General features: G+C 44.1%; 1 protein-coding gene and 1 long non-coding RNA gene across 2 annotated transcripts; one reads left to right on the plus strand and one right to left on the minus strand.

The window, feature by feature from the left end:
- Nucleotides 1-20,686: 20,686 nt before the first annotated feature.
- On the minus strand, nucleotides 20,687-44,341 carry RAB18 (RAB18, member RAS oncogene family). The gene is made up of 7 exons (XM_039526239.1): nucleotides 44,158-44,341; nucleotides 33,784-33,839; nucleotides 28,082-28,143; nucleotides 24,063-24,135; nucleotides 23,014-23,132; nucleotides 22,863-22,929; nucleotides 20,687-22,003 (listed from the first exon to the last, which is right to left on the minus strand). The coding sequence occupies exons 1-7, from the start codon at nucleotides 44,223-44,225 to the stop codon at nucleotides 21,828-21,830; spliced, it is 621 nt and encodes a 206-aa protein (XP_039382173.1). The 5' UTR covers nucleotides 44,226-44,341; the 3' UTR covers nucleotides 20,687-21,827.
- Nucleotides 44,342-55,795: 11,454 nt separating this feature from the next.
- LOC120397385 lies at nucleotides 55,796-58,909 on the plus strand. Its single transcript, XR_005593768.1, has 5 exons — nucleotides 55,796-55,985; nucleotides 56,292-56,358; nucleotides 57,125-57,357; nucleotides 58,152-58,317; nucleotides 58,733-58,909. It is a non-coding gene; the product is annotated as an uncharacterized LOC120397385 (long non-coding RNA).
- The last annotated feature ends 2,270 nt before the right edge of the window (nucleotides 58,910-61,179 follow it).

Genomic DNA, 61,179 nt, shown 5'->3' on the forward strand with positions numbered 1-61,179 from the left:
AGGGAGGCTACAGCTCAATTCCACTGTGAAAGCAAACTAGTGCAGAATACTACAGTTCATTTGTTGATTGGAATGTCACATTGTGAGCACATCAGGCCAATGCTTCAGGTGCCTCAATGCTTTGTTACCTCAGAGTTGCCAGGGGAAATTCAGTGCATTAGTTTTAACTGCTAAAGCCCTTAGTAGTTTGGGAGCTGGTTACTGAGGAACAGACTCTCCTCACATCATTCTGCCACAGATGAAATCAGGAGAGGCACAGGAGAGAGAGAGAGAAGGGAGATGCCAACAGGGTGCTCTGCATGAAGACCCCTTGGCTTCGGAACTCACTTCCTGGTTTAGTCCATCATAGTCTAGATCTATAAGCCTTTCAATCACATTCCAAGACCTATCCTCTCACAGGCATTTGAGTTGATGGTTTTATTGATAGTTAGGAGTAGTGAATTAATAGGTGAATGATGAGGAAAACCTGTATGACATGTTACAAGAAAGGAAAAAGATGGCAGAGATAGCACCATCCTACATAGCAAGCTGCCACTGGATCAGGAATAGACAGAAATGATAAATTGAGACAGATCAGATTCCAAACCCACGGTGTATCCCAAGTGGATCTTACCTACATCTGACAGCTGGCTCAGAGAATAGGATTGTTTTTAGTTTGCTCACAGACTTTCACAATACTTATTTACTTTACCATATCAATGAATTCTCATTGACTTCACTCTGAATTGACAAGTGTGGGTGTGTGCACACCAGGGAGGGAGTAGCTGATAGTATGAACAGGGTATTTGTTATTGGCGAATAATAGATTGTCAGTTTAATCATTGTATCAGTACCCAGTACAGTGAATAAATGCATGCTAATGGAATAAGGTCTTGTATAAAAGAAAGATTGTATAATGACATCCATATTTAGTCAGATAGAGACACTTTTTAAAAAGTGTCTCTAACACATGTAGTAGTCTACTGTCCAGTTCACTAGACAAAAATAGAGCAGTAAATTAACAGTTAACATAAGCAGAAAGAATACATGTAGAATCCCCTCAATCTTGAAGGGGGAAATGATTTTTTTAAATGTATTTTTTATATATAAAACAGCAATTTCCATCTTGAGACAAAACAAGAACCTGCAGTAATTCAGGTATCAACCATCCTCCCCTAACTGTAACCTCACAAGTCTTTGTTTACTACCGAGTTCCACCAGATTGCTGGATTAGGAATACTTTGTAGACTAGTGTCCTATCCATTTGAAAGGAGAGAGTGTTGTTAAAACTTAGCTAGAAAGAGAGTAGTGCTGCTACTGTAATTGGTTTGCAGTAGGATTGTGGTTACAAATACTAAGTTAGTCATTTGCTAGTTCATCTGCACAGTAGATTTCTTAGTTGAGGGAAGCTTACAACAATTTTTAATAGGTTCTAGATCTGCTATTTCTAGCCAAGACATTTGAATTTAAGGCAAATTATACAAATCAGTTTAGAATTTAGAAGGTTTAGTTCAATTTAAGAGAGGAATTTACATTTTGTAATAAGAGTTTTATTATAGCTCTTTGGCTCCTGGGGACCATGGGCATCTACCTTCTTGGAAAGAAGGGGCAATATAACCTGTGGGGACAGAATTGAAAATAACTCTTCTCCTTGCAGTCCGATGTGATGCTGGCCACATTACTCCCTTGCATACCATTGACCATGAAACTGACATGTCTTAACTGTATCAACCCAATGAGCCATTGGGTTGGGGGAACATTGGTTTGCCCTCAAGATTATCATGCGATTATACACTACTTTTGGCTTCCCACACCCTTCTCTCAGTTTGTTTCAAAGAAAGGAATCCTCAAAGGTTCCAGTTCAAATCCTTTTGAGATTATGACAAAGAGAACCAACCCATGCAACAAACCTCGATGCCAACTCTGCCCACATATCTACACCAGCAACACCATCACAGGACCTAACCAGATCAGCCACACCATCACTGGTTCATTCACCTGCACGTCCACCAATGTAATATATGCCATCATATGCCAGCAATGCCCCTCTGCTATGTACATCGGCCAAACTGGACAGTCTCTAAGGAAAAGGATAAATGGACACAAATCAGACATTAGGAATGGCAATATACAAAAACCTGTAAGAGAACACTTCAACCTCCCTGGCCACACAATAGCAGATTTTAAGGTGGCCATCCTCCAGCAAAAAAACTTTAGGACCAGACTCCAGAGAGAAACTGCTGAGCTCCAGTTCATCTGCAAATTTAACACCATCAGTTTAGGACTAAACAAAGACTGTGAATGGCTTGCCAATTACAGAACCAGTTTCTCCTCCCTTGGTTTTCACACCTCAGCTGCTGGAACAGGGCCCCATCCTCCCTGATTGATCTAACCTCGTTATCTCTAGCTTGCTTCTTGCTTGCTTATATATACACACCTGCCCCTGGAAATTTCCACTGCTTGCATCCGAAGAAGTGGGTATTCACCCACGAAAGCTCATGCTACAAAACATCTGTTAGTCTATAAGGTGCCACAGGATTCTTTGCTGCTGACAAAGAGAAGGCAGCAGTTGCCATCCAGCAATAGTCACTGCCATGGTTTAAAAAGTCTGTAAAACTGTACCCAAGAAAAGAGCTGTATTTTGAAACATGATACATTAAGAAATCTTGAAAGGCCCCTACTGAAGAAGAGGCAGCCAGATGTCACTGATTTATAAGCAAAGGCCCAGAAGCAGTTACAAGGTGGTCACAAGAACATATTTCAGGAAGATAGAGTTGTCTCACAGATCTAACCTAAGGTTGCAACTTAAAAACAGTGAATACTTGCCTGAAAACTGGGCCCCGTGTTAGATCTCGAATAACCAACCTTTTATTTGAAGAATGTTAGCCTGGGAGGGGCTCTCATCCCACTGAGCAAGCAAGATCCTAGTGATGTTGGGTCTGCTTAAGAAGGTTAGATGTTACAGCTTCATTGTTGCTCACTCTGGCACCTGGCTGGTTGAAATCAAAACAGAAGCTCTCTGGCAGACACCAAAGCATCAGCAGAATAGCAGAGCTGTCTCTAACTACATTATTAGATCTCCATTTAGCTTCACTTATAGTATAGATCAAAACACTAAAAAATAATAATAAAACATCTGCAGCTGTAGGGCTCCATACAGAAGGTAGGCAATGCTCCTTTAGTAACTACTTCATTACCATAAATAAGTGCTACCCACTTCTGCCCTTTCAAGTTGTCATGGGATCTCACCCCCACTTTGAGCTTGTGGGTTCAAAGGTGGGGACCCGCAGGTATTCTCCCCCCACCCTAACCCTTAGGGTAGGATTTCTTCTCGCTGCCACCAGTCAGGTTAACGTGTCTGACGCACTGCCTGTCCCCCAAGCTTCCCCTGGGGAACCCAGATTCAAATCCCTTGAATCTCTACACACAGGGAAGCAGCCCACTTCCCCCCTCCCTCTCCTGCTCTCTCTCTCTGCTTGGAGACAACTCTTGTCTCCACAGAGTGGCGCCTAGCTTCCTTCCCCTGAATCCACAGGTAAGGAACTTAACCAAGTCCTGAACTTAAAAGAGTTTATTAAAAGAATAAAAGAAAGAAGAGAAAAAATACACAATCTCTATGAATCCAAGATAGACATTCATAGGGTCTAATCTTATTAATCCCTGGAGAAATTTCTCCCTTTTCCTCAGTACAAACAATACAGGCAAAATTACGAATAATCAATGCAAACACACAGAATTGCAGACACAGGATTCTTATATGCAATTACCCAGTTCTTCTAATACTCACTAGCTTGAATAGGAGAAATTAGTTCAGAAAGATGAGCAGACTTGGTTAAGCGTCTGGTCTGGTGTAGGTCCAGACGGCTAAGAACTCAGAACAAAGAACACAGAGACCCAAGTTCCCGCTCTCTGGGATTTTCAAATTCTCTTCCCTGATTGGTCCTTTGGTCAGGTGTTTCACCAGGTCTGTGTTAACCCTTTACAGGTAGACCTTAACCCTTAACTAACTACTTATGACACGCCCCCCAAATCACCAACAGTGGGAGCACTGGCGGTGATTTCCTCCTAAACTGCAAAACCAACAGAGTAATAAACACATGCACTATTACATATACTACTAAGCATATAACATGTAAAGAACACTTTTTAGCCACTAGATTCTGGGAAACTGTCACGAGAGAGTGCATCAGCAACTTTGTTGGAAGCTCCTGAAATGTGTTGAATTTCAAAATCAAAGTCTTGGAGAGCTAAACTCCATCTGATAAGTTTTTTGTTGTTTCCCTTGTTAGTATGAAGCCACTTTAGTGCAGCATGATCGGTTTGTAGCTGGAACTGCCGTCCCCAAAGGTATGGGCGTAGCTTTTCCAAGGCATACACAATGGCGTAACACTCTTTTTCACTGACGGACCAGTGGCTTTCCCTCTCAGACAGCTTCTTGCTGAGAAACACGACAGGATGGAAGTTGTGATCCGGTCCTTCCTGCATTAGTACCGCTCCTACCCCACGTTCAGATGCATCAGTGGTAACTAGGAAGGGTTTGTCAAAGTCCGGGGCCCTTAATACAGGGTCAGACATGAGCATCGCCTTAAGCTGGATAAAGGCTTCCTGACACTCATCAGTCCACTTAACTGCATTTGGCTGGGTTTTCCTGGTCAGATCAGTTAGTGGAGCAGCGATTTGGCTGTAGTGTGGTACAAATCGCCTGTAATATCCGGCCAAACCTAAGAAGGATTGGACCTGTTTCTTTGACCTTGGGACAGGCCACTGTTGGATAGCCTCCACCTTGGCCTGTAGGGGGTTGATGGTTCCTTGACCCACCTGGTGTCCTAGGTAAGTCACTCTGTTTTGGCCTATTTGACACTTTTTGGCCTTAACAGTTAGTCCTGCCTGCCTGATGCGCTCAAAAACCATTTTCAAATGTTCTAGGTGTTCAGGCCATGAATCAGAAAAAATGGCCACATCATCGAGGTATGCAACTGCACAGTCTTCCAATCCTGCTAGTAGACCATCCACCAGCCTTTGGAAGGTGGCAGGTGCATTCCGCAGTCCGAATGGAAGCACAGTAAACTCATACACCCCTGCATGGGTGATGAAGGCAGATTTTTCCCTGGCGGGTTCATCTAGTGGTACCTGCCAGTATCCCTTGGTTAAATCAATGGTAGAGATGAACTGGGCACGTCCCAACTTTTCCAATAGCTCATCAGTGCGTGGCATTGGATAGTTGTCTGGACAAGTTACAGCATTGAGCTTACGATAGTCCACACAAAAGCGTATTTCCCCATCTGGTTTGGGAACCAGAACCACTGGAGATGCCCATGCACTGGTAGAAGGGCGGATGATACCCATCTCCAACATGTTGTCAATCTCCTGTTTAATAGCAACTTTGGCATGAGGTGACACCCTGTAGGGTGGGGTCCTAATTGGGTGAGCATTACCTGTGTCAATGGAGTGGCAGGTTTGCTCAGTCCGTCCTGGGTTGGCTGAGAACAAGGGCGCGAAGTGAGTGCACAGCTCCTTGATCTGTTGCCGCTGCAGACGTTGCAGGGTTGTGGAGAGGGTCACCTCTTCCACACCACCATTTCTTTTACCTTCGTAGTAGACACCTTCAGGCCACTCGGTGTCATCTCCTTCCTGAACTGTAAAGTGACAGACCTGTAATTCTCTGGGATAAAAGGGCTTTAGAGAGTTAACATGAAACACTTTAGGCTTTAAAGAGGAATCAGGGAATGTTATGAGGTAGTTAACAGCTCCCAGGCGCTCCTGGACCATGTATGGTCCTTCCCAGGACGCTTCCATCTTATGGGCCTGTTGCGCCTTCAAGACCATGACCTGGTCTCCTACCTTGAAGGACCGCTCCTTGGCATGTCGATCATACCAGACCTTTTGCTCCGCTTGAGCATCTCTTAAGTTCTCTCGAGCAAGCGCCCAAGAGTCTCGGAGGGTGTTTTGAAGGTTGCTTACAAAGTCCAGAATGTTAGTCCCTGGAGGAGGTGTAAACCCCTCCCATTGCTGCTTTACCAGCTGTAATGGCCCCTTAACCTCATGGCCATATACCAGCTCGAATGGTGAGAATCCTAAACTGGGATGTGGAACAGCCCTGTAGGCAAACAGCAACTGTTGTAACACTAGATCCCAATTATTGGAGTGTTCATTGACGAATTTGCGGATCATGGCCCCCAATGTTCCATTAAACCTTTCCACTAGGCCATTAGTTTGGTGGTGGTACGGGGTGGCAACCAAATGATGCACCCATGAGTTTCCCACAGGTCTTTCATGGTCCCTGATAGGAAATTTGTTCCCGAATCTGTAAGAATTTCAGAGGGCCAACCCACCCTGGTAAAAATGTCAGTTAAGGCCTGGCACACCGTTTGAGCCCTGGTGTTGCCTAGAGCTACTGCTTCCGGCCATCTGGTAGCAAAGTCCACAAAAGTCAGTATGTACTGCTTTCCTCTGGGGGTCTTTTTTGGGAAAGGACCCATAATATCCACAGCTACTCGCTGAAATGGGACCTCAATTATGGGAAGTGGCTGGAGAGGGGCCTTGACCTGGTCTTGAGGTTTCCCTACCTTTTGGCATACCTCACAAGACCGGACATACTTGGCAACGTCCTTGCCCATCCCCTCCCAGTCGAAGGACCTTCCCAACCTGTCTTTGCTTCGGTTCACCCCAGCATGGCCACTGGGATGATCATGGGCTAAGCGTAAGAGCTTTTCCCGGTACTTCGTCGGAACTAGCAACCGTTTTTGAGGATGCCAGCCCTCCTGGTGTCCACCATAAAGACTTTCCTTGTATAAAAGTCCTTGGTCCACAACGAACCGGGATCGGTTAGTGGAGCTGAGAGGCGGTGGGTTGCTGCGTGCCGCCGCCCATGCTTTCTTGAGGCTGTCATCAGCTTCCTGCTCTGCTTGGAACTGTTCCCTTGAGGCGGGAGACACCAGTTCCTCTGGAAGTGATGTAGGTGATGAGATTGTTTCTGTTGACTGTGAACCGCTCTCCGCTGGTCCACGAGGTGTTATTTCAGGCTCCGGCTGAGCCTCTAGGGTAGGGTTGTCTGCTGGTTTTTCCAGTTCAGGCCCGTTGTCGCCCTCTGGCGGTGGAGTTGTAATAGCTGGCGCCGGTGCTGGCGCTGGGTGCCCTTCCAGTTCCGGTTCTGGGACTGGATGAACTATGGCTGCTGTCGGTGTTGGCCTGGGATCCGGTTCCACCACATCTGTCTGGGTCTCTGGTAACACAGACGGGGTCTTGGTGGATGGCTCAGGAACAGGTATGGGTGCAGCAGCTCGTCTGGCTTGGCTGCGTGTAACCACTCCCTCTGTTTCTGGCGGCTCAACGTGATGGGCCAAGTGGTTGCCCAGTATCATGGGGACAGAATAATTGTCATAGACAGCAAAAGTCCACGTCCCTGACCAGCCCTTGTACTGGACAGGTAAACGCACTGTAGGTAATGTTACAGGTTTTGACATGAAGGGGCGAACTGTCACTTTGGTTTTCGGGTTGATGAATTTGGGGTCCACGAAGGTTCGGTGGATAGCTGACACATGTGCTGCAGTGTCTCTCCATGCGATAACTTCCTTTCCGTCCACTCTCAAAGTTTCCCTAAAGCATACGGGTATTTGAGAGATATCTAATTCCGGGTTTCCTTGGTGTGCAGGTGCAAGGAGTTGGACCCGGTTCAGGTTCTTTGGGCATTTGGCTTTGATATGCCCCAGTTCATTGCATCCAAAACATCGCCCACTTGATGGGTCACGGGGTTGTGTTGGTTTACTAGAAACTGGTGAGGTAGAAGAAGAGGTAGGGTGTGACTGTGCTTGGGTTGTAGGTGTGGGCTTGATTGGCCCTCGATGGTAAGGTTTAGTCTCGGTGGGTACCTTGTGTGATTCGCTCCCTTTGACAGTAGCTTTCGTGTTGTCTACCGATGCCATCCATCTGGCTCCAATCTCTCCTGCCTCAGTGAGAGTTTTTGGTTTACCATCTTGGATGTAGCGTCTAATGTTCTCAGGAACACCATCTAGGAACTGCTCCATCATCATCAGGAGGTGTAGGTCGTCTAGTTCCTTAACCTTGGATCCTGATATCCATGAGAAATAGTGTTTTTCCAGGTAAGCAGCGTGCTCTGGAAATGACATCTCTGGTTTCCATTTCTGGGCTCTGAAACGCTGACGGGCGTGATCAGGGGTGATGCCCATTCTGAGTCTGGCCTTGGTTAGGAACAGTGGAAAGTCGTCCATCTGGTCTCTAGGCATTTCAGCTGCCACAAGGGATAATTGTCCGCTGAGCTGTGACCTCAGCTCCATCATGTATTGGTCTTTAGGAAGACGGTATCCAATACAGGCCCTCTCAAAGTTTTCTAAAAAGGCCTCAACATCATCACCTGCCCTGTAGGCGGGAAATTTTCTCCGACAAGTTTGATCAGTAGGTGGATGGGGTGGTGGATTATGCTGCTTAGCCTGTTCTACTTCCAGAGCCTGCCTCTGGATTTCCAGATCTTTCTCTCTTAATTCCATTTGTCTGATGTGGTCTGCCTCTCTGGCTTTCTGGTCTGCCTCCATGGCTGCCATGGCCATCTGGTGTTCTCTCTCTTTGGCTTCCAGGATTTTTATTTGCAATCGAGCAAGCTCTAGTTGGTCACTTGTTTCCGTCATATCTGTGCCTTGGGGTGCTGGCCACACCCCTCCCTGTTTATGATAACTTGAGTAGAGAAAGGGTAATTAATCCTATGTATAGCAAATTGTGTGTTGCAACTCTCTATTGTTCTGTACTGAGCAATAGGGAAAATCTAAAAAACTCTCTGTCTTGAGATTCCTTATCTCCCCAGCAAACCTGTGAGGGCACTTCCCCCCACCTAAGGAATGCACACACTTTCTTTTCCTCCAAGGTGCTTTTCTATGCCACCCAAAAGAAAACTGCTTTTTCCTCAAGCTGCCTGTCCAAGCAACCCAAAAGAAAAACTGCTTCCAACAAAGCCTGCTGGAAACTCAATTCCCTCCAGCCAAACTGCTGAACCTGCTTCTAACAATACCACTTAGAAACAGAAGACTAGTAAACTCAACTCTTCTCTCAGGTTGCTTTCCTGCTCTAGAAGAAGAGAATAGCTTCCTTCAGTGTAGCCCAGCTGAAAAAACTCCTTCTAACAATGGGTTCGAAACTCCGCTGCCACCATGTCATGTTAACGTGTCTGACGCACTGCCTGTCCCCCAAGCTTCCCCTGGGGAACCCAGATTCAAATCCCTTGAATCTCTACACACAGGGAAGCAGCCCACTTCCCCCCTCCCTCTCCTGCTCTCTCTCTCTGCTTGGAGACAACTCTTGTCTCCACAGAGTGGCGCCTAGCTTCCTTCCCCTGAATCCACAGGTAAGGAACTTAACCAAGTCCTGAACTTAAAAGAGTTTATTAAAAGAATAAAAGAAAGAAGAGAAAAAATACACAATCTCTATGAATCCAAGATAGACATTCATAGGGTCTAATCTTATTAATCCCTGGAGAAATTTCTCCCTTTTCCTCAGTACAAACAATACAGGCAAAATTACGAATAATCAATGCAAACACACAGAATTGCAGACACAGGATTCTTATATGCAATTACCCAGTTCTTCTAATACTCACTAGCTTGAATAGGAGAAATTAGTTCAGAAAGATGAGCAGACTTGGTTAAGCGTCTGGTCTGGTGTAGGTCCAGACGGCTAAGAACTCAGAACAAAGAACACAGAGACCCAAGTTCCCGCTCTCTGGGATTTTCAAATTCTCTTCCCTGATTGGTCCTTTGGTCAGGTGTTTCACCAGGTCTGTGTTAACCCTTTACAGGTAGACCTTAACCCTTAACTAACTACTTATGACACAAGTTTACATCAGGGTTCTCAAACTCAATTTACCTTAGGGCCAGTGCCAATCCTCAAATCCTCCCAGCGGGCCAATAATGTCACTCATGCCACCCAAAACTCTGCCCCCACCTGCCTAAGGCTCTGGGAGGAGGTCCGGGGTAGGGGATTGGGGTTCAGGCTCTGGGAGTGAGTTTGGGTGCAGAAGGGGTGAGAGCTTGGGCTCTGGGAATTTGGGTGCTGGGTGCAGGCTCTCGGCTGGGGGTGCAGAAGGAGATGGGGTTGCAGGCTCCGGGAGGAAGTTTGGGGCCAGGAGGCAGTATGTGGGAAAGGGGTGGGGTGCAGGATCTGAGAGGGGGGTCAGGGGTGCAGCGCTTACCTGGGGCTCCGGGAGGGCTGGGGGGCTGCCGCACACTGCTGCCCACAGGCACCGCCCCCGCAGCTTCTTATTGGCTGCAGGGGCACTTAGGGTGGGGGCAGCATGTGGAAGCACAGCCCCTCCCTGGGGCCAGCAGCCACTGGTGCGAGCAGGCAGATGCCGCTCAGCTCCGCTGCACTGCTGGGCCCCTGGGGCAGAGCGCCCGGGGGTAGCAGGTGGGGGCAAGGGAGAGACCTGGCCCCAAATCTGCTGGAGCCCCGCAGGCCACAGATCGCCCGTGGGCCGGGAGTTTGAGACCCCTAATTTACATCATGAGCAGACCCCAGGCATCTTCACACACCATTCTATGCGAGTCAAGCAGGGCTTCATGATCAATATGTTGCACATCCACTCAAAAGGATAATCCTGGAGTCCAACACAGTTGCCAGTGTCAAGACCTGAAACCAAAGTTTTTAAAATGGTCCTAATGTTCTCCAGTCAGCATCTCCTTTATTCCCCTACTGAAAGAAAGGAGGGTTAAAGTGGGGCTGTAGATGGATAGGTTCTCAGTGACATTTGCTTAAACTACCAAACCCTAGGATATATTAGCCAATTATTCTCTCTTTCAGGAGACAGTAGATCCTATCAAATGAGAGATTCCTCCTGGCTTATGAAAGTAGGTAAGGAATAAGGCTCTCATCCATGAACGGCAAACCTAGTCTTCCACACCCTCATGAGGCACGCCCGGGGGTGATGCTGAAACCCAAGCAGGGGAAATTTTTGTTTCCTTGCTCTGGTTGTCTCTGGTACAAGTCAGCAAAGATAGAAGAATGGCCACAGCTGTCACATCTGCCTGGTGTAGCCAGACTACTCCCTGAACCTGAGTAACTGCTGAGTAATTAGTTATTGCATCCATAGCAAAGAGTCTGTTTCACCTCTCTCTCTACAATAGCCCTTTGGGCAACCCTGCATCCAGATCAAGCGTGTTTCACTTAGGCCAGTACCTCTTCACCAGCATGCTGGACTCCTTCTCTGTCAGTTAGCCATATGTTCTGGCTTACAGGTAATGTTGTCAGCAGCTGATGACAGCCAGCATTCCCCACGAGATGCTTGATAGTCTCTTTCTGCTGGGTATAGGTTCTTTAACATTTGTAGAATCCGCTGGAATAGACTTCCTGGGGATCCTCAAGATGAGCCTCTACTTTTGGGAGTTGTATTGGTAGATTACACCAATCAGGGGCAGCTCTAGCAATTTCACCGCCCCAAGCACAGCGGCACGACGCGGGGGGCGCTCTGGCAGTCGCCGGTCCCATGGCTCTGGTGGACCTCCTGCAGACGTGCCTGCAGAGAGTCCGCTGGTCCCGCAACTCCAGTGGAGCATCCGCAGGCACGCCTGCGGGAGGTCCACCGGAGCCGCCTGCCACCCTCCCGGCAACCGGCAGAGCGCCCCCCGCGGCATGCCGCCCCAAGCACGCGCTTGGCGTGCTGGGGCCTGGAGCCGGCCCTGACACCAATGCAACTATACAGCCAAAGCTGGCCCACCCATGAAAGCTATGGGGCCCTCTAGGTTTTCAATTAACCGTGGGAAAGCAGTTACCTGAATACAAGGCCAAGGTGCTGATGAGTTAATGCAAACAGTACAATCACCTAATGTTCACTACCATAGACATCTTGGCATCAAGCCGCCCACTCCCTCCACACTAGGGCTTTGGAGCTGTGCTCTGGCTCCGCTCCAGCTCTGGGCTCTGCTCCAAAGCCCTGCTCCACACTGACCTAGAGGATCACCAGGGGTCATAGTTGAACTATGGCAGATGAAGTACACAGGCAGAAAGTCACAACACCAATGGCACAAAAATTCTGAATGCATCTACCCAGGGGCAGCTCTAGGAATTTTGCCGTCCCAAGCACGGCAGGCAGGCTGCCTTCCGCAGTACGCCTGCGGGAGGTCCGCCGAAGCCGCGGGACCAGCGGACCCTCCGCAGGCAAGCCGCCGAGGGCAGCCTGCCTGCCGCCCTCGCAGTGCCAGCAGAGCACCCCCCACGGCTTGCTGCCCCAAGCACGTGTTTGGCGTGCTGGGGCCTGGAGCCGCCCCTGCATCTACCAGTAGCATAAACAACTCCTCTAGAACTATGCCACTCTAGTAAAGGAGGACCTTTTACTCCCCCACAGTCAATGCAGCAGACTCACAGCTAGTACAGTGAACTAGCTTATCATCCCAAACTGCACAGGCCAGAAATCCAACCCAAGTATCAACCACTGTAAAAAAAACAAAACAAAAAAACAAAAAAACCCACCTATCAGCACACTTTGATAGTTCCATGTGTATTCATTTGATCTTAACTGGGAAAAAAAACTCCATCCCAACCCCATTGTATTATTTACCCCATCACCCTTGAGCTCATTGAGCTGCCCTACCCCCAACACAAGTGCCAAAATTCAAGGAACCCTGAAAAATATTACTGCCACAACCTGGGAAACAAATCCATACCTCTCCTGACTGTTAAAAGCCAGTGAACAACTATGGTCACTATTAATAGAAGTTTTCAATGCCTTTTTCAGGGAAGAACCCCTTACCCAAATGCAATAGTTTGATCAACCCTCAAGAAACCACCATTTGATCTCGGAAGACCTGTCCAATTACCATCTCACCTGAAACATCCCATTCCTGGACAAAACAATTGAGAAAATAGAAGCCAGCAAGCTCCAACATGTGACATCAGCCAAAATCCTGGATGCCTCACAAATCAGGGTTCAGAGCAAGGCACAATGCATAGACAACACTAATAGCCTTAGAGGAGCACTTCAGTCAGTGAACACAGGCAAAATCTCCACACTCATAATGCTGAACCTCTCCTCAGCTTTTGACACAATAAAACACAAAAGTTAACCTGCTTACATCAAACAATAGAAGATGGCCCAGCACTGCAGTGGTTTTAATCATTCCTCTCCAGCACAATTCAAAGTGGTGATGGGTAATTGCTTCTTGTCTCTGCAGGCCATCACCTGCATGATCCCACAGTGATCCCCTCTTCAATATCTACATGAGACCACTGGGAAATAGTGCGAGATGCTATGGACTCAGCTGCCAACAATATGCAGACGACCCTGTCTTATTCAGCATTGATGCAATCACCACTGCTATGGTTATGTCTACACGGAGTTAAAAAACCCTGCAGCACAGTCTCAGAGCTCAGGTAAGTTGACTCAGTCTCATGGGGCTTGGACCGCAGGGCTATAAAATTAGTGTAAAATGTTCCCACTCAAGCTGGAGCATGGGCTCTGAGACTCACTTCCCTCATGGGCTGCTAAGCCCCACCAATAGAAACATTGCAAGATATGCTTTCAATCTCCCACAGAAGGTTATGGTAGAACGGTTGAATCTTATGAAAGAATAAAGCTTTGTGGTATTCCACAAATGGAAACTTTACAAGTAGTGGTGTAACTGCCCATCTCAACCTTCTGCCGGTCTGAGAGGAAGGATTTGAATCATTTCCACGTATTCTTAGCAGCATCCAGTGCCAAAAGAAATATAAGACTGAAATTCTGCAAACATCCAGTAGAATGAGCAAGTATTAAGAAGTTTTCAATGACAGTTTTCTTCCACTAATATACAAAACAATTGTGCCATGGCCTGGTCTAGAGCCTTGCTGGACCATTTTCTGGCTGCCTTGGAGAATATGTGAACTTCCATGACTTTGCTCAGAAATGGAAAATACAGACAGATAGTAGTGTGAAGTATGTAGCACCAAGAACCTATTTCTTGCATATTGGTCAGACAATAGCAAGTTTTAAGGTGGGAGGTAGACTTCTAATCCTTCCTTAGTGCAGTCTTTTTACTGGAAGATTCAGGCAGCCTTTCAGTCACAAAAAGATTACCATAAAACAGTCAAGTGGTGACTTGCACTTTCTTCAGTGTTTATTGGATGTCCTACATAAGTAGGCCAAATTCTGAAGAGAGCAATAACCTAGGCACATGGCTGTCTAATTCAGTCACTAAGATAGTACAATTGCTATAAAATTGTCGGTGGTGGACTGAGTTCTGTAAGACAAGGGAGCCCAGTTACTGTGGTTTCCTGTCCAGAATAGCTCTACTGGGTATTGCTGGAGTCTCCAACCTCTGCATAATTCTCAGCACAACGGAGAACTCCCATTAGTTGAGGCAACTGAAATTCCCAGCTTATGGAGCAGGGAGACTAGTTCAAGCACACCCTCCCAAGAGTGCAAAGCGAGTCTATTCTAAATTAAGACTTATGTTGCCCCCTTTATCTCCTCACCACCACATACTAAACTCCATCTACAAACTTCACAACTTCTACACATTTCAGCAGTTGCTGCTGGACACAGTTTATCCAAGAGCTCCCACAAGCATGAAGTATAGATTGAGTTAGCATTGTAGCTTAGGGCTTGTCTACACTACAGGACTATTTCGAATCTACTTAAGTCGAATTTGTGGATTCGACCTTAATAAGTCGAATTTGTGTATCCATACTAAATACACAAATTCGAACTTCTGAGTCCACATTCACGGGGCCAGCTTCGACTTTGGAAGCGGTGCACTGTGGGAAGCTATCCCACAGTTCCCGCACTCCCCGCTGCCCATTGGAATTGTGGGATTTCCCCCCAATGAATGCTGGGGGAAAAAATGTGTCGTCATTGAACCGTCAATCACGCCCTCCCTGTCTTCCTTGAAAGCGCCGGCGGGAAATCTGTTCGCGCCCTTGTCTGGTCGGTTACAGCGCGGACGCCACAGCACTGCGAGCATGGAGCCCGCTGCGATCATCGCTGCACTTATGGCCGTTGTCAACTCCTCGCACGTTATCGTACACCTCTTCCACAGTCAGATGCTGAGAAACCGGGCGAGGAGGCTCCGGCAGCACGGTGAGGAGAGTGGCGCAGACCTCTCAGAAAGCAGGGTACGCCGGGCAGTGGAGATCATGGTGGCAATGGGTCACGTTCATGGTGTGGAACGGCGATTCTGGGCCCGGGAAACAAGCACAGACTGGTGGGACCGCATAGTGCTGCAGGTCTGGGATGACACAGAGTGGCTGCGAAACTTCAGGATGCGTAAGGGCACTTTCCTTGAACTGTGTGACTTGCTGTCCCCTGCCCTGAAGCGCCAGGACACAAGGATGCGAGCAGCCCTGAGTGTGCAGAAGCGAGTGGCCATAGCCCTCTGGAAACTTGCCACGCCAGACAGCTACCGGTCAGTAGCGAACCACTTTGGCGTGGGCAAATCTACCGTGGGGATTGCTGTCATTCAAGTAGCCCACGCAATCGTTGAGCAACTGCTCTCAAAGGTAGTGACTCGGAAATGTCCAGGTCATCATAGATGGCTTCGCGCGATGGGATTCCCAAACTGCGGTGGGGCTATAGATGGGACTCACATCCCTATCCTGGCACCAGCCCACCAGGCCAACGAGTACATTAACCGAAAGGGCTACTTTTCAATGGTGCTGCAAGCTGTGGTGGACCATAGGGGACGTTTTACCAACATCAACGTCGGGTGGGCGGGCGGGCAAGGTTCATGACGCGCGTGTGTTCAGGAACTCTGGTCTGTTTAGACGCCTCCAGGCAGGCACTTTCTTCCCGGACCACAAAATAACGGTTGGGGATGTGCAGATGCCTACAGTGATCCTCGGGGACCCGGCCTACCCGCTAATGCCCTGGCTCATGAAGCCCTATACAGGCGCCTTGGACAGTGAAAAGGAACTCTTCAACTACCGGCTGAGCAAGTGCAGAATGGTGGTGGAGTGTGCTTTCGGACGTCTCAAGGGGAGATGGCGGACCTTACTGACTCGCTCGGACATCAGCGAAAAGAATATCCCCGTAGTTATTGCTGCTTGCTGTGTGCTCCACAATCTCTGTGAGAGCAAGGGCGAGACCTTTTTGGCCGCTTGGGAGGTAGAGGCAAATCGCCTGGCTGCTGTTTACGATCAGCCAGACACCCGTGCTGAGAGAATATCCCAGCGGGAAGCGATATGCATCAGGGAGGCTTTGAAAGCGAGTTTCCTCGCAGAGCAGGGTAACCTGTGACTGTCCACTTGATTTTAAGAGAGCCTGATCATAAACCAAGTTTCCCCACTTCGAAGGACGTTTTAAAACTAAGGACATGTTTTAGTAATTAATAATAAATCTTTCGTTGACTTTGCATTTCTCTTTCTTCGTTGAAACATGGAAGCATTCTGTGCTGGTTAAGGTGTGCACTGATGGGTGGGTTTGCAGGAAGGGGCGAGGGGTGCCGTCTTTGGATAGGGGTTAACATGACGGCTGTGGGTTTGGGCGTTGGAAGGGGTGAGTGGTGTGGGGGGAAGGGTGAGTATCTGCCCCTGGATGAGGTCTCTTTTTGGGGCTCAGGGCACCGGGGAGGATCGTGACTACGGTCCAAGTGCATGTGAAGGGAAGCCTGCCTTTACATTCGGGGATGGCAGGCACCAGGACCCTGCACAAGCATACACATCAAGGAAAGACCCGGGGCAGCATACACCACACAGACTGTCCCTGGTGCCTAGTGACTGCAGTCTGTGTGTGCCCTGCAGTTGACCCTGCAGCCAAGTCTGTAGCATGGCACTGTGGGCTATGCACTGAAATTACAATTCCCCCCCCCCCCACACAGAACAACAGAAAGTCTTCTGACACCAGAAACGTGACGGAAACAGTCAGTAACACCAAACCGCTTTTAATAATGTAGTACACAGTGGGGGGTTTGAACTTGGAGTTGGGACTGGTTGATGCTGTAAGGAAAGAGCTTGTACAAATTTACAGCGTGAGAGTTGTCTCGAACATTATCGGTGTGCTGCGGTGCAGGGACAGTTCTCACGGCCCCTACCGCCCCTCCGTCTTGTCACTTTGGGTGAGGGGGGGACAGGACTTCTTGGCGTTGGAGGGCGGTTGCAGATGCACTGCAGGGGGGCTCTCTCCTCCTGACTGCGGTCTTGCAGAACATCTACAAGGCGCCGGAGCGTGTCCGTTTGCTCCCTCATTAGACCAAGCAGCGTTTGAGTCGCCTGCTGGTCTTCCTGCCGCCACCTATCCTCCCGTTCCAGGTGTGTGCGATACTGCTGACACAGGCTCTCCCTCGACTGTCTCTGCTCTGCCGCCTCCGCTCTGGAGCTGGCCATCAGTTCCTGGAACATGTCGTCCCTAGTCTTTTTCTTTCGGCGTCTGATCTGAGCCAGCCTCTGCGAGGGGGATGCCGGGGCAGTCCGGGAAGGAGCCGAAGCTGTGTGATGCGAAAAAGTAGGTGATTTCCTTGAACAAATACATGTTTGCCAACAGTAAACACAGTCTAGTCAGTTTCAGTTAAGAAGACCAAACAGGGAACCAAGTCTCAGGAGATCTCGGAACTAGTCCGAGATTTCGGAATACGCTCTCATTGGCGGCGCGATTGCACTGGATAGCGCACAAGCGAGGAGAGACAGCTGCATCCCTCTTGCACAAAGTCCTGGTAAGCCTTACAGTACAGAGTGCTTATCAGTTAGTGCTTAGCTGTGCTCTCCTGCTGGAGGCAATGTGCAAAGCAGAAAAGATGACCGTTTTGCGGCACCTCCCGCCAGTGAACGGGAAAGATCCCTGTATGCTTTTCCTCTGTGGCCTGCAACACGTGGCTGTTAAGCGAGGGTCATTCTTATGCAAAGTAAAAGTCTACCATGCACAATAGTAACAGTACACTAATTCCACTAATTAGATGCAGCACTTCCACAACGACATCACCCTGAGGCGTGTCAGGAGGACTCAGAGAGAGCGGATGCTCACAGAAGCCCTGCACAGACCAGGACCATACGCTGCCATGCTCGTCGAGGCGATGGTCCCCCTTTACCTGAGGATGGCCTGGCGCGGAAGAGTGTGCTTCAACGGAGCACCCAACAAGGCACCTCTACCACGGAACCTCCTGCTGAGGCTTTTCCAGCTGCTCTCTGAGAGCTTTTTTGAACTGTCCCAAGAGGACTATAGCTCCATTGCAATATGTGTAGACCTGCTGTTTGTATAGTTTCATATTTAAAAATTTTTATATAGTATTTCTATTTTTTATATATATCCCTGTTTCTTAAAAAAATAAATGTTTCCCTGTTTGTAGCACTTACCGCCTGATCCTTCCCCTGATTCCGAGTCCGGGTTAACGGGCGGGGACGGTTGGTAGGGGATCTCTGTGAGGGTGATGAAGAGATCCTGGCTGTCAGGGAAAGCGGGAGTGGGTTCGATGTCGCCTGCGCCGTCCTCAAAAGACCCTTCCTCATCTTCCCCATCGGCGAACAGGGAGGAGGAACTGTCCCGGTACACTATTCCATCCTCGGAGTCCACCGTCACTGGTGGGGCAGTGGTGGCAGACCCACCTAGAATGGCATGCAGTGCCTCGTAGAAGCGGCATGTCTGGGGCTGGGCTCCGGAGCGTCCGTTTGCCGCTCTGACTTTTTGATACCCTTGTCTTAGGTCCTTCACTTTCACGCGGCACTGCATCGCATCCCGGCTGTATCCTTTCTCTTTCATGGCTTTAGAGACCTTCTCGAAGGTCTTCGCGTTCCGCTTGTTGGAGCGCAGCTCCGAGAGCACAGACTCCTCGCCCCACACAGCGATCAGATCCTGGACTTCCCGGTCACTCCATGCTGGGGACCTCTTTCTATTCTGGGATTGCCCAGACTCCTCTGCTGGAGAGCTCTGCATCGTTGCAGGTGCTGCGGAGCTCGCCCCGATGTGCAACCAGAACGTCAGATTCAAACCGCCCAGACAGGAAAATGAATTCAAATTTTCGCGGGTCATTTCCTGTGTGGCTGGCCAGAGAATCCAAGCTCGGACTGCTGTCCAGAGCGTCAACAGAGTGGTGCACTGTGGGATAGCTCCCGGAGCTGCTAAGTTCGATTAGCATCCACACCAAGCCTAATTCGAACTAGCAAGTGCGAATTTAGCGTTACTCCACCTGCCGGGGTGGAGTACCAAATTCGAACTAAAGAGCCCTCTAGTTCGAATTAAATGGCTTCCTGGTGTGGACGGTTGAGCGGTTAGTTCGAATTAACGCTGATAAATTCGAATTAAAGTCCTAGTGTAGACCAGGCCTTAGGCACAATCCTTCATTTTGCAAAATGATTTTGCCGAACACCATTCCTATAGAGGTAGCTGGTAGCAACAGACAGACTGTCAAACAGCCGCTAAACAGCTTTCAACACATGTAAATCAGAACACGGATGATGCAAGTGTTATTTGCAACACAACTGCAGGCACCAACAATGTAAGCAAAATATAGTGGGATTTCTTTAGTCAGTTAACTGGTACCAAGGATTTGGAGCTGCTCTGTACTAGATGGTACAGTATCTTGTCCAGGTTATTGAGAAATTTAGTGCATGAATGTTGGGGTAACAGAGGGTTGTCAGGAAAAATGAGGAAAGGAAAGAATGGCTTAAGATAAGTCACCCCTCAGCAAATAAGCACAGAAGATCAAAAGGACTATAGCAGGGTTAAAAATCGGCACTTAAATGTGTGTTTGTATTGGGAGTTAATTATTGCTGTTCAAAACTGCACTGAAACATAGGACCCCACTGAGAGAGTGGCTGAAGAAGTTAGGCCTGTCAAAGTTAGCAGGGGATGGTAAGGTATATGTGCCTGCAGACCAGTTTAAAAATCTTTCCATTAATTTTTTTTTTTTTTTTTATAAACTGGAAAATAAAAATAATGTTCAGAAAGCAGCTGATCACTATATTCCATTGGTCACAGCCTCCCAAAGGCAGTCAGACCTGCAGGGTAACAGTTGCTACACAGGGTACTGTAGTCTAGGGGTCAGTTTAAGTGGCAGAATTCTGTGGTGGAATGTAAAAAGGTACAATGCCTGAAACATAAGGGAATGCACTCAGCCTAGACGGGACAGAGCTGCAGCTAGCCCTGAAACTGACAACTAGCTAAAAGTTAAATAATTAGTATAATTTATCAGAAAGTTGCATTTCAGCAGCTGAGGTTTTATGTCAATATTTTTGTAAATGTGTACCTACCCTAATCAAGCATTCAAAGCATAGAGCCAGGACAACCTCACCACTGATGAATAATTGGGTTAGCAAACGTATGCTGTATCAAGACACAGGTAGACACATCTAAAGTTTTAATGCAACATGGAAGTGTATTAAATTATTGATTACATTTACATATTTAAATGATCCTACTTACAGTAATAGTACTTAAGATACAATATTTGGTAAAAACAGCTAGTATATTTAAGTCTTCAAATTTTGGTAAAGTTTTCTACCAAGTGTAAGAGTAGAAATTCATCTATGGAAACCTTGCTAAGTGTACTTAACCAGAAACAATCCAATTGGCTGCAAAATACAGACTTACTATGATGGATTGCTGACATCTACAGAAAATGCAATATTAAAAGGTATTTTAATGTATATTTACAAGAAACTGCTTAGTAGTTTGTTCCAATATGGAGATCAGTTACTTGATTAATTAAGAAGGATGTGCCTAGGCTTGTCTTTGCTTTAATGCACCAGAAATAATCCCTCCACAAAAAGTATACTAAAAGATATACAACTGTACAATAGGAAGAGGATAGAAAAGTTGAATACTGTGGAAAAAATTTATTAGTCTATACAGGTAAGTCTTCTGAAACAGATAAACCATTGGTTGTTTACAGTAAACCCAAGTGAAATACTCATTGCAATAGTATTTTCCCCAGAGATCCAAAAGCAGTGTGACTTTCCCCATATTTAGTGTCTGACAGGAAATTATGTTTCTGCACAAATAGCCACACAAAGCAGGTGTGTGATATAGACCTTCATAGCCATAAGTGAGCTACAGTTTGAGATACATGTACATTACCAATGTTTAGGAAAAGAGCGTCTGGACTTAAGTGTGGCAAGCTGATTCACAATGAAAGAATAAAAAGACACCATTCAAATCCTTGGCCAAAAAATGAAGACTCTACAGCAGGACTACAGTGGGCAGCATCATAAAGACTACTGTGCAAGAATGCCATAAATTTAATAGATAAATATGACAGGATTAAAACACCAGTTAAGCAATCAAGTTATCAACTGAAGTGATGATTTTTTAAAAAATCCCCTGCTGTGTTTGCTCAACTTCTCAAAGGAAATATTAGAAATCTCTTCAAAAAGTGTTCAGTTTAACTATAAACTGGCAGAGGCCATAGTTTAGATAGCTCTGCTTAATGAAAAAGAATTTCTAAACAGACTTGGCTGTAAGAATTGTGTAATCATGCTGTTTATGTTATACAGTACCAACAAGGACAAGCATTTATCAGTAAAAGATATATTTTAGCTTGCATCATTTTTAGGATGTGTGCATATAAAGCAATTCTATAATTCCAACAGTACTTAAACAAAAAAATCCAGACAAAAAGCAGACCGAATGCAGCAATGTATATTTGTTAGATGGATTTTTTTTTTAAAGAGTAGTTACATGATGAATGTATAAGGTCATAAAATTTGAGTGCATTTGTTCTTGCACACTATTTTATGCTACATATAAAAACCTGAAGATTGCAAGATGGGCATGCTTACCAGAACATTTTTCAACTGGGAAAGCTGCTGAGCATGTTTTCCTACAAATGTTCACTGCCATGATACAAAACAAATATGTGCAAACTGCAAGGTCCCTAAAAATAGCAGTTAATGAATTTACAGAAAGGTGACACTATCTGTTTAAATATGCAAGAGGATAAGCTTCCCAGAGTTTATAACATAGAGCAGTATCCACCACAGGCTCTTCCTCCATAGCCTTCTTCTTGGTTTGATAACTTTACGCCTCGGTTTTGGCTCTCACTTTCCCACAGTCCAGGAGTCTGAATGATTTTTTCAACAAGTTCTTCAAAGGCACACTGCACACCATCACATGTTTTTGCACTTGCCTCTGGGGGAAGAGAGATTTAAGAAGTCTACTTTAACTGTAGAGAACCAACAGGTGTTAAACTCAACATGCATCCTACACTTTTGGTACAGAAGGGAAAGTAGTCACAGATGAACAACAAGTCCTAGTAGTTAAGGCAGTAAGATGACTTACTCTCTACAGACAGATATGAGCTTTGACATGCTATGTGAAATATTATTCTAACAATTGGCATGTTCAAGTTTTTTTTTTTAAAACTTGAAAATCTAGCAATGTTAAAGGGTCTATTGTACTTTACAGCACAGCCTTGTACTGACATAAAACAAATCTTGTAATAAGCTAGTGAGGTACTAAGCTAGTGAGGTACTGAGTTTGCAGGATATATGGTCCAGTCATTAGAGTAGTCACAGTGAGTGAGGTTTCTACTAGACATCACCAAGTTTAATCCCACTTAGAGAGGTTTCTTAATATGGGACAGTGGAATAGAGAATGGTATTAGGAACATAAAACAGCCTTTATTTTGACCACAGCATTTAGATACAAAGGTGATGGATGCACTAGGAGCGTACAGATTGAAAAGAACGACTCCAGCTCCAGTCAGGCAGTTTCATCTGCCATGAGTCTAGAAATTTGGATAGACTCATTTTAAGACCAGTCTAAACAAGATGGGAATACCTATCTTGAGGATGTTGAGGCTTAAGTTACATTTTTTTAAAGCACTTGAACAATGCAGCTGAAAGGTACTATTAGATTACTCAGCTGATACAGTAAAATTTTCACCTTGGCGATTCTGTAAAAAATGGAATCTAACCACAGTTTTATTTGTTACATAATGGTAACTTAAAATATCATGTAGGCTTTACATACATCTTCAAGAACATACCTATAAACAACATGGAATGTTTTCTTGCAAATTTGAGACCTTCATTCCTGTCTACTGCACGGTTTTCCTGCAAGAAGAAACAGTACATTATATGCTGTGACAGAAGTATAAGTATAAAACTACTGAAGGTAATTTTTCCAAGTCCGCTTACCTTATCAATCTTGTTTCCAACTAACATTTTAACTATGTCATTCCTTGTGCAGTATGTCTCCAATTCATTTAGCCAATTGTCCAGTTTGACAAAGGTGTCTCTTCTTGTGACATCATAAACTGAAAAATATTGCCAATGGTCACTAACCTGATTTAACACATTAAAGCCGTTTCCAAATAATTTATTGCAACTATTAAGTGATTGCAGACATTCAAAATCGGAATTATTTTTTAAAATATTTGTAGACAGATCAGCATAATTTCAAGTTATTGCATATACAATAGGACACGAATGAGGCTGAGAATCCTCTTAGAGCCAAGGTGCTTTGTATTTAAGGCTAACAATCACCAAAATTTTTGCCCCTGGATTTTTTGTCCACCACTCAACTCCAGCAACAGCGAAACAGACATTGTGCTCCAAGTGCCTAGTAAGGAGGCTTCCAACACACAGTGAGGCAAATACCCAAAGGCAAAGCAATAGTTATCTTCAGAGGGCAGATGCAAGAAGTAAGGTTTTTTGACCCAGTTCTCCTTTCCTTCTATCTGAAGCACAGACTTCTTAATTTAAACCACAGTCTTTTCTAAATGACATTGGGGGGTGTGATAAAAAGGTCATCACTGTTGGGAGCACAATGGATGATATATTTTAGTTAAATAAAACATTGAGACTTGTCTACATGGCACTGTTCGTCCTGATTATGGGGGAGTGGGCATTGTTGGTACCTTTTAGTATGTGCCAGCAGAGTTTACATGGGATAGTAAGAGCACAACATTTTAGCGTGCTCTACATTTCACATCCCTGTAGTCAGAACTGTGGTGCTGTGTATACAAGCTGTGATGGATTTCTTTTGGAAAGAAGGGAGGTGGTTTCCTGATGGAAAGAGATGCTTAGATACTCCAGTAATTGGGAGCATTGAACGAGAAGCCAAGAATTTCAGTATTAAACAGCCAAACATAGTTGGAGAAGAATTAGTTGGTCTTTAACTTTTTCGTAAAACTAGAAAAAAAAAATCAAAGTTTTTAAAGTGGTACATTGAGTAGCATACTTACCTAGAATAACACCCTGTGCTCCTCTATAGTAGCTGGGCGTTAATGTTCTGAACCGCTCCTGACCTGCAGTATCCTAAAAATATTCAGAACGTTTTCCATTACTGTACTTGCACAAAATAATCTACTCTATGTGCTACTGAAAGAAAGTACAGCATCTGCAAGATCTAATTAACACAATAATAAAGAAACTTCAGAACAATCATGGAATATAGCACCACCAAAGGCATCAAGTTTAATTACCTTTAGATGAAATACAATTAAGATTAGATGCAGGAGTTGATAAGACTTTTGCTTTAGGAAGTGGCTTTTAAAGTCTTAGCATTTAAGTAAAATAAGCCACTCTACAATGATATAGGGCACTCACATTTCCACTAAGGCTATTGCTGCTCTACAGCTAACAGGTAAGTGAGACACCAGTGCAACAGATTCACTTGTTTCTAAGTGAACATTTTAGGTTTGCAAAACACTGCAAAGTCTTGTGATAACAAGACAAGATATATGGCTTTTCACTGCTCAGTATTTGATAATTAGCTTCAAACCACAAAAAACATGTTTAACACGAATAGGGCAAACCAAGCTGTAGCAGAAGTACCAAAAAACTGATCACATTCCTTCTTAAACTGAAGTAGCTTGTGAAATCAGATTTATATCTGAGGACTTTATGAACTTAAAGGACGAATGGGTCTGCAGAGACCAAGTATTAAAATGCTGATTATATATGCTTTGTTGTAGATACTTGAAACTACAGTGAACTATAAGCACCACAGATCACAAGAATATGCATGCATCAGAAACTGAGAAGCTCATTAACTCAAACTCTGTCCCAGTTTAGAAGCGTATTGCTTACAAACAAGAAGTAAATGCCACCCAATCTACCTCCAAAAGAACAGTCATTCCAATAATATCAGCAACGTTTTTCCATTCAGGTTCAAAATTCACTCCACCACCATAGATCCTGAATATTCAGGCTCAATGTGAGTGGAGTGCAGAACACTTTGGTGAAGAGAAAAGTCTACTCCCACCCCCATCTCAAACTAGAGCCAGAGCACAGGATTCCTTTGCAAATGCCTCTCACCAGTCCACACCCAGGGACTGTTATCCAGGGCTGTAATAGTATTGCTTCTCCAGGCCACCTGAAGCACAGAAATGCAGAACTCTGGCCCCTCCACCAGCCTGTTTCCCTACCAGACACCACTGTGGTTTTCTAGACTTGCATGGAGACCGTACCACTGTACATGGGTACACAGAAACCAGCAATCTTCCTAGCACTTAATGAACATGTTTTATGCTGCATTCCTGAGTTTAGCATGGACCATGAGTGACTGTAGTGGTCACAGAGAAAGCCAGCAGTTTTATAACTTAGGTTTGTGTTTTGGAGATGCAGGCCTTAAAAGAAAAGAGAAGTTATCTTTCCTTTTGAGTAGGATTCTCTCTACGAATGATTCACCCTGTCTCTTTTTTTTTTTTCCTGAAGAGTATGCAGGTGTCCTATCTGGCTCATTTTCTTCCTCCCAGGAAAGAGTTCTGCTGCTCTGTGACTCCTGCCTCAGAGAGGAAATGTTCCATTGGCTCCTGTTCTCTCTCATATGCTTATGAGGCCCTTATATGGCTGTGTCCATTTTCTCAGGTCTTGTCTACACTGGGAGGGGAGGAATTGATTTAAGTTATGCAACTTCAGCTATGTTATTCACGTAGCTAAGTCGACGTACTTAGATCCACTTACCGCAGTGTCTTCACTATGGTGAGTCTACTGCTGCCGCTCCCCCGTCGACTCTGCCTGCACCTCTCGCCAAGTTGGAGTACAGGAGTCGACAGGAGAGTGCATGGGGATTGATTTATTGTGTCTAGACTAGACAAGATAAATCAATCGCCACTGAATCAATCGCTGCCCACCGATCCGGCCGGTAGCGAAGACATACCCTCAGTCATCATATCCACTCTGCTTTGCTTGATCGAGGATATGTTTGGAGATGTGACTGTAAGTGCCTACCTCAGAGCCTACAATTTGGTACTTGAGGTATGCAGCACTTTTGATATCAAAGCAAGGGAAGTATCCCCGATCTATATTTTTCTCCCTCCTGTACTCTGCTTCTTTCCTCAGACAGACCAGGCAGGCATCACCAGAATTGCTCCATTTTGCTTAGCAGTGAAAGAGTTTCAAGCAGCCCGCCACCACAGAGCAACTGACAGCCCTGGAATTCCAGTGGTTGTTCCATAACAGAGGTGGAGTCTGTGACCATAGAACATGAGCCCTGTGTGACAAAGCAGGGGGGTTTCTGTGTTTTCCAGTGGGTTGCATGCAGAGGGGGTGGGACTCAGTGTCCCTGGGTGTTACTGGTTTAAAGAGGTGAGGGGAGAGGGAGTTTGTTGTTACAGAGGACCGGAGAGGGATCTTGAGACCCCAGCCGATGGCCTGGAGGATGGAGACCCCAGCGACTGGTGTCCTGGAGACCCAGCACAGGAGTCACAGCCCGTTCTGGCCAGTGGGAGGACAATGGCCTGTGAAGAGAGGACCCTAGTGACCTGACCAGCCGGTTCTGGCCAGAGGAGGGCTGAGAGGAGAGTAGACCCAGGCCTTCCTGTTTACAAGCCTGTTTACCTGGAGAGAAGACAATGGACAGAGGCAGGGCTTGGGGCTGGGGATATTGGAGGCCCAGCTGGGAAGCAGGGGGGGGGCTCTGGGCTGGAGAGAGGGAGCAGGCAGAGCCCACCTGGCTGCAGGGAGACTGGGATATGCTGGGCTGAGGGAGGCCAGGCTTGAGGCCCTGAGAGTTTCCTGTGCTGTGTTCAACTCTCAATAAACCCTCCTGTTTTATGCTGGCTGAGTGTCACTCTGGTCTAGAGAACAGGGTTGCATCAATCCCTTCAGGGTTGAGGAGGCCCAGGGGGTCCAGTGCGAGTGGACTCCCCAAGGGGCTCATGGCAGAGAGAGATGTGCTAAGGCTCAGAGAGGTGCGGCTCCAGGAGGTGGAGGGGCCTGACCCTGAGAGAGAGTGGACCCCCCGAGAAGGGCTGTCACACTGTAGGGGGTTCTCCCTACAGACCGCACAGGGCCACAAGTGGGCACGATCTGTGAGTCCGTGACACCTTGCTTATGGATTAAAAAGCAAATATATCATTAAGAGTTATTGGGAAACCTTTTCCCTCTCTTTCTTTCCATAGTTCAAGGTTTGAGGTTTCCCTTCAACAGTCAAGGTCATCACAAGTACTTAAACTGAGTTATGCAGGATACAGAGCTTCTTGCTCTATTTTAGCTGCTATTTTAATAGAGGAAATCCTGAACTCAAACCTTAGCAGGCAAACTCCTTTTGGTTCACCTGAGTGTTTCTACATTCTTGTCACTTTAAAGTTACTACTGTAAATTAAACATGCACACCTGTGGCAATTCTCAAGCTATGTAAAATGTATGGAAAATGTAAAGTCTTAGTTCAGAAGATTTTTTCTTTAGAAATGTGAATTCAGTGTGAGAAGCTTTATACCTAATTTTACATGTTTAGTTATCAGGCTCAAACTGTGTAGTCTGTAATATCATAAACTCAAGTAGAAGTTATAAGAGGCACAGGTAAAATTTATTGGTAGTCAAATTAAGGACTTTTCCTTCTAATGTAACTCCATACTCTCCTGTATACTTGTTGGCCTCTAAATTTTGTTTGATAACAGTAAAAAAGTCTCTTCCCATAAAATAATTCTACAGAAGAGTCCCATTTTCTTCTTTCAGATACCAGAGCTGATACTATCCTATCAGCTCTGGTATCTGAAAGGTTACTGGTGGGATTTTCCCGTTTTCAGGATAGGTAACATATCCTGAAAACGGGAAAATCCCACCAGTAACCTTTTCATGAATGACCCAGTACAACCAAAAGACAAAAAACAAACACAAAAAACCCTACACACCCCTCTACTAACAAAGCCTGTTAACATGGCAAATCCCTTCAACGGCATATTTCCATAAAAATCATCACCACTAGTACAAATCAAACTACGTAAAGCTCTGGTGTTTTACTATGTTCAGAACTTACCCATATTGCCAGTTTAGCTTTATTTCCATCAACTGAAATTGTTTTCACCTTGAAGTCAACACCTGGAAAAATAAAAAGGTTTTAATTCTCCTTCAAACATGTGTTATGATTAATTTTGTCAGATAGAAAGACAACAAAAGATCCAAGTAAGTTAAACTGAAGTTGTGCTTTGACAATAGCAGGTGGAATGGATTAGTTTAATCGGTTACTATTTGCCCACTCATCCCCCACATCTCTCCTACTTTCCTTCTATGGTCCTACACCAGGCTTTGAAATTAAGGCTTAGAAGAGTCTTCAAGTAACCTTGGGCCATGGGCCAATAGGTATATCATGGAAGTGAAGCAGGTACTAATATTTCCTTCATGAAGTGTAGTGTTCTTGAGTATGCTGTTTAGGTTAACTCCAAATTCCCTCCTCCTCCACATAGTTTGCTCCAGTCTAGATTCCAATTTCTAACCTTTAGCCCTTTGGAACCTCAGTCTTCCTCCTCCATCCATTAAGAGAGGGACTTATATCCATTACTGGAAAAGTGGTTTCAGGATTTTTTTTAAAAATTAAGCACATTTAAGCTTTATTCTGTGTTTATGTATGCTTTTTCCTCTCCTCTTTAAAGCATTTCAGAACACTGGCCATGCACAGTTCAAGACACTTTTTTTTGAGAGTTATTACACCCAGCAAATAAGTTAAGTGCCAAAAGTTAGCATTGTAGCAATGCTCAGGTTGAGAAATCAGCTTTTAAATTAGGAGCTTGATAATTTAAGATTTTAAGCTTATGCCAATCAATTACATATAAGCATTTCTAATTTATTCCTGTCCTTTGTAAGGCTCTATTTGTTGCTATGTAGTCTACAATGTAAGTTCTCTCTACTATGCTTGGCATTAATGTTGCCACTTTTTTTTTTAAGTTCCTTATTTTCTGAACTGATTGCTGCATATTTCTCAAATCTTTCTTTGATAGGTTTTGCATTGTTACATGGTACATGCACCAACTTCAGAAAGTGAACAGTCTACAACAATGCATGTTAGAACAAGAAGTTAGGCCAATTGTGCATATTAACTGATAGCAAAATTTCATACATGAAATTTGGTCCCTATTGGCTCCCAAAGGCTCATGACTAGACTAAATCATTCCTTCTATAAGGGCACTCGCAGGCTTTTCATAAGAACAGAAAATGTGGGTATAAAGGCAAGGATTTGGCACCTGGGCAGGGTCATAACTATAATGGAATGGTTAATCCAGGACCATCAACGAAGAGGTTAAAAATATGATTAATGCAAGTCGGCAAGATTTAATGGAAGGTAGGTCTTATTTGACAAGCCAGCTGTCTTTCTGACTGGCTTGGCTAATGAAAGCAACTTCATTGATGTGTCTACATCGGAACACTAAGGAAAGTTAATCTGAATCAAATGTGTGAATTTAAAAGTGGAGTAGTTAAATTGCATTAAACTCTTGTTTAGATACTCTCACTCAGAATTAAAGTAGCCTTAATTGGGTTTAAGTAAACTAAATGTTATTAAAATGTCAGGTTGAATACAAGATGTAGTTGTTAATGGGGGAAGTATCAATTATCAGGGTTGTTTCTAGCAGGTCCCTCAGAAATGTGTTCTTGGTCCAATGCTATTTAATTTTTATCAATGATCTAGATGATTTAAAATCTTTGCTGGTAAAAATTTGTAGATCACAAAGATTGCTGAGATAGTAAATAATGAGGACTGGTTACTGTTAGAGTGATCTGAATCACCCAGTTAAATGGTTATAATTCAATAAAATGTTTTACTACTGTCAGTCTAATTGAGGTATTTTATCTGGAAATCAAGAATGCAGGTAATACCTACACAATGGGAGACCATCTGGGCAGTGATTTAGAAGGATTTAGAGGTCAACATAGTTGCCTCAATATGAGTTCTCAGTGCAATGCTGTGGCAAAATGGACTAACGAGATTTTTGATGTACACGTGGACTATTAAGCAGAAGTAGGGGATGCACTTCTCAAAACGGATGTGGAAATCCTGGAGAGTTCACAGGAGGACCACAAAAATGATCCAGGGGCTGGAAAACCCCCCAAAACAAATAGCCTTACAGTATGAGTAGAGCCCCATGCAGATACAAGACTTGTATGCACATTTGATCTGTGATCTGCAAACATGGTCCGTAGATATCTGCAGACATAAAATGGATATTCATAGATCTGCAGGGCTCTAAGTACAAGCCTTAAGGAGCTCAACTTATTCAGCTTAATGAAGATACTGTTGACACATAGTTTGATCACTATGTACAGGTTCTATACAGGGAAAAGATCTGATGAGGCTTTTACAATTTTGCTGACAAAGGCGTAAGATGCAGTGGCTTAAAGTTGGACAAATTAAACCCTGAAATAAGCATTTCCTAGCAGTGAGGGTAATTAAACAATGGAACAGATCAGCTCAACAGAGAAGATGGTAGACTCAGCGTTGCTTGGAGTCTTTAAAACAAGATTACATAACTTTCTAAATTATATGCTTTAAACCAGATTCTGGTAGAAGCAGCCTGTGTCAGAAGCCAGGCTGGTCTCTTCTTGCTTGGGAATCTGTGAATCCCCATGTTCATCCCCTTCCTTAATGGGCCACAGCAGAACAAGATTGCCTGCATCGTCTTCAGCATGGTCAAAACACTTGCAGCTTTGCATTAATACAATAGCTATAATCAATTTTCATGCTTAGGGCTTCAGCCAGTAACCTGCAGGCATCAGGAAGGAAATCCCCTCCCACTCAATGCACAATTGGCCAGATGTATAGTTTCACATCCCACACCTTCCTCTGAAGCATCAAAGAGTAGCCACAGCTGGAGATGGAACACAGGATAAAGGTGAAGCAGTGCTCTGAAGAGGTTCATAGAATCCTTTTTTCTTAGATGGCTGGTCAGTGTGTCTTGCTCAAGGTCAAACTGATCACCAGGTTTGTCATTGGGAAGCAATTTTTAAACTCAGGTCACACTGGCAGGGACCTTGGGGAATGGAGGTGGAGGGTTTGCCTTCCTCTGCAGCATGAATTGCCTGTTAGGATAATCTAGGCATCTCTCACCAAGTCAATTCCCCACTATCACAGGGACTTCAGGCACTGGTAACACCTCAGTCTATCCTGTTTTCTGTTTGTGACACACAACAGTTTAGTCTCCTGAGGACTGAAATGCTTTAGTCTAACTAAACTTTTTGCAGAATTTTATATTGAAGACTTCATTATTAAATCTTGTAAAAGAAGAAGCTGGATGTTTGCGTGCCCAGGAAAGTATGTGAAGCAGCTAAGATACACATTTGATAGCTGTGTCTGCTAAGGAGAGGAAATCAGTAGTGAAACAAACAAACAGTTAATATTGCGATCTATATCACCATGAGATTTTAGAGTCAACAACACTTCATTGAGATGAACGATGAAAGCTCTCCCATAAGAACTATTTTTTGAGTCCGTTTTTAAGATAGTATTTCTTTGGTTTATGCCAGGCACCTTGTTGGGAAGGTTCTCTTGCAAAAACAGTTTAGAACCTCAGTATTATTAAAGTCAAGCTTTGTTCCAGAGTAAAAGGTGGATACTGGGGCTCTTATACAACTGTGGAATAATAGTGTCCACAGGGCTAGCAGCAGTATGTAGCAGTAAAACTGTAACTAGTAATCTACATCAGCTAATGATATGGTTAATGAAGTTAAACAATATGCTTCAAGTTCAACGTTAACTTTAGGTTGATACAGAATCAATTTTTGATTCCTTTGCTGGAAAGTTTTAATATTTGGGAGTTTATGCAATAGTTGACAATTATCAGCTTTATATAGATTTGGCCCCTTGAGAAGAGACATTTTTAAGACTCAGGCAAGTTGACCCTCAATTCATGTTCCATTAATGGTTTCCTTCAGGGCCTGCACTGTTTAAGGAAAAAGCAGCAGGAGCTCAAAGACCTCCTTTTTTCTTGCCAGGATGAGCTCAAGCAGTTCTTGTTGATGTGGAAATATATTTCTACTCAATACTCACCTGAAAGCAAGTGAGCTGACAAAGCATTGACATTTTTGTCACCATACTGATGTATGTCCATAATACTACAGTGCTAGTGCCAGGGGATATCACTGAAAAGAAAGGTACATCTTTTTCTCACTCCACAAGCCATTAAGAGACAGTAGATTGAAAGGATGGTATCAAGCAATGCCTTGTCAACAAGTCTCAGTTGCACAAATTAGTAGTTGGGACATCCAAAAGAAGTGAAGTATTAGTATTTCTGCAATACCTATTTTTTCTGCTTTAGGAGTTGGAATTAAAATATGGCTATCCCTAAACAATACTTAAATAGTTTCCTACTCACCCCCCCCCCCCAATATTTAATTCAGCTAGTCAAATACATTAGACAACTATACAGTTATTTTTGGCTTTACATTAGTGTTTCACTCTCAGTAGCCACCTCGACTGATCAAGAGTTTAAGGAAAATTACTTGCTCTCTTCCAGGTCTTTAGTTAGAACCTCCATTGCAGAAAGTCTAGTGTTAGAATTAGAATACCTTGTACAGGAAAGTTACCTTAATTTGCTCCCAGTTCACCAGCTATTTGTTTATCTTGGATTACGGTCATATGATACATCACATAATAGCAGGACGGGTTTTAGGCATTTTACTGCCTTTTACAAACTTCAATATCCATACCAGCACCCTTCCCATTCTGGGGTCTGTCTCTCCCTCCTAAATACAATTCAATTAATGCTGGGCCCTTACTGCAACCCATATCACTCACACCATCCCGGCACACAGTTTTTTAGCAGCTCTGGGCACTCCCCTCTTCCCTTGGGCCACTTGCCCAGGAGCTAATAGTTATTTTGGGGTAGGTAAGGAAGGAGCCACTTCTTACCATTCAGACATCTGTTCCTTGAAGTGGGAGGATTCGGAGACAGGAGTTCAGTGCCCAGTATAATGTAGAGCTTCTCTGGAGCAGGCCACCTATGCAACTTACTCTAACATGAATTCTGTGCAGTATTCTTTTTACTATTAAACTAAGTTCCAATCTCCTATTACTTTTGAGAGATTTTACTGATTTCTCACATAGGTTAGCAAGAATCTTTTGCGCACGGCTCTAATAAATTCACTAACACCATGAGTGTGGTTGTAGTGCTAACAGATTTAGGTCTCCTTCAGTGACAGTCCATGTCTATACCTTCCATCTTCAAGAATACAGAATACACACGTGACAACACTGTCTCAATTCTGAACTAATTTTGTGCAAAGTATAACAGCACCCAATTATTGTTTATACTTCTGTAGTGTTTATAGTGTACAGAGTTACATATGTCTACACCTAAAATGTTTCAGCGGCATACCTGCACCACAATAGTGCTGCAATGTAGGCACTACCTATGCTGACAGGAGGCATTCTCCCATTGGTGTAGGTAATCCAACCCCCCAACAGACAGTAGGTAGGTCTTCTGTCAACCTAGCATTGTCTACAGTGGGGGCTAGGTCAGCTTAAACTATGCCACTTAGGGGTGTGCATTTTTTACACCCTCAAGCAACATAGTTTAACTGGACTTCATTTCTAGTGTAGACCAGGCTAATGATGAGCCAAGATCATCCCCTCCCGCCTTACTGAAGAGCAGATAAGGTTGAACCTCATTACCAGTTGCGCAAACACAGCAAGTCACTGTCTTCTACCTAAGTTAGTTTGAATTTTTATGAAGTCGTGTTGCACACACTTACCAATTGTTGCTGCAAGTTCTGGGTCAAATGTATCATCTGTGAACCGCAACAAAAGGCTGATGGAGGGAGGAAAAAAAGATACTATTAGAACACTAAGTATTTTGTTGTTGCAGTGTAACTGTAGCTTGCCAGATGAGTGCATTATTGTATACCACAAGTCTGAAAGCAACATTAATATAAAACAAGGTAGACCTGAGTGTCATCTTCAAGACAGTGCAAATAAAAGTAATGCATATCAGCTTGCTGTATAACTAATTATGTTTTGAGAAAGGAGTAGTTATTTTTACTCTTCAATTCCAATACTGAGTAAGCCTCTTTGAGGCTAGGCCTCAATCCAAAACAACGTCACATGCTCTACTGTTCAGAATATTTTATTTCTATTGTTCTATTTCAAGTCTCCTAAAACTCAGTGCAAAAAAGCACAACAACGTTTTTGCAAGTTTGAAAGAAGTTCCAGAGTGCAAGTTCACTTACCACAGTAGGAAGAATCTAAGGAACAATACATGTGCAAAACTTCTTAGACACAGAAAGCCACAGAACTTTAGTGGTAAGTATGAAAAACCTCACAATTATTTCTATTTCTAATGTACAGGTTCCAAAATACACTGAAAAATATGAACGCAACCTCATACAAATTAAAGTTCTGATGAAACTGAACACTAAAGTTAAATTTTACATTGTACAGGTGTGGATGGCACTTCAAATTATAGAAAGTTCTGTAACGGGCCCATCTAAAAATCTATTATCCAAGAGCAGCTAGTCCTATAAAAAGAGGGGAAGAGTCAGTGAAGACACCCAGAGTTCAGAGACCCCGGAGGAATACAGGAGGACTCGCAGAAGATTGCGAGGGAGAATAAAAAAGACAAGAGAACTTGCAGTCAGAAAAAAAAAAACCACAGGGGGAAGGCCAGAGAATCGCACTATCACCTGGAAAAGGCAGGTCTATGTGATTGGTGACTTCCTACTAAGAACAGACAGGCCTGTCACCAGACCTGATCCGGAGAAAAAGAAGGGTGTGCTGTCTGCCAGAAGCTAAGACTTGGGATGTGCATCTGAGGTTGAAGAAGATCCTAATTGGAGCAGGAAAGAATCCACTGATTATTCCCACATGAAGGACAAATTATACATTCTAGTGAGAATCTAGCTGTAACAAGGGAGGATATGCTAGGCTGGGAAATGGAGGCTCAAATGATCTTCAGTGGGATCTACATGTCCCTAGAGTGGGAGAACAAAGGGGAGACAAGATGATGATCAACAGATTGTTCGGGCAGTGGTGCTATAAGGAGGACTTTGGGATGTCTGACCACTGGAAGGCATTCATGGACAGAAGACTGTTCTCCTGGGATGGACTCCACCTGTGCCAGGAGGGAAATAAACTTCTGGGATGGATGCTGGCACAACTGATTAAGAGTTTAAAATAGGAACTTGGAGGAGACAGTTGGGAGACGCTTGTGTAATCTTCATGCTTGATTTGAACATTGAGCAGGAGGAAAATCAAGTAAGGAAGGATACAGCAATGGAGAAAGGAACAGCAGCAGGTAGGACAATGGACATTAAGAGGAAAGACAGTGCTGATACCTATGAAGCGAACAGTCAGTTAGATGATACTGAAAGTAGAATGACTATGCATTTGGCTGAGGAATCTGGGCAAAAGACAAGTAGAAATAACTAAGAAGTTTTAACACCATTGCAAGGAACCTGGGTAACAAAATAGAAGAACTAGAACTACAGGTGCAGAAAGTGAAACCATATATTATAGGGATAACAGAAACATGGAATAGTAGTCATGACTGGAGTACAGGTATCAAAGGGTAAATATTGTTCAAGAGACAGAAATAAAGGTAAAGGTGGTAGAATAGCATTGTATGCTAATGATGAGATAGACTGTAAAGACATTAGAAGAGATGGAATGACTAAGACAGAATCTGTTTTGGCCAAAATCACGTTGGGGAAGAAAGCTGTTAGAGGTTTCCCCTGGGATAGTACTAGGGGTATGCTACAGACCTCCAGGATCCAATTTGGTTATAGACAGAGACCTCTTTAATGTTTTTTGTGAAATAAATACTACTAGGAATTGCATGATTATGGGAGATGTTAATTAGTTAGGGAAGTGGACTGGACAGAAGAACTCAAGGATCTGAATGTGGAGGAGGCTTGGAATTACCTTAAGTCAAAGCTGCAGAAACTATCCAAAGCCTGCATCCCAAGCAAGGGGGAAAATTTTGTAGGGGAGAGTGGCAGACCAAGCTGTATGAGCAAGCATCTCAAACAGGTAATTAAGAGAAAGCCTACAAGGAATGGAAGATGGGATGGATTAGCAAGGAAAGCTACCTCTTGAAGGTCAGGAAGTGTAGGTATAAAATGAGAACTGTCAAAAGCCAAGCAGAGTTGGACCTTGCAAAGGAAATTAAAACCAGTAGTAAGAGGTTCTATAACCATATAAGATGAAAAAAAGAAAGTAGGTGGACCGCTAAGCACAGAGGATGGGGTGGAGATTCAAGATAATACTGTATAGGCATGGCCCAACACCTAAATGAATACTTTGCCTCAGTTTTTAATATGACTAATGAATACCTTAGGGGCAGTGGCAGGGTGGCTAATGGGAATGAGTATATGGAAGTGACCACATCCGAGGTGGAAGTCAAACTCAAACAGTTTAACGGGACTAAATCTGGGGACCCAGATAATCTCCATCTGAGAATATTAAAGGAACTAGCACGTGAAATTGCAAGCCCAAATAGCAAGAATTTTTCAAGAATCTGTAAACTTGGGGGTTATATCCTATGACTGGAAAATTGCTAATACAGTTCCTACTTATAAGAAAGGGTAAAAGTGATCTGGGAAGCTACAGGCCTGTTAGTTTGACTTGAACTGTATGCAAGGCAGGTGGATTTGATTTAAATCATGATTTAAATCACCAGTCAGGAAGACTTGATTTAATCATGGGTTTCTACATAAAGGTGCATTCTTGTTGGTTGTTATAACCTTAATACAGTAACTCCTCACTTAATGTTGTAGTTACGTTCCTGAAAAATGCAACTTTAAGTGAAATGATGTTAAGTGAATCCAATTTCCCCATAAGAATTAATGTAAATGAGGGGGTTAGGTTCCAGGGAATTTTTTTTCCCCCACCAAACAAGACTATACGATATACACATACACAGAGTATAAGTTTTTAATACTGGTACACAGTGATGATGATTGTGAAGCTTGGTTGAGGTGGAGGAGTCAGAGGGTGGGATATTTCCCTTACTGCTAAATGATGAACTAGCAATTGGCTGAGCCCTCAAAGGTTAACTCTCTCACTCTACAAGGCAGCAGGAATGAAGGGAGGGGTATGTGTGAGAGAGAGATGCGCATTTACCCTTTAATTACACTGCCTTGTTAATTAGATCAGCTTGCTGAGACCTCAGCTGCTGCAAGCTCCTTCTGTCCTGAGCCCTGATGTGTCCCCCCTGCTGGAAGATGGAGTAAGCGGGGTGCAGGAGCAGGAGGGAGGGGGACACCCTGACATTAGCTTTCTTCTTCCTTCCCTCCCCCCCGCACAGCAGGAAGGAGTCTCGGGAGCAGCCCCAAGGCAGAGGGCAGGAGCAGCACATGGCAGAGAGAGAGAGAGAGAAGGGGGGGACAGCTGCACTGCAGGTAGTTGCTGCATAGGGAACTTAGGGGAGCAGGGGGCTGACCAGCTAGCTGCAATGGGCTGCTCTTCCTGCAAGCAGTAGACAAAGCAGGCGGCTGCCAAACAACATTAGAAGGGAGCATTGCACAACTTTAAACGAGCATGTTCCCTAATTGATCAGCAACATAACGTTAAGTGAGGAGTTACTGTACATATTCTTCACAACTCAGAGATAGATGTAGGTTTCATTTTTAGAAGGTATACACTACACATTTTTAAAGTGATTTATTTTGAAGACTTTTCAGATTAGTTATCTCAGAAAATGAATGACTGGTTATTTCATTTACCAAAGGTAATTGAAGCAGATATTTATGAAGTCATTGGGAGGTGAACTATCTCCAATTCAACAGGTTAATCATTAATATTTGGAGGATTTTCTTGCCATGCTGTATTAGGAGGAGAACATCATCAGACAGACATTTAAATTGTTTTATTTAACTAAAACAATGTTACGTATTCTGGATTTTTTTCTTCAACAGCAAACATATTAACAAAACAGGCATATGAATTTTTGAATCTAGTTAAACATTCAAGTTTTTTAAAATCAGGTGTTTTTTAACTAAAATAGTTAAATGAAAAACAAATTAAATCAACTATGTCAACCAGCTCAATATGAAAAACTCAAAATATTGGCTTCTGCAGTTAAGTTACTTCACCTTCATTTTCCTGTTTTTATTTTCCAGATTATGAACAAACAAGCTTTCCTGCTTTTTCAGGTCCCAAACGATTTCTCAATTTGGAATGAATTAGTCCAAAGGAAGAAAATATTCTTTCTACACTGGCAGAAGAAGCTACTGCCATTAAGTGAGATTATCACTTCATCAGTCTCTGAATCCAAGTGCTTAAGTGACTTCAACCAGTTCCCTGGTGTGACTCTCTTTAAAACATCAAACATATATTTCTTGAATGGTTCTTATTCCCAAACTGGGACTCTTTTACAGCTTGCTGCCATTATAGGTTTTCCCTTCTAGTGAAAGAATGGTATGGTAGATCTCAAAATCAATGAAGGCTACACTCAGAAAGACCTCAAGACTTCTGGAATACGCTGCTCAAACAGTTCCACTTTTGATTCTACTGCCTGTCCCTCCCTTCTCACATTTATCTACAGACTTCTTCTCCTTGTCCAGATGTATTTCACCCTCAACAATAGGGTGACCAGATGTCCCGATTTTATAGGGACAATCCCGATTTTTTGGTCTTTTTCTTATATGGGCTATTACCCCCCATCCCCTGTCCCGAGTTTTCACATTTGCTGTCTGGTCACCGTACTCAGTCTTCTATTCATTGAACTTTTTGAAACTTTGCACTTTTAGAGAGGTAAGGGATTGACTCTGTGCTCACAAATTTGCAGAGGGACAATAGGGTTGATTTTAAATAAATATATAAAGGTAAGAAATAAGAAAACATTTTTTGCTGTTAACAAGCACGTTATCTCTGGAGACACAAATCCACAGTTTGACAACTGCAAAACTAAGCATCTCTGATGGTATCTTCTAGACTGACCACTGAGTCCCATTGGGTAGATAAAAAGATTAACCTAAATAATCTATATAGAAGCCCCTAGAATCCCATAAATTTGGGTCCCTAATCCATGAACTATTGGAACTCATTTACAAAACTTGTCTTAAACATTACATGAATATATTGTCTCTTCCTATAGAATTAATAATCCCTATTCCATGATGAGATAGTTTTAATTAAGATACATTATAGCTCAAAGATACCTTTAGATTGGTTTTTGAGGAAATCAAAAAAAAAAATCAGATAAAAAAATCCAATTAAAAAATCATTGATTTTTATCCACCCTGATGCAAGGACTTAGAACAAATTTTGAAAGAGAAAGCAGCCAAGGACATAGAGGTAAACAGTAATTGGGATAAAATACAACATGGCTTTACAAAAGGTAGAGCATGCCAAACCAACCTGATCTTTGAGAAGTTAACCGAGTTTTTAAAAAAAAGGAAATGCATTAGATCTAATCTATCTGGTTTCAGTAAGGCACTTGATATAATTTCTCATGTGGAGTGTTAGTTAAATTGGAGAATATGGAGATTAATATGAGAACTGAAAGGTGGATAAGGAATTGGTTAAAGGGGAGACTACAATGGGTCATAGAGAAAGATGAACTGTCAGGCTGGAGAGAGGTTACTAGTGGAGTTCCTCAGGGATCAGTCTTGGGACTGAATCTTATTTAAGATTTTTTATTAATAAACTTGGAACAAGAAGTGGGAGTGTGCTAACAAAATCTGTGGATGACACAAAGTTGGGAGGTATTGCCAATATGGAGGAGGACCAAAATATCATACAAGAAGAGCTGGATGGCATTGAAACGGGACTAATAGAAATGGGATGAAATTTAATAGTTCAAAGTCATGCACTTAGTGAACAACAAAAATAATGTTTGCTATAAGCTAGAGATGTATCAGTTGGAAGTGACAAGAGGAGAAAGATCTGGGTGTATTGGTTGATCATAGGATGACTATGAGCGGCCAATGTGATGTGGCAGTGAAAAAGGCTAATGCAGTCCTATGATGCATCAGACAAGGTATTTCTGTAGAGAGGGAAGTGTTAGTATTATTATACAAGGCACTGAGGAGATTTCATCTGGAATACTGTACGCAATTCTGGTCTCCCATGTTTAAGAAAGATTAATTCAAATTGGAACAGGTAAAGAGACGGGCTACTAGGATGATCCGACAAATGAAAAACCTACCTTATGAGAGGAGACTCAAAGACCTTGGCTTGTTTAGCCCAACCAAAAGAGGGCTATTGGAAGATGATTGTTCTCTATAAATACATCAGAGGGATAAACACCAGGGAGGGAGAGGGGTTATTTAAGTTAAGTGCCAACATGCACACAAAAACAAGTGGATATAAACTGGTTATCAACAAGTTTAGGCTTAAAATTAGACAAAAGTTTCTAACTATCAGAGGAGTGACGGTTCTGGAACAGCTTTCCAAGGGGAACAGTGGGGGGCAAAAAACCTACTTGGCTTCAAGACTGAGCTTGATAAGTTTATAGAGGGGATAGTATGAGGAGACTGGCTACTTGCCAGCATAAGCAATCTGTCACTGCTAGCAGCAAATATCTCCAGTGGCTGGAACACTAGATGGGGAGGGCTCTGAGTTACTACAGAGAATTCTTTCCCAGGTGCCTGGCTGGTGAGTATTGCCTACATGCTCAGGGTCTAACTAATTCTTATATTGGGGGTGGGAAGGAATTTCCCCCTGGGTCAGACTGACAGAGACAATGGGATTTTTTTTGCCTTCCTCTGCAGCATGGGGCATGGGTCACTTGCAGGCTTAAACTAGTGTAAATGGTGGATTCTCTGTAACTTGAAGGCTTTAAATCATGATTTGAGGACTTCAATAATTCAGCCGGAGGTTGTGTTTCTGTTACAGGAGCGGTTGGGTGAAGTTCTGTGGCCTGTAACGTGCAGGAGGTGAGACTAGATTATCATGATAGTGCCTTCTGGCCTTAAAGTCTATGTACAAGGATTCTCATTTTGGCATATTAGCCATAATACTACACTGAGAAAGTTCCTTTTAAGATACTGATCAGTGATTTTACATGTTTGGGACAAGAGTTTATAACTATGATGGATATCCTGTATTGAATTTCACTGTTTAGTGCAGCAAAATACAGGGCATCTGAAGTGTGACACTGTCACATATAGAAACCAAGTTTATTTTACAGAGAGTTTGAACGTAAGTGCTGGTATGGCCAGAAATGTGACTATAGAACTTCCTCAACTTTATCTGCTGCGTGTGTGCGTATTGCAAGCCCTAACTGCTTACTTTACCTACAAAGGAGTAAGAGCTTAATTAAGGAAGGGTTAAATTGTCCGAGCAGAAGCAGTGTTTTTAGTATAAAAAACACAACACTACAGTAACTCATCGCTGAACATCCTCCCACTTAACATTGTTTCAAAGTTACCTCACTGCTCCATTAGGGAACATACTCGTTTAAAGTTGTGCAATGCTCCCTTATAACGTCGTTTGGCTGACTTTACAAGGGAGCATTGCACAAGTTCCTCTTCTCGGCTTCCTCTCCCTCCCTTTCTCCCAGTGCTTTCCCCACCGTCAAACAGCTGTTTGGCAGCGCTTAGGACTTTCTGGGAGGGATGGACGGAGGGAGTGAGCGAGTGGGGAAGCTGTAAGTGAGGATTTACTGTACTTGACACAAAGTTGCAGTTTACCTTCCAAGTAAGTGAAGAAAACTTTAAATGCTAAGTGGCTTTAATGTTATTCTGGGATATAAAATACCGGTAGTAAAATCCTTATGACACAGAAATAAGATTTTAAATGTCTGTTTTGAGATATTAAATACATACAATAGGTAACTAAGATGTGGGAGTTATTTATCTAAGTGTAAACTTTCACAAGGTCACATGAACAAGAGATGACTTAATCTAAAAGAAATTTGCTCAAGTCATGTCGGTCATCACAGGATTAGTGCAAAACTTTACAGATCCGATACACTGAGGGTTAGAAAGAAGCAGTGACTAGCTGTCACCTTGTTTAAACTATTAGAAAGCAATACTTTTAGCAGTAGCTGTTTCCCTTTTATCTGATGCAAGATAGCAGAATTAAGTTATTGTTTTAAAAAGCATTTATTTCTAAATGTAATATAGTTAGGCTTGGAATGATTAGATTTTTTTATTAGTAAATGTCAACAAACAGTAATGGAAATAAACCAAAAAATATTTCAATAATAGAAATTTACAGATAGGCAAAAGAAAGAAAAATGATGTTTGAGAACTGCATTTGATTTAAGGATATTTACTAAGGGTACGTTTACACTTACCGGGACGGTCGACACGGCGAGTTCGACTGCTCGGAGTTCGAACTATCGCGTCTGATCTAGACGCGATAGTTCGAACCCCGGAAGCGCTAGTTCGAACTCCGGTACTCCACCGCGGCAGGAGGAGTTGCCGGAGTCGACCTTGGAGCCGCGGAGTTCGCTTCCGCGGCGTCTGGACGGTAAGTAAGTCGAACTAGGGTAGTTCGAATTCAGCTACGTTATTCACGTAGCTGAATTCGCGTACCCTAGTTCGACCCCCGAGCTTAGTGTAGACCAGGGCTTAGTGATTTAATATTCTAAAGCTTTAACTTTGTACAGCTCAAGGTCTACTGTCATTAAGTAACGGGGCAGGGGAGGAATAGCTCAGTGGTTTGAGCATTGGCCTACTAAACCCAGGGTTGTGAGTTCAATCCTTGACGGGGCCACTTAAGGATCTGGGGCAAAAATTGGTCCTGCTAGTGAAGGCAGGGGGCTGGACTCAATGACCTTTCAAGGTCCCTTCCAGTTCTAGGAGATTGGTATATCTCCAGTTATTATAATTACTGTGACACCCCCAACTGTCCAACCCCACATAATTTCCCATAACTGTGAAAATAAATTAAAATCAGTAAGAATGATTTAACACTATTATCCACCAAAATGATAAAAAATAAAAATCAAATTCTGCCAAGCCTAACTTTGATACCCTCACATGTACAGAACATACATCTTTTCAACACAGTGTGGTCAGGTCCCTCTTTTCAGATCTCATTTGAAAGACCCATGCATAATAAAATGGAGAGGAGTCAACATATATCTGAGTAGGGCACTTTTGATATTTTTATTTAGTCCCTGTTTTAACTAGGTCAGGGGACTGTTCAAAGAAGCCCTATTCCCTCACTGCAAGAAGGTCCATGCTAGTATGATCCTCAGATACTGGGAAGCAGTGGTTCAGAAGTAGTTTAACAAGTTGCACCTAAAGCACCATGCGGGGGGGGGGGGGAAGCTAAGAGGGAGCCTGCTTCTGAACAGAAACTGAGAGGACAACTAGGTAAGAGGGTCCTCAAGGATAAGCAGGAGGGAAGATTTCCTCCTCACAGTCAGGCTCATCCCAGACAAGGCATGGGAGGCCCCTAAATGAGGAGGGGCAGAGGGTAAAGTCCCAAACCTGAGGCAGGGGGCAGTCTGTGACCAGATCCAGGACGTGAAGGGCCCCTGCTAGCTGTGACCAGGGACGGAGGGAAGGGGCCCGGACCTGGGAGCGGGGCACGCTGGCTGTCACCAGGGCTGGAGGGAAGGGGCCTGGCCTGGACCAGAGGCGGGCCCACAGCTGGCTGTTAACACAAGGGGCCCAGACCTGAGGGGAGGGGGGACGCCGCTGGCTGTCACCAGGGCCGGAGGGGAGGGGCCCGGATCCTCCCGCTGGGTGTGAACAAGGGAGGGGCCCGGACCTGAGGGGGGGGGCGGGGCCGCAGGCTGTCACCAGAGCCAGAAGGGCCCAGACCTGAGGGGGGAGGGGAAGGTTGGCTGTCAACAGGGCCGGGGGAGGGGCCCGGACCCGAGGAGGGGGGACGCCGCTGGCTGTCACCAGAGCCAGAGGGGCCCAGACCTGAGGGGGGGAGGGAGGTCCAGAACTGGGGGGGGCGTTGGCTGGAGGGGCCCAGATCCTCCCGCTGGGTGTGAACAAGGGAGGGGTCCGGACCTGAGGGGGGAGGCCCGGACCTGACGGGGGGGGGGGGTTCCCCCGCTGACTGTCAACAGGGCCGGGGGTCGAGGCGATACCCGAGACCGGCAGCGCCGCACCAGGAGGCCTCGCCGGGCCGGGCGGGCCGGGCCCCTCGGGAGGGGGGTGGCCAGCACGGCACCGGGCCCAGTCATGACCAGCCGGCCCGAGAGACTGGCGCTGCCTCACCTGGACTTGCCGACGCCGCTCTCGCCGATGATGAGGATCTTCAGCGTGGTCAGTATGTCCTCGTCCATCCCGAGCGAGCCCGGCCGACCCCAACTCTCGGCTCCTTGCGCAGGCTAGTCTAGTCCAGTCCGCTCGTGACTGCGCATGCGCACGCAGCCCTTTTTATTTTTCAGTTTTCTATTGCAGCCCCTCCACGCATGCGCTTTGACCCGCCTCCACTTACGAGTCCGAACTTCCGAAGCCTCCCCTGCGGCGCATGCGCCGGAGAAGGCAGTTGTCTTTAGCCGCTCACCGGCGGGTGCGTTCGGCGATGTGCTGTCAGCGCGCGACCGGTCTGCGCGCCCCGCTCAGTACCTCAGCGAACAGCCCCGTGCGCTGCGTCACCCGCGCAGACTGGGGCCATCGGCTGCTGCTCCTCTGCCCCCGGCCTGGGTGCTGCCCGGGGGCTATGGCTGCGCTGCGGCCGGGATCAGCCCCCCACCCCACCCCTGGGTGCTGCCCGTGGGGTATGGCTGCGCTGCGGCCGGGATCAGCCCCCCCCCACCCCTGGGTGCTGCCCGTGGGGTATGGCTGCGCTGCGGCGGGGGATCAGCCCCCCACACCGGGGTGCTGCCCGTGGGGGGGTATGGCTGCGCTGCGGCCCGGATCAGCCCCCCACACCTGGGTGCTGCCCGGGGGTATGGCTGCGCTGCGGCCGGGGGATCAGCCCCCCACACCTGGGTGCTGCCCGAGGGGTATGGCTGCGCTGCGGCCGGGGGATCAGCCCCCCACACCTGGGTGCTGCCCGAGGGGTATGGCTGCGCTGCGGCCGGGATCAGCTCCCCACCCCTGGGTGCTGCCCGGGGGGGTATGGCTGCGCTGCGGCCGGGATCAGCCCCCCACACCTGGGTGCTGCCCGGGGATATGGCTGCGCTGCGGCCGGGATCAGCCCCCCACACCTGGGTGCTGGCCGGGGGTATGGCTGCGCTGCGGCCGGGATCAGCTCCCCACACCTGGGTGCTGCCCGAGGGGTATGGCTGCGCTGCGGCCGGGATCAGCCCCCCACCCCGGGTGCTGCCGGGGGTATGGCTGCGCTGCGGCGGGATCAGCCCCACACCTGGGTGCTGCCCGGGATATGGCTGCGCTGCGCCAGGATCAGCCCCGGTGCGGCCCGGGGATATGGCTGCGCTGCGGCCAGGGGATCAGCCCCCCCCGGGTGCTGCCCGGGGGTATGGCTGCGCTGCGGCCGGGATCAGCCCCCCACCCCTGGGTGCTGCCCGGGGGGGGGTATGGCTGCGCTGCGGCCGGGGATCAGCCCCCCCCCCCCATACACACACCAGGGTGCTGCCCGGGAGGGTGTGGTAGCGCTGCGGTGGGGGGATCAGCCCCTCACACGTGGGTGCTGCCCGGGGGGTATGGCTGCGCTGCGGCCGGGATCAGCCCCCCACCCCTGGGTGCTGCCTGGAGGGTATGGCTGCGCTGCGGCCGGGATCAGCCCCCCACCCCTGGGAGCTGCCCGGGGGTATGGCTGCGCTGCGGCCGGGGATCAGCCCCCCCCCCCCACATACACACACCAGGGTGCTGCCCAGGAGGTGTGGTAGCGCTGCGGCGGGGGGATCAGCCCCTCACACGTGGGTGCTGCCCGGGGGGTATGGCTGCGCTGTGGCCGGGGGATCAGCCCCCCACACGTGAGTGCTGCCTGGGGGATATGGCTGCACTGTGGCTGGGGGATCAGCCCCCCCACACCTGGGTGCTGCCTGGCGGGTATGGCTGCGCTGCGGTAGGGGGATCAGTCTCCCCCCCCACCCAAACAAACTTGCACTAGCTCCGCTTCAGCATGCCAAAAATTGCAGCATGGACGTTGTGATGGGGGTGGCAGCTCAGGCTAGTCACCTGACTCAGACCCAAGAGGTGGAAGGGCTTGGACTCCAGCCACCAGTGGAGCCCCCAATGTCCATGGGCTATTTCTAGCATGCTAGTGTAACCCACACACCTTCTGGGTGTGGTGTTCTGTCCCATCTAGTGACACAAAGTTGACTAAAAGAGAGAGATAAAATGACTCTGCTCTACAGCCTTAGCTAACAGCCAGTCTGCTTTTAGCTCATGCAGTAGAGGCTCCTGCACTAAGTGCCAGAGAGATTCCAGCTTCAGTCCTGCCCACCGACAGACCCTGGTTGCCAGTGTTACGCTAGCTCCAGCAGAGTTAGCAGTGTCTACCCATGCTGGGAGGCATGATCACAGCTATTCTGTGGACATATCCTTATTAGTGACCAAATCTACATGGGGAAGTGAGACAACAAGCTAAATACTGTATTGGGGAAGGGGCTCTATTCAAGAGAATTGGGGTCTTACCCCTCAGAGATTTGGAAGGGATAAATTGAGGGCATTTGCTATGGGGAGATGGGGAATTGTCAAGAAATCATCTGCCCACCCTGTTTATACATTTTCCCTCCTCTTCCATCATTCTTAGCCTACTATTCATCCAGTTATCCAGTCACCACAGGAAATAAAATTACTATCTAAATTATACACACATACTTGGGGAGCCAGGGCTAGAACCTTGTACTACCCAAAAAGAAGGGCCCTACTTAAGATAAAGGATTAGCAGTAAGTATTTTATTCCTTCTGCGCATCAGCTTCTAGAGGGCAAGTGCATATATATATATATAGACAGACTCCTTCCATCCTGCTCTCACAGAGCCATTCTGTACTGGATGAAGTTTCAGGGTCCAGCTGAGAAGCAGCTCAGCACCATGATTCCTTTAAAAGTGCTGAGGGGTTGCCATCCATACCTGCCTGTCTTCAGGGTTTCAGCTGAAAACAGGATAAATTATTTTCTTGATTTAAAATAAGGTCTAAATTATCTTTCTCCTCCCCCCTCCCCAGGTTACTTAGATAAACTTGGGGATAAGGGTGGATGACAAGTCACCCAAGAGGATGTTCTTAGGGCTTTCAGTTTCTCTGTGTAGGCAGATGTGGTACCTTTGGGACTGGATATCACAGCTGAAGTAGAGAAAAAGTCAGATACAACTGCAAAGAGGAAGGAGAGAGGGAGGGCTACTACCAAATGGAGACTAGCAAGCAAATCATGTTGAAATGGAGAACAAAATCACTTTCAATGTGCTGGGGCACGCATGCTACCCCTCAAAACTGAAATATTCAGCATGTAGTTGGAGCATTTGCTCAACCTATCCTTACAAATATTAATATTGATGCAATCACTGCTTGAATACTGTATTCAATTCTGTTGTCCACAGTTCAAGAAGGATGTTGAAAAATTGGAAAGGGTTCAGAGAAGAGCCACAAGAATGATTAAAGGATTAGAAAACCTGCCTTATAGTGATAGACAGTATTTAGCTCAATCTATTTAGCTTAACAAAGAAAACATTAAGCGGTGACTTTATTACAGTTTATAAATACATACATAGAGAACAAATATTTAATAATGGGTTCTTTAACAGAGAAAGGTATAACATGGTCCAGTGGCTGGAAGTTACAGCTAGACAAATTCAGACTGGAAATAAGGTGTACCTTTTTAACAGTGAGGTAGTTCACTGGAACAGTTTACCAAGGATTGTGGTGGATTCTCCATCACTGACAATTTTTAAATCAATATCAGATGTTTTCTAAAAGAGATGTTCTAAGTATTATTTGGGGGTAGTTCTATGGCCTGTGTTATACAGATGTCAGACTAGATGATCACAGTGGTTCCTTCTGGCCATGGAATCTATAAATATAAATGCATACAAGCTCATATATAAAAGTTACATTGACATGATACAATATTGTACCAGTACCTTTTCTGTACCAACTGTACCTTTTTGCCTGTACAGACCTGCTTTACAGGTATATCAATAAATGTATTGGTTTCCCAATGTTCTCCATTCACTTCCCCCATCTCCTGTCCCACACATATTGCATATTTTGAGATTATTATTTTTTTCAGGTTAACATGACCCATCCCCCTTCTGGACATACTTGATGGCACAGGTCCTTCCCTGGGAGATGCTTGATCAGGATAAGGAGTAATGGGTTTAATCTGCAGCAAGGGAGATTTATGTTAGAAATTAGGGGAAACTTTCTAATTATAAGGATAGGTAAACACTAGAATAGGCTTCCAAGGGAAGTTATGGAATCCCTGTAATTAGAGGTTTTTAAGAACAGGTTAGACAAACACCTGTCAGGTATAATCTAGGTATACTTGGTCTCACCTCAGCACAGAGGGGCTGGGCTATATGACCTCTTGAGGTCCCTTTCAGTCCTAAAGTTCTATGATTCCTTCAGGGATCCTAACTCCCAATGACTGTGCTATATGAGCACGAAAACAATCATTATCTTATTAGATGTTACAGGCACATCCCTGCAAATAGATGACTATGGCTGTGTCTCTTTATTGTAATATTCTGAGATGCGTTGAAGATGTTTTATATTATTTTATTACACTAGTATGTATATAAATCCATATAATTTTGGGGCCCTGTGCACTGTGGCAGTTGCCCTCCCTCCCACCCGCTTCTGGAGGGTGGGAGCTCCCCGGTGAGAGAGCAAGCACTCCCTACCCTCCTCCCACAGCAGTTCCTGTCCCACGTAGCTGGCCTGGCTCTTCACTCCAACCTGTTGGTTTTTTCCACATTGTTCAGGAGTGACACCCCTCCTGTGATGTGATGCCCTGCCACATCCCCTTTGTGGCCCTGAGTTGCTTTGTGTGTGGGTGTGGGAAGGTGTTTTTTTTCCTCCTGTGATTGGGGGCTCCACTGAGATGGGAGCCATATGCCAGTGCACTGAATGCACATTGGTTAATCCAGGCCTGTTGAAGTCACTTAGCACCTCACAGAATCAGACCTTACATCTCAGTTTCCATTTAAATAACAGAAAGTTTCTAGCAATTTTGCTTTCAAAGATATCTTTGAAAAAGTAAACTGATTGCCAGGATTGAAGGTTTGTTGCTTATTTTCCTGAAAGCCAGTGACTGCCTCTCCACCCCTTTACCCAGAGCTGATCTATGAAAAACAGGGCCACTGGATTCCTTGACTGATGGCTGCATGGATAAGTGCCATCTAGCTCATTACTGATTTAATGCTGATGCCACTCTGTGAGGCACTCTGAGCCAACTGTCTGCAGTTGGACCAGCTCCCATGCTGAGCAGATGTAACTTGTAGCCATAAGGATGGGTGACTCAGTAAGGTGAGATGCAATGTAAAGTATGGGATTGACAACAAAGTCTAGTCCTGGGTGTGACAGACTCCTTTGACAGTTTTGCCAAATCACTTAACCTTTCTGTTTTAATTTTGACATCTGTAGAATGGGGATAATAAAATTTACCTCAGAAGATGTTCCAGCAATTGATTAGGTAGTATTTACACATTTTCTCCAGGCTGCACACAAAACCTTCTGAAGCAGAGGTCCATAAATTGTGGGGCGTGCCCCCAGCAGGGAGTGGAGGAATGTTCAGGAAGTGCAGTTGGTGACCAGGCCTTTTCTGGAGTCCTGAGTATAATGAAAATGAGCATGCTATGGCTGACCTCTCCTTTGAAGGCTCCAACCTATTTTTATGAAGGAGATGCATGAGAATACCGTCTCTCTCCCTGCTGTCAGCAGCCAGGTTGAGCACTGCCTCTCCTGCAGAGATTCACAAGCCTACACATGCTCAGTGAGTTTCCGTGACCAGCGCAGAGGACTAAGGAGCCAGGCATGTAACATTGAGCAATTAAAGTAAACTGCTCATAGTCAACACACTTTTAAGAGATGGATTACACATTGTTGTGATAATGATGGACAGGAACTGGCTATTTGTTAGGTGAGTAACATGAAAAATTGTGTTGCAGACCTACCCAAAAATGCTAACGCTGCTTTTGATAGTGACATCATAACTTTGAACATTTTTCAGGAAAACTCAGTTCTTGCTGGTAGTGAAAATCAACACATTTTTAAGATAATTAAAAAGGTACTCTGTATTAATCATTTATAGGCTATCCTGGTTTTATGCTAAAGGAATTTGGTTACCTTAAGTAGTGTTCAAGTTTAGTTTTGTGCCTTTAAATGTGGCAAATTTACTAACTAAATGTTAGGCTTCAGTGCTCATTTCACAACTCACTGCACTTTATATCAGCTGGACGATTTTGTAAAAGGCTGGCCAAGTCTCCATTCTGTTAAATTCTGTTCAAATAAATGGATTAATCATTTAATCCCAACAAGAGTAAGCAGTAGTTTTAAAAATCAAAGCCACTTTTTCAGCACTGTGTCAATAACCTTTCAGCTCAACCAAGAACTGACTTTTAAGACTGATTGGATGCACTAAATACACTTTTAAAAATATCTCTAAAGCTACCATTAAAAAGGTATAAACATAGCAATGCACAAGTGTACCTCTGTTTGGGCATCAGTTTCAGGTGTGCATTCATTACATCTTAAAAAGGAGCAAAATATCTTTTATATTTTTAATTACAACAAAAGTACCAACCGTGAAAAGGATGGGGCAACGATCAGTGAAAGATCACAGAAGGACCAATGACACGTGACTAGTTCTGAACCTTGGAGTTTTCCCTCAGTAGCCAAATGTGAGTAAGGCAGAGGTGTGCACCTTGTAAGCATACTGAAACAATTAGAGTTGTGATGAAATTTCTTTGTTCATAGGAAGTATATTTTTATCCAGTACAGTAATCTTAGAAATATTTTACCTAACACCATAAAAAAGTAGAAGTTAAAGAAGGGGCTATTCATAGAACAGACCAAGATGACAAGTCAGTTTCAAATAGAATATATATGCAAGGATCTTGATGAGTTATAAAAAGAATTAGTAACACATTTCCAAAGCTTAGTATCTCCACCTCACTGCATTCATTTCTGAAAGGCTAACTCGAGACTTCTTGCAGATTTATAATGGTGGTGATAGAGCAAGAGATATTTTTCTGAATATAGGAAACTCTTGCTTGTGGGTGCAGATTAGGCTGGTATGTGTCTGCAAGCAAACCAAATCAAGTAATTTCTTAGCAATTGTTCTAGGTAAGAAAAGAAATAGACCACTTTTTTTTTCTTAAATAGATTGAACCTTGAATAAAGGTTGTTAAAAGGAGGAAAGTCAGCAATGGGTCTTTTTTGCACTTGAGAACAAATGCCCTCATTTACCACAAGCCAGTTGGTCTCATGACTTAATAAGGCTAATGCAGCACCTTACAAGAGGCTTTGCCCTCATACACATCTGCAGCATATGATTCAAAGGCTGCCACAACAGAAGCCATCTGATAAGTTAGGAACACAACCAACCAAGTGAAAAAGATCCTTTTCTGGCACAGGAATATGGATGTGAGAGGGAATGAGCCATCTGTCTGGCGGTGCTGTGTCTGACAGGTTGAGAATCTGAATGCAGTGCCCCTAAAATTCAGGTGCTGGATGAAAGGTGTATAGTAAGCAAGGATGCCTGAGTAATAGGAGTTTTCTTCTCCCTCCTGCAGTTGCAGATCATGCTGCATCCACAAATTTCCAGGCTTAGACAGAAAGGACTAGGAATTGGAACCCAAGTTTCTGTGTATTATGTAAAAGGCCAATACTAGATTCCAAGGCTGTCCCAAGTCGGCTGCCATTATTCAATTCTCTCCTATGCCCGTTCATCACTAACTAGCCATGGCAGCATAACAGCACACATTGTATATCCTTTCTTACATCTTCCCCTATAAAAACTGCAGCATCAGAGAGTCTTGAAAAGATTTTCTTCTATCCTGCCATGGCTACTGCAGCCTCCTCTTCTCTGAGGTCTTCAAACCACAATTTGAGGACTTCAATAACTCAGACATAGGTTAGGGGTTTGTAACAGGAGTGGGTGGGTGAGATTCTGTGGCCTGCGTTGTGCAAGAGGTCAGACTAGATGATCATAATGGTCCCTTCTGACCTTAAAGTCTATGAGTCTATAAGTATCTATGTTTTCGGTTTCATCATATTACTTTTTCATTTATAATATCTTATTATTTTGGGGGCTTATGCTGGAGCATACTGAGCAGCTGCAAGTTTCTTTCAATGGGAAATGGGGGCGTTCACCCTTCACAATGAAGTCTATTATAGTTGTAATAGTAATAATAAATATTACTATAGTGTCTCACAGTTACGTAATGCCCTTCATCCCAAAGTGATTTGCAAACTCCTTAGGAATCTTTTTAACAACTGCAAGTGAAGCTACCCCCGCTGTAGAAAGCAGCAACTGTTGAACAGCACACTGAAGAACCGTTTAGGACAGGAGCAAAAAAAAAATACCATCTCTATTTGCAAGTGAAGCAGAAAGTTAGATCGGTAAAGACAAAATATAATTACCTGAATTAGGATTTGGGCAGGACAACAGCTAACACTTGCTGGTACACTCTTGTGAAAATTGTAACGGGGGTGTTTAATCACAACTAAGGCTGCAAGTTTCTTTCAGAGATTACAGATTCTGTGACTTTCTGTGACCTCCGTGATTTCTGCCACGGCTGGTGCAGCTGGCTTCGGGGCTGTAAAGGCAGCTCAGGCAGCCCCAGGCCAGTTGCACCGGCTGCAGCTGGGGCAGTCTCGGGCCACCGCACCTCTGCCCCCCAACAGCAGCAGGGGAAGTTTGGGAGTGTGGAGGTCTCAGGGCTAGGGCGTGGGAGTGGGTGAGGGCTCTGGGCAGCGCTTACCTTGGGGGGGGGCTCCCCGGAAGCAGCACCATTTCCTTCCCTCCCTTAGCGCCTAGCTCTGTGTGCTGCCTCTTCCCGCAGTCACCGCCCCCACAACTCACATTGGCCACAGTTCCTGGCCAATGGGAGCTGCGGAGCTGGCAAAGCATGGAGTTAGGAGCTTAGGGAGGGACATGTCACCACTTCCAAGAAGCAGGGTAGGGAGCCTGCCAATCCCACCAACTTCTCTCCCCCCCACCCTCCCCCAGCACGGGTCCTGGGCTGCTCCCACCCAAGCACCACGGCACCCCCATGACAGCTCCTCCCAGCACTCGCAGTACCCCCTGGACTGGCCCCCCAACACCTGCCACACTCCCGCACTCCCAAGGACCCTGCAGTGTCCCCCGGGCTTCCCCCCCAGTAGCCACGCCTCACCACGAGCACCCGCAGCACTCCCAAGATTTAGTCAGGGGTATAGTACAAGTCATGGACAGGTCACAGGTCGTGAATTTTTGTTTACTGCCCGTGACATGTCCATTACTTTTACTAAAAATACTGTGACTAAAACGTAGCCTTAATCACAACTAATGTTCAGAGCCTTGTTTTTACATTTTACTTGATGTAAATTACCTACTAATTAAACAATCCTTTCCCACACCATGCTGGGGTATTGGTTTACTATTATTTTTAATATTTCTGTTGCTTTAGTGTCCAGAGGCCTGCATCAGGATTGGACCCTACTGTGTTTAGGTGCTGTATGGCCACAGGTCTATGTACTGAAGAGCTGATCCAGAGAGAAAAGAACCATCTATTAGGCAGAGAATTATAATGCCTATGCCACCTTGAGTTTTCTTGGTGAACTGCTCCTTCAAATACTGACCAGGCTTGACCCTGTCTAACTCATGAAATAAGAACGGCCATACTGGGTCAGACCAAAGGTCCATCTTGCCCAGTATTCTGTCTTCTGACAGTGGCCAATGTCAGGTGTCCCAGAGGGAATTAACAGAACAGGTAATCAAGTGATCCATCCTCTGCCGCCCATTCCCGGGTGCCCATTCACATTCCCCAGCACAATCCTGGTGGTGGCACAATGCGCAGTACTAATTTCAAGAACAACCTATATGCAATTTCATCTTCTCATAACAACATGTAAACCAAAATGCTTACAGATAAACCAAAACATTTCTTCTGTATCAGGAGTTTGAATTAGGTGACTGAGTTTTCCTGGCATTGAGAGGATTATTCTCTGTTTTACCTATTGCACCTCTGTTATAAGTATATATAGTTGCACATACTTTTTTTGTGTCTTGTTGATTTGCTAAGATTACTTTTCCACTGGGTTTCCTGCATCTTGGTAGTATTCCCCCTTGATTCTCTGGATACAGTTAGTTAATTGTCTATTTATGAAGCATCTGGTAACTTGAATGCAGTTAGAGTTTTTTATATTTGTCATTTAGCCTTTGGATAGTCTTCACTATAGTCCCCAGAGTCTTGTATCCTGTTTTTAACTTCTCCTGTTCATATCACATGCCATCCATTGTGTCTGGGTAGCTTTTCCGATGAGTATTTCAATTATGTGTCAATATGAAGTATTTGTTATGGGCTTCAAAAGACTCTGGTTTCCATTTGTCATTTGAGCTTTTTACATAGAGTGCTGAGAGCATATTGAACTTTGGAAGCACTTTTGCAGATCTTCATGCCTTTGTTTGATCCTTAATTTCTAGGGGACTCTTAAGTATCTTTAGCTATTAGTAATTGTTTTAACAAGATGATTTAAACCTAAACTATTCTTCATGATAATCTGAGCTGGTGAGGCACAGTATGCTCACCAATATAAGTGATTCTAGATTCCACAGTACTGTGATATGAATCATTTCCTGCTGTCTCTAAACTTTTAACAGTCTGATGCCTTCCTCATGCAGAACATTTCCTTATCAACTTTTTGGAGTATACAATATAGCTTTACGGAGATTTGCCAATGTATAAATACTCATTCCTGTTGTAGTTGAACGAATTTGTTTCCAGAATTTTCCATGGGCAATCCATTACCTTATTTTTTAACTTAATTTCAGCTTTGCTGTTGTTCATTTACTTGGAGGCTGTCAAAGATGAAAAAGCACCACTGTGTTATTAATGATCATCATGAGTTATACTAGTTCCAGATTTCCAACTTGATCCAGCTCCCATTGAGGTTAATGGGACAAATCTATAATTAACTTCACTGTCAGCAAGACAAGGCCCTAATCCAGTTTTTTAGTTGCAGTATTGGTTCTGGGTTTACAATACCTCAATATAGAAATAACACATAACTGTACTGTGTTTGTGTCTGAAGAGCAATATATACTGCTGTTGAATGCTAGCTAGATCGCTCCATATTAGAACAAAAACTCAGTTATTTTTTCCCATGGTAATCTGGATTACTTGGTTGTTTTCTTGTAGAATTACAGATGCCTGAACTTGTTCATTTTTTTTTTAATATCTAGATCTACAAACCAGAAGCCAGGGAATTTCAGCACCTAACATTCCCAGTACAGAGCCCCTTATTTTCAGTCTCTACTCACTTACACAGTGCTTGAGATTCCTCCTATTGAAGCTAATAGAAAAACTCATGATTTCAACAGGAGCGAAATTTTTGTGCACATTCCACTGTTCTGTCATGATTCATGAATAGGAGTATGAATCTGTAATACAGAGTCTATGCATAGTGATAAGGAATGTACTTATTTGTTTGGAGGAAATTAGAAAAATAATTGTTTAATAAAAGAAATTAATTCATCTATTCAAGCAGGAAAGAGCTAATTCCAGTTCAGAAACGCCACCCACCAAAGCTATGGAAACAGGCTACAGAGTTGTAAGCATTACATCCTCAGAATACACTCTAATTGACTGATCTGGATGCACAAAACAGTTAACCAGCAGCTTCTATGAGGTGATGACCCCTCTTCTAGATTTCACATACATCACAGTGCTCACTGTGATATCACTGGAGTTGTTATAATGAAGTTCACATATCCATGAGGTGATATAATCTTCCAGTTTAATTTTAAATTAATTCTGGGGCACATGGCACCTCAGCCTTATTATCTGGTTTTTCAGCAGTGATTGGAGACTGATGTAATCCAAGTACAAACAGGATGGTTCAAAAGACTTATTTGTTCAAGAGTGCTGTTCAAAAGACTCTTAATTTGATCACTTGCTAAGAATTATTCAGAATTATTTTTAAAACAGGTATTAATAAATGTTGTGTGCTGCTGATTATCCATTCTTTTGAATTCCATGAGTAAATCCTGTCCTCTTTGCAGTCAATAGGGTCAGAATTTCACCCCATATAGTTAAATATTGTTTTGGTTTAGCAATAGTTCAACATTCCAAAAACCTAAAATAACAGATTGTCCTAATAATTCAAAATTTTCCTGTAACAGCAAAAGATGTCTAGGGAAAATTTAGCAGCAGCATAGTTTACCTGAATTGTATTCTTGTAAAGTTAAGTAATGGATGAATAATATGCAAAATAATCAAAGTTCTCATCTTCAGCTAGCGCAGTGAAGATTTATTGCACCTACGAGATTTGGACTTAGTACTTTCTTCTCAAAGCAAAAAGGTATGTAAAGTTTCAACAGGTTCAACATGCAAAATAAGTGCTCTGTGGAACTCACCTTTGATCATGTTGGAAAGACTGTGTGATTGAAGCACTGAATGAAAGACAATATTACTCAGCTCCCAAGCTGAGAGGAATCAGATCTGTGTCTTAATTGTATAATGCTTCTGCCTGAGTACCCATTGGATGGATGGACAGATGGCCTGTCTTCTGCTAGAATTCCTCATCATCATCTCGTTGCATGCTTCCTTGAAAACCAATAAAATAACGCTGATTTTTCACACTAATTCTTTATTAATACTTGTTTCTCAGTGTGTGGATGGCTTATTGGCAGTATCACAATGCAGCCATCGCTACTCTGTGTTATAAATTTCACAGTTTCTAAGCCAAGTTTTGGGTCAACCTGCCACTATGTAAACAATGTTCTGGTTAAAAACATTTTTTTCTCTGCCCCATACCTTTGTACATCTACAATCCTACTGTTGGGCACATCACCTTTCGGCACAGCAAGAAGTATATATGTGCTGGTAAAATAATATGACAATTTTGTGTCTGTGGACTCAGACTTCAGTCTGCTGAAAAACAGAACATGATATGTTCATAACTTGTTTCCTATGTATTGAATTGATCCAGCCTTTGGGAGATATATATGTGCCGCAGAATTAAGTTAATAGAATAGTATGTATATATATACACACAATTGCTGTCTGAAAAAACCTCTCCATTTACTTCCTTCCCAACCCTGCTGTGAACCTCATCTCCTGAAAAGTCTCCTTCCAGCTGAGAGAAGATGGAGGTTCCTTCTCCTATTGCCCATAAACTTCATGCTGAATAAAATATGGAGGAGGAGGAGGTAGCTGAAGAGGAATGTGATGTCTGTTCACTCCTATATACACATCAGGAGCTGGGTGTGTTGCCACTGCAGTGCTTTCAGCCTCTGCCATCCTGGGTAGTTCAGAAGCCCTGCTTTGCAGCACAAATCCCTGGATCAGATTCTGAGATGTGAGTCTAAATTGCTTTAACTTACTCCTTCTTCCACCCACTCCGCATATAAGTTACATCATCTAGACTGCCTTAGACTCTCACTCACATACTGTAATTTACACATCAACTCTGAATTTGCCTCCCTGAGCCTGATTATGAACTCACGCTGGTGTAAATCAGGAGCAATGTCAGTGAAGTTAATGACGCTAAAACATTGTAAAATTGGTGTGAGACAAATCAGAAGTAGGGCCACTAATCTAAGGGAAGGGAAGCTTGTGTAATTTATACAATTATGAGTTGTATAGAAGGGTTATAGCTGGAAAAGCAACTGAAAGAAGGTGTAAGAGTTACTGATCTTCCACCTTATTTTACTGTACTAGTAATTATAGCTATTGTTACTGCAGTAACACTTTGGGGCCCCTATCAGAGATCAAGGCCCGAAATCCCATATTGTGTAGATTTTTTTCATCTTGTTGCATAAATAGCAACTACTGCATACTATCTTTGTTTTTTCTTTATGACTTATGGAAGAATAACAAAGGCAAATGCAAAAAGAACATTGCTGTTAAAAATCTAAACTGTGATCCTCTTCAGGAATGATATGGCAATGTAAATGTATATGGTTCTAATTACACTAACCTGCAAAGGTAAAACATGGTTTATGCCCTTTTTTGCTGCTCTATAACGTATATAAAACCCTGACAGGTCTAATAATAGTGTTGGGGTGGAAATGTTTCTATATATTTCTTACCTTAGAAATATCAGGAATGTTCAATCTGACTTTTCCATGTTTTTTATTTTTTGTATTTGAGGACTCAGATATGAATTGGGAGATTTCTCAGCCCTTCATTAAGCCCTAATCCTGCCCCATAGAAGTCAATGGGAGTTTTAGCATTGGTGTCAATGGGAGTAGGATCAAGCACTTGAGTGACTGGAGAATCCAATCTTACAAACAGAGCCTTTCTTCCACTATTTATAGTAAGTTTGATATTTATTGTTTATTGTCTTTGTTTCTGCATATTCTTCTCTAATGCACTAGTTTGGTATTTGTGATGTCATAAAACTACTAGTTCTCCAGTTGTCCAGGAAAAACAGGACAGATATGCAGAAAAAGTCTAAAAAAACCCAAACAACCCAACCCTTCCAGGTCTTCATTTCACATCAGAAGGGGGGTAGGGGTAGAAGGGTGAAGGCACAACCCCCTTTTATTTGTTTGATTTGTTTTTTCAGGTCACCTTTAAAGCAGCTGGGGTGGTGGTTTTTTGGTCTAGAGGCTAGCTGCGCGTTGCGCTGTCATATATAGATCTAGGTTTTGTTCCTGAACTCCTAAGCTTGCATGTGCTAACCCTAACTGGAGGCTGTGCCTTGCTCACTCTCTAATGTGTTTTTCTAGCAACACCTGGAGTGATGCTGATACGGTCCAGAGGGAGTCTCCACCAGCTCTCTTTGACAAATGGGTTGGTTGTCACAATTCAAGGCCATCAGGGGTTGAAAGATATGAAGCATGAAAACAGAGGGAACACTGGGTCTCAAAAAATAAAAGGTTTCTGGGAAATATATAGTAGGTAGAGGTGGCTGAGATTTTTGACAGAAAAATATTCCCATCAAAAACAGAATTTTAATGAAAGTAAGATTTTTCACCAGAAAATGTGCTTTTATTATATTTTTCCTATGGGCAATTTGTAAATAAAATTTTTCATTTAGTTTTAAAGTGAAAAATTTATTTCAGTTTTTGAAAATCACCTTTAAAAATATTTCTCTTCACAGGTTTTGCTTTTTTGTCACTTAAAGCAACAGAATTAATGATGCAGGGAAAAGATTCCTTTTTTTAAATTTTTACTTTTTGTTTGGAGTGTTCCCCCCACACACACCAATTTACTTTTTCTATTCTGCTGCTTTTCAAAACTTTCCCAAAATTTACATAGTTAGAGGGACTGAGTTAAGTTTGAGAAGTTTTGAAAAGTTTGAGTAGAAAAGGAATAAATGTCTGGAGGGAGCAATATCCTGGACAGTATTCATTTTATTGCATGCAGTGGCAAGGAGGACATTTAAAAAAAAAAAAAGAAAGAGAGAGCGAGAGCAACCAGGTAGAAAAGAGAAAAAAAAAAATTTTAAATGAAAATTTTAAAAAAAGTATAAACTGCACCATTTCAAAGTCCTCAAATGGAAATGACATCACAATTGTTTATGAAATTGTTTTCCAGTTTTTCAATCAGCTCTGATAAGGGACTTGATTAATCACTGTGTTCCAGTCTTATGTCAGTTGAATTCCATGGAAAACACTGGACTTTCACTGACATAAAACTGAAGTAATGCAGTTTTGAACCAGACCTAGCAACTTGGAGTTTCAATGTTATGGGGTATATCTAGTCACTGCAGTTGGAGTAATTTGCACTTGCAGTTATCCACAAACAAGATGAACAATGGGAGTACATATAAGTAGCTATATGTGTAACTGAATTGTAGGTACAAAAATGTGGGTGTAACGTGTGCCTTTAAATGGGAGGCCACTGTCCTGAAAATTTCACAGCTTCTAATGTTCTCCTAGGGAGGAATATTTGCATGTGTAAACAAATGATCTTCCAAACACAGGTCATCTATGAACCTTGCCTATGGAAGTTGTACAGACAAATTCATCTTTCTTGGTGGCTTTCATACAAGAATGTCAGAGCTCGTTCCTTTTCCATAGCTTTCAAAAATGTTAAGATGGGCTCACTGAACCCTTTGGGAAATATCATTTTTAGCGCAGAATTTAGTTTCATATAGCACCTTCCATATGGGAGGTATCCCAAAGTACTTTAGAGAGCATTAAATTACAGAGATACTGGACATGCATTGACTAGACAAACAGGGAAGCCATTATACACTCAGCAAGACTTCATGCAGAATGTTGGATATTAGAAACTTGTTTTATTGAAGGTCGGGGGGGGGGAATGTTGTCATCAACCATGACATCTGGTTTAGGCAGTTCCCCCCAACCCCCCCCTTTTTTTTTTCCTAAAAGGACCATGAAATATTTAACTTCTACCAGGACAGCCACAAAAAGTAGGCAGAGGGGACTTTAGTGTATCCGTTCATCTAAAGGATGACACTTCTAACAGTATAAAAAAATAATAAATTGTACTTCTATAGCACCTTTCCAAAATTTGCATTCACACGCGTGTGCTCAACAACCAGCATTTGCACAAACAAACAGGCTTGGGTGCATCTTTAGAGGCTGCTTTTAAGATATAAATTATAATATGAATTATGTTAGAAATTAAAATGGATAAAGAAAGCCACAAAGAGTATTACTAGAAGTGAATCTTGACTGGTATTTGAAAAAGCAATGGCACTGTTTCTAATTAAGAAACAAATAGGTGGAGATGCTGTGTCAATTATAACTTCATTAAATTTGCAGTGAAACAGAACTGAGGGCTCAATCCTGTAACTCTTAAGCCCCATCCATTTCAGTGTGCTGTCCCTTATAGGCTATGATTGAAGGATTGAGCCCTTAACAGATAATGGACACAGAATAAGCATCTAACCCAAAGATATCTAACTCAGCTCATCGGACACATTTACTGATTATCATCCTTTCATCCTCTCAATTTCAGTCTATGCCCTATTTCAAATAAAATATGATGCACTGGTTATGAAACATAGGACTTTGTGAACAATAGAGAAAGCAGAAGGACCTGCATTAGATTGGTCTTGTGCCTTCCCGTGTTCCTGAATGTTACCGTGAAAAAGTATTAAATGAAAAGAGCAATGGGAGGTATCAAAACTTCGTAGTGAACTACAGTGTGGAAGCAAATGTCTCCTCACTAATAGAACATTCACACAAAGAGTTGGGGGAAA

The sequence above is a fragment of the Mauremys reevesii genome, linkage group 2 (assembly GCF_016161935.1).
Source record: "Mauremys reevesii isolate NIE-2019 linkage group 2, ASM1616193v1, whole genome shotgun sequence".
Taxonomy (NCBI): domain Eukaryota; kingdom Metazoa; phylum Chordata; order Testudines; family Geoemydidae; genus Mauremys; species Mauremys reevesii.

What these genes read in the sequence shown, in the direction of transcription:
- RAB18 (XM_039526239.1), bottom strand. Translation starts at nt 44,225, where the DNA reads ATGGACGAGGACATACTGACCACGCTGAAGATCCTCATCATCGGCGAG. An exon ending in AAGCTAAACTGGCAATATGG is followed by an intron (nt 24,136 to 28,081) that starts GTAAGTTCTGAA and finishes GAATATTTTTAG; the next exon opens with GATACTGCAGGTCAGGAGCG. An exon ending in TTGGAAACAAGATTGATAAG is followed by an intron (nt 22,930 to 23,013) that starts GTAAGCGGACTT and finishes TTCTTCTTGCAG; the next exon opens with GAAAACCGTGCAGTAGACAG.